The 72089-nt window shown below is 36.9% G+C and overlaps 1 protein-coding gene across 4 annotated transcripts; it reads left to right on the top strand.

Annotated features, from left to right (window-relative positions):
- The first annotated feature begins 29361 nt into the window (after positions 1–29361).
- Positions 29362–68511, top strand: PWWP3B (PWWP domain containing 3B). 4 transcript variants are annotated; one of them, XM_033123946.1, is made up of 7 exons: positions 29362–29478; positions 32012–32197; positions 43209–43379; positions 45595–45780; positions 61305–61440; positions 63679–63753; positions 64789–68511. In XM_033123946.1, exon 7 carries the CDS (start codon positions 65009–65011, stop codon positions 67082–67084), a length of 2076 nt encoding a protein of 691 aa, XP_032979837.1. In that variant the 5' UTR covers positions 29362–29478; positions 32012–32197; positions 43209–43379; positions 45595–45780; positions 61305–61440; positions 63679–63753; positions 64789–65008; the 3' UTR covers positions 67085–68511. The 4 variants fall into 4 exon arrangements, with proteins under 4 accessions (XP_032979837.1, XP_032981294.1, XP_032981990.1 ...); XM_033124612.1 differs by having other exon boundaries at positions 29374–29478; positions 32017–32197; XM_033125403.1 differs by lacking the exon at positions 43209–43379.
- Positions 68512–72089: the final 3578 nt, after the last annotated feature.

Raw genomic sequence — 72089 nt, 5'->3', positions numbered from 1 at the left:
GGAAAGATCAGTAAAACAAAAAGGGATCCTACTGAATGGGTAAAGATATTTGTCAATGATATATCTGATAAGGGGTTAATAGCCAAAATTTATTAAAAAAAAAAAAACTCATTCAACTCAACACCAAAAAAACAAACAACCCAATTAAAAAATGGGCAGTGGACATGCAGAGAAACTTTTTGTAAAGAGGACATGCAGATGGCCAACAGACATGAAAAAATGCTCAACCACACCAATCATTAGAGAAATGCAAATAAAAACCACAGTAAGATACCACCTCACCCCAGTCAAAATGGCTATCATCAATAAATCAACAAACAACAAGTTCTGGTGAGGATGTGGAGAAAAGGGATCAATTGTGCACTGCTGAGAGGATTGCAGATTGGTGCAGCCACTATGGAAATCAATATGGAGGTACCTCAAAAAACTGGAAATGAAACTACCTTGACCCAGCAATTCCACTCCTAGGTATCTATCCAGAGAAATCCAAAACATTAATTCGAAAAAATGTATACACCCCTATGTTTATTGCAGCACTATTCACAATATCCGAGACATGGAAACAACCGAAATGCCCATTGGTAGATGACTGGATTAAGAAACGGTGGTACATTTATACAACGGAGTGTTACTCAGCCAGAAAGAAGAATGAAGTCTTACCATTTGCAACAACATGGATGGACCTAAATGTGGGGAGCCATGATTTCTTGTTATTTTAAAGCCTTGCAGACTGGCTCAGTTTATGATTAACTTGTTTCAGCTTCTAAGGCATTATCTCTGCCTGCACCTGGAGGGTGCTTGCAAGCTGCTGAGGAATGAGGTGGGAGTGACCGTCCCCGGACACTGAGGACTGAAGACTAGCAGGATAATTGGTGGGCTTTGTCATGAGATAATGACTTTGGAAAAGTTTCAAGGATTTTGTAGTTTGTATGTAAAAGTCATAAATTTACTCTTAATGAGATAATGCATACTCATGATTGTTAAGCTGCATGTACACAGATGGTATAAATTGGTGAAGAATAGTAAACTCGGTGCTTCAGGATCACTGAAGACCGGCCGCATCATCATATGTGTGAGTGTCTTTTTTCATTCCCACTCCCCCATTCGGGTACTGTTCGATTTGTGGCGGCTGGCCCGTCACACTTGGCGCCCGAACAGGGACCGAATACGGGGGTAACAGTGAGGAACACCGCGTGGTTAGGGCCCGGCTCTTATTGAGGAGCTTATTTCATGGATGCGCGGTGAGTAAGGCACTGTCCCCTCGGTCGAATGAATGTGTGAGTGAATGATAGCTCCACGACTTCCTGTTACGGAGCTTGTTTGGGCCCTAATCTGAGGTTCCAGTTCTGTCATATGGCATAACAGCGATTGGGCTTCCGCCCACCAGTTCGGGGATTTATACCGAAACGCCTTTGTTAAGACAGATTTGGTCCCATAAGGGGCACGGCCAGACGGGCATCTGATTGTTTTTCTTTGTTTGAAAGAAGGGCCGAGTCAGGGAAAAGAGAAATAGGTCACGCCAGCAGCAAGGACCTGTGTGTTAGAGGACTTAAGAGAATGGGTCACGCCAGCAGCAAGGACCTGTATGTTAGAGGACTTAAGAGATTACTTGCCGCCCGTGGCAGCAGGGTGAGCAAAGAGCAATTAGATAAATTTTTAGAATTTGTAAAGAAAGTTTGCCCATGGTTTCCAGATGAAGGTACCGTCAGCTTGGAGACTTGGGAAAAGGTTGGAGAACAATTACAAGGCTATTATAGTGTCCAAGGACCTCTGCGGGTCCCTGTAGAAACATTTGGATTGTGGACTTTAATCAGAGATTGCTTAGATCTTAAAAGGGAAGGCTGTAAGTTAGAAAGAGTAAAACAGGCAGGGAATGAAGAAACCCTTCCGTTTGCCGCTTCACTGGAAGAGCTGGGAGAAAGGGAGGGGGCTGATTATGCTGAGAAAACTTTTCCATCTGCCGCCTCTCCGGAGGAGAAAGAGGAGGGGGAAGGAGTCAGATATGCAGAGGGACTTGCTAAACATAATAAAGAGCCTGTTAGTCAGAAACCTCCAGATAAACACTGGGAAGATTTAGACCCTCAAGATCAGGAAGATTTAGTGGTGGCTGCAGCTCAAGAGAGCAGACGGCTTGCAGATCCTATGTTTACACTCGCAGAACAAATAAAGATGCTTCAAGGACAATTAGTAGAACTTAAGTTTACTAGGGAAGGGGAAAATTGTCCCTGGCCTCCCCAAATTCCTTATAGAGAGGAGGATTGTCCCAGGCCTCCCCAGATTCCTTATACAGATCCATGGAATCCAAGGGGTAAAGATCCCCCTGTAATTAACCCCACTGTGCCACCTCCAGAGGGACCTCGTATGTGGGACCCTCCGCTGCCACCACCGCAGCCCCCGATCTGGGACATGTCTATTAAGCCTCCGCCAAGTTATGTTAAATTAGGGTCAGATTCTCTTGTGCGCTCCCCTCTTCAAATGGCTTCTGAGGAGGCTCATGAGCAGGGGGAGTCTACGAGACAATTTGGAGTATATCCTGTCTTTGACAGGCTTGATCAGGCGGGAAACAGGATTAGAAAATGGAGACCTTTTCAGTGGAAGCAAGTAAAGAAATTAAAAGAGGCTTACACACAGTACGGTCCTATTGCCCCTTTACCATAGCAATTTTAGATGTTTTGTCTAGAGAAGCATTGGTGGCTCAGTGGTAGAATTCTCGCCTGCCATACAGGAGGCCCGGGTTTAATTCCCAGCCTCCCCATTAACCTTATAGTACAGGAGCAGCTTGATAAAGGCCATATAATTAAATCTACTTCACCCTAAAATTCGCCCATTTTTGTAATTAAAAAAAAAATCGAAAAAATAGAGATTGTTACAAGATTTTAAAAAAGTAAATAAAACTAGCCTATAAAAAGATATCAGTGGCGAGTCTTTCCCCAAGACATGGCAAATAGCCCCAACTTGTATCAAAAGTTTGTTAGTAAAGCAATTGATAACACCAGAAAACAGTTTCCTTCTGTTTACATCATTCATTATATGGATGACATTTTGTTGGCCTGTAAGAAGGAAGGGGTGTTGTTAGCTTGCTTTGTAAAAATAAAAAAAAAAAGGGGATTGTTAAACGCACTCATGGCACATTAAAAGGCAATTTACAAAAAATAAAAAAGGGGGAGTTATATCCCCTGACGCCCCATAATTACCTGTCTCATTCTCTCTTTATTCAAAATTTTTTGACCTTGGATGCCCATGGTAAGAGTGCTGCAGAGCGCTTTTGGCATCCGTCTGCTGCCCCTCAGGCTTTGGTCAAATGGAAAGACCCACTTACAGGCTCTTGGCAAGGCCCAGATCCAGTCCTCATATGGGGCCGAGGACATGTTTGTGTTTTTCCACAGGATACAGAAGGCCCTCGGTGGCTGCCAGAACGATTGGTGCGACATGTGGACCCTCTACCTGCTAATGACATTGATGACCCTCAGCAATGCAGAAGAAGACCAGACATATTGGGCCTATGTACCTGATCCACCAATCCTCCACCCTGCTGTATGGGATGGTCCTGAGATTCCAGTCTATGTCAATGACACTCACGCCCTAGGATTGCCTTCTGATGGACACATAAAACAACATTTGAAAAGTTTTGTAAATCAGGCACTCCCTACAGTCAGGTGGCTGATTTACAAGATGGGACTAGAGATTGGACCACTGTTGTTAAGTCTGTTAATGTATCTGCTTGTGTTCCTTTCCCATATGCACTTTTGATTGGAAATATTAATGTACACTTTGTAGGAAATCAATTTAATGTTTCCTGTAATAATTGTTCTTTAACAAATTATATTTCTTGGGTGCCGTTAGAAACTAATGTTATGATACTTAAACAACCATCTTTTGTTATGCTTCCTGTTAATATCTCTGGACCTTGGTATACTAAAAGAAATTTGGCATGATGCTAATATGTCTTTAGATATGTTTCGGCTTCATGATGAAATTCAAAATATGAGAGAAGCTGAACCCTTGAAATTTGATACAGCTCAGGCTGCTTCTGAGTTTATTGATGCTCTTAGAAATGCTATGCCATCTATGCCTCATATTACCCATTCTGTTATGATTTTTCTTATATTGGGCATCTGTGTCTGTTTGGTTCTGTGCCTACTCCCCATCCTCATTAAATGTTTCATCAGCAGGATGTTAGACTTGCGAGCTGACATCCATCAGCTTGAGCTTAAGACAAGGCCTTAAGTCTCTCTCTCCCCCTTGTATGTATTGGGACGGGTTAGCCAATGACGGGTAAATCCTGGGAGGTCCTTCAACACTTAAGACAGGGCTTGTATTAAAAAATACAAGTTCCAAAGACGGGTTAATTGATGAGACGGTCCCGGGGTGCCTAAGACAGGCACCGTCACCTTATATCTCCTGTAATATGGGTTTTGCTTCTATAAAATAAAAAAGGGGGAGATGTGGGGAGCCATGATTTCTTGTTATTTTAAAGCCTTGCAGACTGGCTCAGTTTATGATTAACTTGTTTCAGCTTCTAAGGCATTATCTCTGCCTGCACCTGGAGGGTGCTTGCAAGCTGCTGAGGAATGAGGTGGGAGTGACCGTCCCCGGACACTGAGGACTGAAGACTAGCAGGATAATTGGTGGGCTTTGTCATGAGATAATGACTTTGGAAAAGTTTCAAGGATTTTGTAGTTTGTATGTAAAAGTCATAAATTTACTCTTAATGAGATAATGCATACTCATGATTGTTAAGCTGCATGTACACAGATGGTATAAATTGGTGAAGAATAGTAAACTCGGTGCTTCAGGATCACTGAAGACCGGCCGCATCATCATATGTGTGAGTGTCTTTTTTCATTCCCACTCCCCCATTCGGGTACTGTTCGATTTGTGGCGGCTGGCCCGTCACACCTAAAGAACACTATGCTAAGTGAAATAAGTCAGACAGAGAAAGAGAAATACCATATGATCCCACTTATATGTGAAAACTAAAGAATAGAATAAATGAACAAACTAATCAGAAACAGTCTGAGAAATACACAGGAAAAACTGAGGTTTGCTAAATGGGAGGAGTGGTGGAAATAAGGGAGAAGATTAGGGGATTAGAAAGCACAATCAGTAACCACAAGATTGCCACGGGGATATGAAAGTCAATTTGGGGAATATAATCAATAATGTTGTAAAGATTTTGTAGGGTATCCGATGGACACTGGTCTTATTAGGGAGACCACTTCAGGGATGGTGTAGATGCCTGATCACTGTGCTGTACACCTGAAGCTGAAGCTGAATAATAATAAATGTCAACTATAATTTAATATATGTGTATATATAGTCACAAGAAGTGGAGTACAGCATAAGTAATAGAGACAGTGGAAATGTAATGGCTATATGCAATGTCAGAGGGGTAGTAGATTGGGGGAGGAGGGTTATCACTTTGTAAGGGGTATAAATGATAAATATCTGACTATTACATTATTTTGTACACCTAAAACTAATTTAAAAATTGTTTTCTGATTGTTTTATATGTCCATTGTTCCTTGCTTCCTCACTTGCTATCTGTTCCTATAGTTTGCTGTACTGCTTTAAGATAATTAGTTTGAATTCCTTGTCAGATAATTCACAGTTCTCCTTTCCTTAGGGTCAATTATTGGAGCTTTAGTAGTGTCCATTAGTGGTGTCATTTTAATCTGCTTCTTCATGATTCTTGTATCCTTGCATTGGTATCTATACATATGAATAAGCACTCTTCTCTTCCAGACTATACAGGTTCACTTGGCAGAGAAAAAACTTCACCAGTCAGCTCGCCTCGCAGTATTATACAGGTCCACTGGTATCATTCCAGGGCAGGTGGGCTTGCCGTCAGGGTCTTCTAGCTGGGTGAGGCCACTGCCTATGCTCTGGGAGCTGCTTGGGCTCAACAGTTGGGTGTGCCTGTTGCCTGGGCTTCTTTCACAAGTAAGTCTTCAGGGTGAGCTCCCTGGTTGGGCAGAAGCACTGGATGTGTACTACAGCCAGGTGAGGCCACTAGTCAGTCTATGCAATAACCTCTAGTTGAATGGGATCTCCAACTGTACTCCCCAACCAACCAGATGGTGGCACTGGCTAAACTTCACATTCAAGCAGGAATGCAGGCCAGGCTTCACAGTTGGATGGGGTCTCAGACTGTGCTCTAAGATCAAGCAGGGGACCACAAACCATGCCTCCAAATTGAATGGGGTCACAGTCTGGGCTTTGTAATTGGGTAGACTGTTGGCTGTGCTTTGCTGCTGTTCATGGTCTTTAGCCAGGGTCTTTGGTTCAGTGGAGCTGCCAGCTGCACCCTGTGGTTGGGTGGGGCTGGAGAATATGTTCCACATTGATGTTGGGTTGCTATCCTAACTCTCTGGTCAGGTGGGGCTACAGGCTGTCTTTCCCTACTGGGCAGAGTCACTGGCTGAGCTCCCTGTCTGAGGGAGGCCATATTTTGTATTCAGTAACCAGGCAGGGCTAATATGCTTCTCGGTGCAATTGTAAACTGGGCTCTGTGGCTCAGTGGTACATAGGTTGGGCTCCAAGGCTGCTCAAGGTCCCTGTTCAGGCTCCCTGGTTATACAGGGCTAGATTTTATGCTCAACAGTTTTGCAGGAACCTTGGCTTGGCTCCTTTTCCAAGTGGGCCCTTGAATGTGACCTGCACTTTCCAGGTGTCTATGGCCACACTTCCCGGAGGTGCAGGCTCTGCAACTGGGTGAGACTGCAAACTTGATCTCCTTCCAAGCAGGCCCTAGGATGTATTCCACAGCTGCTAGACGTCTGTGACCATGCTTCCCAGAGAGAAGAGACTAGATGTTGTGCTTAGAAATTGGGCAGGTCTTTAAATTTGCTCTCCTGCCATCGCAGGACCTTATAATGAGTTCCACAGCCAGTATTGGCCTTTAGGTGGTAATCCAAATCAGAAAGAACCGTCAATCAAGTTTTCTGGTTAAAATGGCTTGACTCTGCAGATGGACAGGGCTGCTGGCTGGGATCTCTGTTCATGTACCACTGCAAGCAAGGATATGGCCCACCAATATCTGAGTGTTGGTTGCTACAAACCCTGACCCCCTTCTCCATTTCTATCTGATCTCCAGTGGTAGAAATCTGAAGATTACCCCAGTGATCCCCATGAGGTGGAATTTGGATCGGCTTCTTAGAAAATGTCATGCAAAGCTGGGAAAGCTAGATGGCCATCTGGGTTCTCTTTATTCCACTAAAGAAACCATAAGTCCAGGGGGACCCTGTCAGTGTGCCACTGTGCTGGCTTCAGGGAGGGGCAATGCAGTCAAAGTGAAACCATTCTTCTGACCCATCTAATATGGTCTCTATGGTCCAGGGGTGAGCTTTAGTCTCACCCTTGAGTTCAGAAATTTTTCACAATGGTGTCTTGTCTATGGACAGTTCCTAGTTGATCTTCTTGTGAAGGGGACTAAGTCAGGAATAACGTATGTCACCATCTTGATGAGGTCAGTCCAGCAATCCTCTTGAAGTATGTGTTAAGTTCATACAATGAAATACTATGCAGCCATAAAAAGGAATTACTAACAAATTCAACACAAAGGACTCTAACATATAAAGTTTACTTAAAAACACCATACACAAAAGGGTACATGCTGAATTATTCTATTTATATGAGGTTCAATATCAGAGAAAACTAATCTATGTTCAGAAAAGCAGTTGGCTCAGGAGGCATGGCTACTGATTAGAAAAAAGCACAAGAAAACTTCCAATAATGGAAAAAGTGTTCTATATCTTGAAATGTATGGTGCTACGGGGTATTTACATATATGTAAATGGACATTGAGCTGTAAAATTAATATTTGATTATTTTAATTTATAAAAAGAGTGCTTCAACTGAAAAAAGTAAAACACAATGAAAACAACAATTTGAAAAGATTAAACTGCTGATTTTAAAATCAATATATTTCACGTATGCATATGGATCAACCATTAGATACAAATATCTGAATTTTTTAAAACAAGTTAAATACAGAGTAGAACCAAAAATAATACATAAGTATATCTATTCTAATGATATCAAATACACTGTAATAGTGATAGCTATGAAATGTACTTTTAAACTTTGAAAGATATTTACTCCAAAACTATTGTAGCAGTATATAATACCACCAGCAGTATGCCTTTTTCTACATGCTTTAAGTCAGGGTATTAAATTTATTTTTAATCTTAGCAAAAGTGATATGCAAGCATTTATTTATATCATTTTTTGCACATGCACATTTAGAGATTGAATGAGGATGATCCTCCTCCTCTATACTTACAACTAAATATCCTTGGACATAACATAGCAAATAAGGAAAGGAAACTCTGAAAGTTGGAAATGAGAAGATGGATTGGCTAGGTAGGAAGATTGGGATTTAAAGGACAAAACAAGTGAGGTGCTTTAGTTTCCTTATTGCTTCCCATATGTCCCAGACAGTGCATTGCAGAAGGCTCCAATTTGGATACACCAACAAGCACAGACAAAAATAAACAAGTAAATAAATAAAAGCTCGAAGAAAAGCCTGTTACCCCTGGCCAGATCCTGGATTAGGACATTTTAACAACATAAACTTTATTGCAACACTCACCCCATTTCAGTGAAACACCAATGACAAACCACACTCCTGTCCCACAGTTCAAACGGGGCAAGCAGGAAGTGAATTGTCCATTCTACACACACAGCCCATAGAATCAGCTGCATTCTCTAATTTCCCCAACCGGGATGTCAGCGGGGCTGCCCCGCCAGGAAGCTAATCCATGCCCCACCTGGCAGAAGCAAGCCACATTGTGATTCCTCAGCCAGGTGGTGAAAAGGCTAGCAGCTAGCTAATCGTCCATTCTCATACTCTACAGTAGCAAACAGTGCTCCAATTCATCTGCCAGTGTACAATGACAACAAGGGCTGAGCTGAGTCTTCAACCCCCCCTAGCATCAACAATGCTGAACAGGGCAGTGTAAGTCTGGGGTAGTAAGCATTTTTTTCTCTCCCCATTCCTGATGTCAGTGATGTCCAGTGGGGAGCTGAGTCATCACACCCACTTAGCAGCAAGAAGAGTGAAAAAAAGTTGCAAAGCAGGGTTAGTTGGCAATCATGTCCTCCTCTCTGGCGTCAGTGAGGCCTAGCATTGAGCTGAGTTTCCATGTCACTCACGTGCAATAAGAAGTGTGAGTCAGTGCCCCACTTTTTCCAGGGTGGTACTGGTGAAGTTGAGATGAAAGTTAAACATACATACCTGCCTGGAGCTTGTACTACACCTCAAAAAGGGGAGAGCCTACTAAAAATTAAGATTAAACAGGACACAAAGTCCCATAATATAATATGTAAGATGTCCAGGATACAGTAAAAAAACATTCATATTATTTCAAGAAACAAACAAACAAACAAAAAACCCACAAAATGAATTGCAATAAACAATAAACAGATGGCAACATGGAGACGAACCCAATGTTGAAATTATGACAAGGATTTAAAGTCCCTATCATAAAAATGCATGAACAAGAAACAAAGAAATCTCTTGAAACAAATCAAAATAAAGAGAATGCCAGCAAAGAAATATAAGTTACGTAATAGAAAGCAATAGAGGACGTCATAGAAATGGCAGCGTGAGGTGAGCCTCTTGAAATCTCCCCTGGAATATACAACAAATCGAACAGCTGTAATTCCACAAAGGACACCCTGCACAGCAGACAGGCAAGACTAGGAGATGCGCAACTGAAATCATCTAAAGGTGGGCAAACTGGGTGAGTGGGGGAGGAGGGGAGCGGGGAGTGTGGAGACATGGGCTGTGGGGGCTCAGGATAGACACAGACTGGAGCTTGGAGTTCCGAGCTCCCTGCATTCTGGAGCTACTGCAGTCGCAGGAGAGGGAAGAATTAGGACTATTAGCACTACACTTATGAACCACAGCCCTGCCTGAGAGATCAATGTATAATATGGCTGAACTCAACACTCACAGCAGACACCTCTGAGCAAAGACTGAGGAAAGTTGGGTGAAAACAGTGGTTTAAGCCCTCACTGCCAAGCAGAGGATGGAAGGCATAGGCATGGAGCCTAGCCCTGCCCTCCCTACCCTCCCAGAGTTCGCCCCACACCCACCTGCCCAGTGCTAGAAGCAGAACAGTAGCAGTGTCAGATCAGAGGAGCAGATTATTTGCAGTTCTGAGAACTGAGGTGTGCAGCCATAGACATGCAGCCCAATTAGTTCTGGCGAAGTGGAGGGACCATTCGTGCAGAACTGGCTCTGCTGCTGGTTGCCACCATTGCTCAGAACCACCTCTGATAACCCACCCCACCCCTGCCCCACCTATCTGGGTGGATCTCAGCAGAGGTAAACATTGCCAATGAAATACACAGGCCCTGAATCTGGTGCAGGAAGACCTTAGGAACCTCAGAAGTTCTCCACATCCCCCCGTGGGGGTGGTGCACTGTAACCCAGGCAAACTGCTCAGAGAGGAGAAACCCACATTCCAGGGAATCTCCCCATTGTGTGAGAAGCCAGAACAGTGCAGAGAAAATATAACACTATAGCGTGAGAGAGAACAAAAGGCTGCAGTCAGAGAGAAAATAAAGCATTCTACCAGCACCTACTGGAAAGCAAAAGAAAGACCTATTGCTACCAACCTGTTGCAGAACTCACTCCTGTAGATGCCTTGGAAGAGAAATAATAATTCGTTAATTGCCGTAAGTAACCAAGGTAACAAGGAAGCTCAGAAAGAAAATGAAAAGTCTCCAGAAAATGAACTAAAGACATGGAAATATGTGACTTAAATGACAGAGAATTCAAGATTGCAGTTCCAAAAAAATATCAATGAGATGCGAGAAAACACAGAGAGGCAGCTTAATGAAATCAGAACACAATCAAAGAACAAAATGAACATTTTACCCCCCAAAATTCAAATTTTAAATAAGAAACAAATAGAATTTCTGGAGATTAAGAACTCAGTTAAAGAAATGAAAAATGAAATAGACAGATTGTGTAATAGAGCTGAGCAAATGGAGAAAAAAATCAGTGACATTGAAGATATAAACCTGGAAATGGCACAGATGGAAGAAGAGAGAGACTTGAGAGTTAAAAGAAATGAAGGAACTCTACAAGAACTTTCTGACTCCATCAGTAAAACCAATATAAGAACAATGGGCATACCAGAAAGGAGAAAGAAGGGAAAGGGGAACCAACTGTTAAAACAAATAATCGATGAGAACTTCCCAAATTTGTGGAAAGAACTGGATCCTCGAATCCAAGAAGCAAATAGAACACCTAATTACCTCAATCCCAACAGGCCTTCTCCTAGGCACATTGTATTGAAGCTGACAAAAATTAACCATAAAGAAAGAATCCTCACGGCAGCCAGGGAAAAGACGGTAACCTATAAAGGAAAGCCCATTAGATTGCCATCACATATTTTTCAGCAGAAACTCTATAAACCAGGAGGGAATGTACTCAATATTCAAACTATTGAAAGAGAGAAATTATGAGCCAAGAATAATGTATCCAGCAAAGATATCCTTTAGATATGGAGGAGGAATAAAGACTTCCAGACACACAGAAACTGAGGAAATTTTCTAACACACGACCTGCACTACAAAAAATACTGAAGGAGGGTATTTTACCTGAAACAAAAAAGCAAAAGAATTCACAACCATGAATAGTATTACTAACAGACAGAAGCAAGAAATGGCAATCCCTACACCAAATAGAACTCTATACACATCAACATAACATACAGGGTAAAGAACGGGGGATCTCCCATCCAAGTACTAACCAGGCCCGACCCTGCTTAGCTTCCGAGATCAGACGAGATCGGGCACGTTCAGGGTGGTATGGCCGTAGACCATCGGTAGATGACTGGATTAAGAAACTGTGGTACATTTATACAATGGAGTATTATGCAGCCATAAAGAAGAAAGAAATCTTACCATTTGCAACAACATGGATGGACCTAGAGAACATTATGTTAAGTGAAATAAGTCAGACAGAGAAAGATAAGTACCATATGATCTCAGTTATTTGCGGATTCTAAAGAAAAGAATAAGTGAATGAACTAATCAGAAACAGTTTTGGAGACAATGAGGAAAAACTGAGGGTTGCTAGATGGGCAGGAGGGGTGGGGGGTGGGGGGGAGGGTGAGGGGATTGGAGGGCAGTCGGTGACCACAGGATGGCCACGGGTTTGAAAATTAATCTGGGGAACGTAATTTGGTGGTTACCAGAAGGTAAAGGGGTTGGGGGGTGGGGGATGAGGGTGAGGGGGATCAAATGTATGGTGATGGAAGGGGAGCTGACTCTGGGTGGTGAACACACAGTGTGATTTATGGATGATGTGATACAGAATTGCACACCTGAAATCTATGTAATTTTACTAACAATTGTCACCCCAATAAATTAAAAAAAAAAAATAACGGGGGAAAAAAGAAAAAACACTTAAAAAAGGAGGAAAAAGACAACTTGCTACTGCAGTGCAGAAATCAAATCACAGCATAAATAGGGATAATTTGTGACAACAAAAACATAAAAGAGGGAGAGTAAAGATCTGAAATGTTCTAACAGAATGGAGAAAGTAAGCATGCTGAAGAAAATAGAATACTCTAAATATGAAATTTTCTTTTACATAAACTTAATGGTAACCACTAAAAAAATCCAAAACTGAAATATATAACAAAATAAAAGAAGACACAAGGGGAAAAAATCATAGAATAACACCACACTGAAATAATAGACAGCAGCAAAAAGGAAAGAAACAATGGAGACAGAAAACCAAAGATAGAATGATAGGAAATCCTCATATATCAATAACCACCCTAAATGTAAATAGAATGAACTCGGCAATAAAAAGGCACAGAGTAGCAGATTCAATCAAAACACTAAACCCAACCATATGCTTCCTCCAAAAGACACATCTCAGCCACAAAGACATATACAGATTCAAGTTGAAAGGGTGGAAATTGATACTCCAAGCAAATGGTATCCAGAGAAAAGCAGGTGTAACCACACTGATATAAGAAGAAACAGACTTCAGGATAAAAAAGGTAACAAGAGACAACGATGGACATTTCATATTGATAAAAAGACTATACAGCAAGAAGACATAACAAATCATCAATATTTATACGCCCAATCAAGCAGCACTGAAATATACCAAGCAACTACTAACAGAACTAAAGGGAGAAATTGACCAAAACACAATTAGAGAAGGTGACCTAAATACATCATTGACACCGATGGATAGATTATCCAAACAGAAAATAAATATACAAATATCAGTCCTAAATGACACATTAGATGAAAAGGACATAATTGACATTTATAGAGCACTTCAACCTAGAACATCAGACTTTTACATTCTTTTCTAGTGTACATGAAACATTCTCAAGGATAGAAAATATGGGGACATAAAACTAGCCTCAGCAAGTTTAAGAAGATTGAAATCATACCAAGCATATTCTCTGATCACAAGGCATTGAAAGTGGATATCACCTGCAAAAAGAATGCAGGAAAAACCACAAATATGTGGATATTAAACAACATACTTTTAAAAAACAACTGTGTCAAAGAAGAAATAAAACGAGAGATCAAAATATACATAGAAAGAAATCACAATGAAAATGCATCCTAACAAAATTTTTGGGATGCAGCAAAAGCAGTTTTAAGAGGGATTTTATATCATTACAGGCCTATCTCAAGAAACAAGAAAAATCACAGATAAATAACCTCAAATTACACCATAAAAACTAGAAAAAGAAGAACAAAGGAAACCCAAAGTCAGCAGAAGGAAGGAAATAATAAAAATCAGAGCATAACTACATGAAATAGAAAACAAAAAGACAATAGAAAAAACTAATGTGACAAAGAGGTGGTTCTTTGAAAAGATTAATAAAATTGGCAAACCCTTGGCTAGACTCACTTAGGTAAAAAGAGAAAAGACACAAATAAACTAAATCAGAAATGAGAGAGGGGAAGTTATCACAGATGACACAAAAATACAAAGGATCATCCAAGAATACTAAGAAGGACTATATGCCACCAAATTCAATAACCTAGAAGAAACTGACAAGTTCTTAGAAGCATTCAGCCTTCCTAGGCTGAATCACGAAGAATTGGAAAATCTAAATAGATCAATCACCAGTAAGGAAATTGAATCAGTCATCTGAAACCTTCCCAAAAGCAAAAGTTCAGGACCAGATAGCTTCACTAATGAATTCTAACAAACACTGAAGGAAGACCTAGTACCTGTCCTACTCAAATTCTTTAAAAAAATTGAAGAAGAGACAATACTCCCTAACTCATTTTATGAGGCCAACATTACCCTGATACCAAAACCTGCTTAGGATAACACAGAAAAAGAAAATTACAGAGCAATAACTCTGATGACTACAGGTACAAAAATCCTAAACAAAATTATAGCAAAACGAATGCAGCAATGCATTAAAAAGATTATGCATCACGACCCAGTGGGGTTCATCCCAGGGACACACAGATGGTTCAACATATGCAAATTGATCAATGTGATATACTACATAAACAAAATAAAGGACAAAAGTCATATGATTATATCAATAGATTCAGAAAAAGCATTTGACAAGATTCAAGATCTATTTATGATTAAAACACTTAATAAAATGGGTATAAATGGAAACTGCTTTAACATAGTAAAGGTCATCTATGACAAACCCTCAACTAATATCACAACTAATGGTGAAAAAATAAAAGCCCGTTGTTCTATGTTCAGGAACACGGCAGGGCTGTGCCCTAACACCACTGCTTTTCAACATAGTATTGGAAGTCTTAGCCTGAGCAATTAGGCAAGAGAAAAAAGAAAAGGCATCCGAATTGGCAATGAAGAAATTAAATTGTCACTTTTTGCAGATGACATGATGCTATATACAGAAAACCTGAAAGACTCCACTGAAAAGCTATTAGAAACAATAAATGAATACAGTAAAATTGCCAGCTACAAAATCAACATACAAAACTCCACTGCATTCCTATATGCTAACAATGAAATCTCAGAAAAAGAAATAAAAGAAAAATTATTTTTGCAATTGCAAAGAATAGAATTAAATACCTAGGATAAACCTAACCAAGGATATGAAAGACATATATACTGAAAACGATAAGACATTTCTAAAAGAAATTAAAGAAGACACAAAGAAATGGAAAGACATTCCATGTTCATGGATTGAAAGAATCAGCAGGGTCATATGCTATTTCTATTCATAATTTTTTGAGGAACCTCCACACTGCCTTCCATAACAGTTGCACCAGTCTGCATTCCCACCAACATTATATGAGGGTTCCTTTTTCACCACAGCCTCTCCAACACTTGTTGCTTGCTATTTGTCTTGTTGATGATAGCCATATGATTTCACTGATATGTGGTATATAAACCAAAAACAACAAAAGAACAAGACAAACAAATGAAATAATCAGCAAAGTTAAAATGGCCATATTACCCAAAGCAATATACAGACTGAATGCAATCCCCACCAAAATCCCAATGCCATTTTTGAAAGAAATAGAACAAAAAATCATCAGATTTGTTTGGAACCACAAAAGACCTCTAATAGCCAAAGCAACCTTCTTTTTTTAATTAAAGTTTATTGGGGTGACAATTGTTAGTAAAGTTACATAGACTTCAGATGTACAATTCTGTATTACATCATCTATAAATCCCATTGTGTGTTCACCACCCAGAGTCAGTTCTCTTTCCATCACTATATATTTGATCCCCTTTACCCTCATTTATCACCCCCTCCTCCCTTACCCTCTAGTAACCACGGAACTATTGTCTGTGTCTATGAGTTTTTGTTTCTTCATTTGTTTGTCTTGTTCTTTTGTTGTTTTTTGGTTTATATACCACATATCAGTGAAATCATGTGGTTCTCTGCTTTTTCTGTCTGACTTGTTTCGCTTAGTATTATAATCTCAAGATCCATTCATGTTGTCACAAATGGTCCTATTTCATCTTTTTTACTGCCAAATAGTATTCCATTGTGTATATATACTACAACTTCTTTATCAATTCATCTATCGAAGGACATTTTGGTTGTTTCCACATACCAAAGCAATCTTAAGAAAAAAGAACACTTATTCTTTTCTTTAGATTCCGCATATAAGTGAGATCATATGGTACTTATCTTTCTCTGTCTGACTTATTTCACTTAACATAATGTTCTCTAGGTCCATCCATGTTGTTGCAAATGGTAAGATTTCTTTCTTCTTTATGGCTGCGTAATACTCCATTGTATAAATGTACCACAGTTTCTTAACTAATCAGAAACAGTTTTGGAGACAAAGAGGAAAAACTGAGGGTTGCTAGATGGGCGGGGGGGGTGGGGGTAAAGGGGAAGGTGAGGGGATTAGAAAACAATCAATAACCACAAGATGGCCACGGGGTTTGAAAATTAATCTGGGGAACGTAATTTAGTGGTTACCAGAGAGTAAGGGGGTTGGCGGGTGGGAGATGAGGGTAAGGGGGATCAAATATATGGTGATGGAAGGAGAACTGACTCTGGGTGGTGAACACATAATGTAATTTATAGATGATGTGATACAGAATTGTACACCTGATATCTATGTAAGTTTACTAACAATTGTCACCCCAATAAATTAAAAAAAGAAAAGAAAAGAAAAGAAAAGAAAAAAGAACAATGCTGGAGGTATCACACTTCCCTGACTTTAGCTTGTACTACAGGACAATAATAATCAAAACAGCATGGTATTGGCAGAAAAACAGACGCATAGACCAATGGGATAGAATTGAGAACACAGAAATAAAACCACATAAATATGGACAGATAATTTTTGACAAAGAAGAAAAAATATACAATGGAGAAAAGACAGCCTCTTCAATAAATGGTGCTGGGAGAATTGGAAAGCCACATGCAAAAGAATGAAACTGGACCACTATCTGTCACCATGTACCCAAATTAATTCAAAATGGATCAAAGACTTAAGCATAAGACCTGACACAATAAACTGCATAGAAGAAAACATAGGTACTAAGCTTATGGACCTTGGGTTCAAAGAGCATTTCATGAATTTGAGTCCAAAGGCAAGAGAAGTAAAAGCTAAAATAAATGAATGGGAGTATATCAAACTTGAAAGCTTCTGCACAGCAAAAGAAACCATCGACAAAATAAAGAGGCAACCAACTGAATGGGAGAAGATTTTTGCAAACAGTGCCTCAGATAAGGCGCTAATATCCAAAATATACAAGGAACTCATGAAACTCACCAACAAAAAAAAACAAACAACCCAGTTGAAAAATTGGCAGAGGACATGAAGAGACATTTCTCCAAAGAGGACATACAAATGGCAAATAGACATGTGAAAAAATGCTCAACATCACTAATCATCAGAGAAATGCAAATAAAAACCACAATGAGATATCACCTCACCCCAGTCAGAATGGCTACCATCAACAAGACAAATAGTAACAAGTGTTGAAGAGGCTGTGGAGAAAAAGGAACCCTTATACACTGTTGGTGGGAATGCAGATTGGTGCAGCCACTATGGAAGGCAGTGTGGAGGCTCCTCCAAAAATTACGAATAGAATTACCATATGACCCAGCAAACCCTTTCCTGGGTATCTACCCAAAAAATCTGAAAACATTTTTACATAAAATCAAGCGTGCTCCAATGTTCATTGCAGCTTTTTGAGGGTAAAGGGGATCAGATATATGGTGATGGAAGGAGAACTGACTCTGGGTGGTGAACACACAATGTGATTTATAGAAGATGTAATACAGAATTGTACACCTGAAATCTATGTAACTTTACTAACAATTGTCACCCCAGTAAACTTTAATTTAAAAAAACTCATTAAAAATAAATAAATAATAAAATATTTAAAAAAAAAGAATTTAGCCAATATGAACAGAAGAGAGAAAATAAACTGAAAAAAAATTAACAGTCTTAGTGACCTGTGGGACTGTAGCAAAATATCTAACATTCATATCATTGGAGCCCCAGAAGGAGAAGAGAGTGGGACTGAAAAGGTATTCAAAGAAATAATAGCTGAAAACTTCCCAAGTCTGATAAAAGACGTAAACCTGCAGATTCACGGTGCTGAAAGAATCCCAAATATGATAAACTCTAATAACTTCATACCAAGACACATCTAATTGAAACACTAATTTAAATAAGTGTTAATTAAGGGACATCTAATTTGAAAACAAAGAAAAATGTTGAAAAAAGATAGAGAAAATATAATGATGGTAGATTTCTCATCTGAAACCACGAAGGCCAGAAAGGAGTTGCACAAGATTTTCCAAGCACTGAAATACAAGAAATGCCAGTTACAAATTTTATATCTCAGGATAGTATCTTTTATGAATGAAGGAGAAAATAGAAATTCTAAGACAAAGGAAACTAAGACAATATGTTTACAGGATGCCTACCTGTATAGAATGGCTAAAGAAATTTATCTAAGCAGAAATAAAACGATAACAGAAGAAGGTTTGAAACTTTAGACAATAAAGAAAAATATCTTAGAGGGTAACAATAGAGGTAAATATGATGTTTCTTTAATATTATTTGATGATTGATTTAGAAATTATAGCTCCATGTAATGTGGTGCTCAATATATGTAGAATAAATACATAAGACAATTATATTTAAAAAGTGACTAGTGTAAGGAGACCTAAATGGAAGTAAAGTTTTTGTAACTTTACTCGAAGTGGTGAAATGTTGATACCAGTAAACTATGGTAAGTACATGTGTACATAGTAATACCAGAGCAACCAATACCATGCACAGCAAAAGAAATGATCAACAAAATGAAAAGACAACCCATGGAATGGAAAAAAAATATTTGCAAACATCATATATTTGATAAAGAATTAGTATCCAAAATATATAAAGAACTCATAGAACTCAATAGTAAAAACAAATAATCTAATTAGAAAAAACACAAACAAATTTATAGTGACACAAAACACCTCGTTGGTTGACTAGGGGTAGGGACTGAGTGGAGAGGGGGCATAACAAAAGGGTGTGGGAAATTGGGGAGATATGTTTATTATATTCATTGTGGTAATATTTTCCATATATATGTCAGAACTTATTAATTGTAAAATTTTAAAAATGTGAATTTTATTGTTTGTCAACTGTATAACTCAATAAAGCTGTTTAAAGAAAAGCAGGTTATGAAACACTAAGTAAAATGGTCTATGCATTAGATATTACAATATGCAATTGCTAAAAAGAATGAATGGTATATATAGTGATATATAAACATGTGATGTTATGTTTTAAAAAAGCAAAATGCCGAATATCATGTATCCTATGTCCTTGTTTTAAAGTAGAATAATATGTTAAAAATCTGGAAAATATGTGCCAATAATTACTCAGTAATATCTGGGTAGGCAGGCAGGAGGTGGGGGTGGTAGAGACCACACCAACTTCTATATTATACGATTATCTACTATTCAATTTTTCTTTACAAATATGCATTATGTTTGCTACAAAATGAAATGACATTTGAAACAGCAAATATCTTGTCTAAATTATTTTTTAAATGATGAAGAAATATTTTTGATATAAAAGTGTTCAGCTATATTGTTGAACAAAATAATCCTAGTTTGAAACAGTATTCACATATATATGTGTGAAAATTTATGAAGGATAAAACTACAAATTTAACAGTGAATATCCCTGGTGTGTTGTACTGTCTTCCTTATATATCTTCTTGTATTTTTGTATTTTCATATTTTCTATAAGCATATGTAATTATTTTCCAGAAAAATACTGGCAATAAAAACATAATCCTATTGTATCTACTGCTCTCAGCTCCCTTTCCTGTCCTTCCATACCATGTTTCCCTGAAAATAAGACCAGGTCTTATATTAATTTTTGCTCCAAAAGACACATTAGGGCTTATGTTCAGGGGATGTCATCCTGAAAAATCATGCTAGGGCTTATTTTCCGGTTAGGTCTTATTTTCGGGGAAACACGATATTATAGGTGATGGAAATCCATAGACTATTTTTCCCAGATCCCCTTTCCAGATTGGCATTTATTACGCTATGTCAATGGGAGGCACTGTTAAGAAGGTGGGAAAAAGAGAGAAGCCATTGTTCCTTTTCTTTCCCCCTCTCTTCTCCTCTCCTCCCCTCCCCTCCCCTCCCTTGCCCTCCACTCCCCTCTCCTCTCCTCTCCTCTCTCCTCACCTTTCCATTCCTCCCCTCCCTTCCCTTTCCCTCACCTTCCATCTCCTCCCCTCCCCTCTCCTCTCCTCTCCTCTCCTCTCCTCTCCTCTCCTCTCCTCTCCTCTCCCCTCCCCTCCCCCTCCTGTTCTCTCTTCTCCTCTCCTCCCTTTTCCTCTCCTTGCCACACTTCCTGCAAATGCAGTAGCTCTGGTCAGGAGGTTATTTCCTCAGCAAGAGCATGGCTCCTCAGTGGAAGTGTAGCCTCCTTGGCTCGTGCTTAGGCAGAAGGTTCTGGGGCTGTGGTGGTAAGTCACAGTTGCTGTGGCAGCTTAGGCAGTAGTGTGTTCCTGGCTCTGGCTCCAGCTATGGCAGAAGCCTTGGTAACACAGGACTTGTATGCTCTGATACCTGTAGCTTCAGGGCACTCGTGGGCTTTGGTTCTGATGACAAAAGTGGTACATGATTTTTAGCATGTGGACTATTGTAACATCAGTGTTGCTCTCTCTCACACACATGAGTACAGACTACATACTTACACCTTAAAATAAATTAATGATAATGAGAATAGGTTGGTCTTACCAACACCAAGAGTGAATGTACCCCTTAAGAAGGACTCCTGGTAGTTAATCGCGCTCAAATTTATAAACAGAATCTAGAAGTCATTGCTAAACAGGGGCCTCTTATGCTCTCTGTTCTTCAGGGAAAAGCTCACTGAGCTCCCTGCCTCCTGCATTGTGTTCCTGCTGTCTGAGCAGACCCTTATAAAAGAGCTCATAGGTTCCTAAATCAAGGCATGGGCTGAAAGTCTGCCTTGGCCAATCAGAGTTGCACAGCTATATCCTCATTTGCATCTTTGCCAATCAAACAGAGCATCTCCATGCCCAGAAATCAGGGCTGTTTGGACCAATCAAACTGTGTGGATTTGGAGTCTTCATTTGCATAAAAACGGACCAGTCAAAGACTGGGGGCAGGCACTCTTCTCTATATAAGCCACCTTCACCTCCTCCTCAGTGGAGTACACCTTTGGTTTCCAATGAGGACTGTGTTTCCCAGGCTGGAGCTGTAACACTAGAGCTGTCTCACCAGTGTCAGACCTGTAACCATGAAAGATGGGATGTTATGATCATACTCTTATAGCCTTTTTTTCTTTCAGGTATATTCCATGAATGAGGCCTGCTCTGGATGATTCCCCCTTTTTTTTTCTCTTCATTCTCATATCTCTACTATATTCTCATTGATAGATCCCATCTTTGACGTGACATTCCTTTGTGGATTCTTCTTCTCTGTTCTGGCCTTAACCTAGTTCAAAAGATGTTTTTAAATCTCCTTGGAGTTTTAGGAAGAAAATACAAGGGTACAAAAGGTGAGAGCAATTAGTAATTTTAAGTTAAAAGAGTCTAATTAAAAGCACTGCTTTAGTAGAGAATGAGGAATTAAACACAGAACAATGCTCTAAAGATTTTTCAGAACATAGAGAATCCATGTTAGATTTCTTCTCTACATTCACATATATTAATGGATCATGTGTATTTTCAGATACTCTGTAGTTCATTTCAGGCTTTGTTTTCCCTTTTTCCTATTCTTGCTATGCCTTCATTAGCCTCTTGCTATACTGCTAATTAGGTTAGTACTAAACACTTTGAATCATTGTAATTTTGTTTATATTGCTTCATAAATGATAGTGTTAATCTTTCCTACTTAAACTTCTTTTTCAGAAATCTCCTGAAAATTCTCAAATATTTTCAAGTGAACTACCAGTATTGTTTTAATTACTTCTATCAACTCTAGAGATAAGTATTAAGATTACTCAAATTTTATACTTATGTACTCAGGAATGTAAGGTACATAAAAGTTAAGGAACTTGAGGTCACATGACTAGTAAGTGGCAGAGCTTGGAAATAAATTCATATCTACCAGATTGCCTGTCACATTGAGAATATCAAATATGTGGACATTCTGGCATATATCTCCCTCACCATTTATAAAGGCTAAACACCGGGTCTTGTGAATATATATGCATATGTATATATATATATATAATCACTAGAAAATGATAATTACCTCAATTCAAAGTACATGCAGGAATAATTCTGGTCCAGCCTGGTTCATTTATAGGTCCCCTAGAGAGTCAAAGAGTAATACTCCTTGCTTTAGAGTCATCAAGAAAGATCACAAAGGGTCGTGTTCTTTGCTTGTTAATCCCAAGAAGAGCTGCGTCACACTGCAACTCTAACCTGTCATCTCAGAGCTTGGCAAGAGCTGATTTTTTTTTAATAACCTGTGCACTGTGATAATATAGTTGTTAGGTCTTCAGGAACCTTATTCACATTTTAAAAAATATTACTATAATATTACCCTATGTAGTCTAACTCATAGTATCATTAACTATTGACAGTGTGTATGGACTCAAGAATGCAAAATCCCCAAATGTGCAAACTCCAACTTGTATCCCTGTGGGTTATTTGGCAGAGGGTTCTCTGTGGGAGTTCATTTCTCTACAATAAAACTACATTTTCTCTCACCACCCTGTTCCCACACATTTGAATAGAAATATCTCAGCCCTCTTTGGCCGTGGCAGTGACTCACTGACTAGTTTGCCTTTCTCTGTATCTGAGCACTCGACTCCAGTAAGTCCTTTTCTCCTGCTGTTGTACTGAAGGTGGGGTGACATTCAGCCAGTATGCAATCTTATGGTCATCCTGCTTGTTTTTAGCCAGTGTTGGATATTGGTCAAGGCCTCTGACTTAAGTATTGTTACAGGCTTTGTATGTCATCTGTAAAAATTTGCTTTAGATAAATTTATCTCTAACGTGTCAAATTTTAACTCAGTAGTAAGGGAACCAGCAAAATAACAAAAACATTTAAAAGAGAGTTTGCCAGGTCAGAAAAGGTATTGAAATGAAATGGTTACAAATTTGGGGACTAGGAATGCTTACATAAACAAGTAGGTCTTTGTAATAATTAAAGTTTCTTTTCACCAAGTCTAAAATACATAATGTCCTTGCCAGTTGTTACAAAAGGAAGCTTGTACATGCTGATTATCAGTCAGAAGATAAACAAACAAAAAAACCCCAGCACATTTAAGTAGAAAATGTTCACAATATATCTGCCTGAGACAGAGATTGAGTTTTCATACTCCAGCAATAATGCATTAATAGGGACATCTATCAGGAAAGCATGAAACAAAGTTAACAGAGATTGGAAGCAGAGCACAAAATAATAAGTTAGTGCCAGTGATTTTTTTTTCAAGCTGCAGAAACAAAGATGCAGAATATATAATTTGGTCATTTCTTAGTTTGTGCACAATTCTTTTTTTCTTTGACCTTCACTCCTTTTGGTTTACTCTTCCAAAAAGCAATACTCATTCTCATGTTAACTTACTGTTTGAATAATTGTTTTGTTTGTTTGTTTGTTTTTTTACAACTTTTGAAAATAGGAAAAATTAGACATAGGCTTACTTTATACACTGTTATTACAATCATGTTTATCAGCAAGGGTTGTACTTATATTTATGTTATTACTTTCATTCACTTTCCATCGTCGAGGAAAATTTTCCAAATAAAATTCTAAAGTAAATAAATCTAATAGCAACAAATTAATTTTGTCTATGAACCTGGACTGGCAGAGCATGGTCTTTTTCTACATACCCTCCTATATTTATATGAATGCTTTAAAAGTGTTACTCAGCACACACACATACCTCCTTATTGTATAGTTTCTCACTTTCATGGTGAGAAACTACCAAGGCCTGATAACATTTGTTGGAAGATTATGAAAGGAATCCAAAACTCTGTTTTAAATGGTCCCTATTAGTTCAGAAATGTCCTTTACCATTTTTATGAACTTAGCTTATTCAAAGCTAGAGAACAAAACCAAGAAATTCATCTCCATCTGTTTGCTGTACCTATTACTGTGCAGCAATCCCACATTTTCATAGGTCCCCCACAATTTCCAAGGTTCTTAACCTGCCAGAAAAGATATTCTTTACTACCTGTGAGGCAGGGACTTTCTGGGCAGATCAAACACCAGATAGATTCCTGGGAAGTGTCTTAGGCATTACTATCAAGTATAATCCTTGTTGTTTCATGGTAGGGCTAGTCAATTCTGATTTGGTGATTTTGCCTTCAAATGTGACATTTCTAGTGTGGTTTTAGTTACAAACTTGATTTGACTTGTGGTGAGTTACAGTATTGATTCAATTACTTTTGTCAACTGTAGAGATAGATATTAAGATTACGTATATGTTACAGATGAAGAAATTGAGGCACACAAAAGTTGAGGAACTTACTTAAGATTGCACAACTAATAAAAGGCAGTACTGAAAAATCAGTTCATATTTGTCAGACTGCTGATCATATTGAAAATATCAAACATGTAACCACCTTGCCGTATGCCTCCCTGAAAATATATAAAGGCTAAGCAGTGGGCCTTTTGAACAGCCTCCTATATATCTTGAGTCATCATCTTTAAGGTATTTTTTATTCCCCTGAAAATTCAAATCTACAGTCTGTTTTTACATTAAAGTGTCACAATATGAACATGCATTTCTGAATTCTGATGGGGTACAACTTTATACCGTAACATTCTGAAGAGTTTAATCTGTTGTATCCCAAAATCTGATGACTTCAGTTACACCATGATATTCTTTCCACGGATTTTTTGGAGGGATCACTTGACTTTCATACTGCTTAAGGAGTGAGATATTTCTGTTACCCTGTGATTTTGAGCATTATAATAGAAAAGGAGGAGGAAGAGGAAGAGAAGAAAAAGAAGAAAGAAAAACTTCATGGAGTAACTTTCTGAAAAGAAGCTACCAAGCACAATACTAAAACATCCCAATGCAAATAATCACAGTTAGATTTTTCTCATTAGTTTCACTCAGTCCTCCCTTAGTCAAATGTAACTAATTCTTATTCATTCGTCTTGGATCAGCAGTCTACACCTTGAAGTCCTGTGCTTCTGGACTGATAATAGTCCCAGAAATTTTGAATCTCCCATCCTGTATACAATCCATTTAACTGTGGCTTTAGGCTAACTTTCTTAAACCTCTCTTCCATTATACCCAATCATTACCCTGTAGCTTGTGACAGGGGTCCATAAGTTCGCATGTGTGTGGGAGGGAGAGGCAAGATTGACAGGCTTGGGGAAATTTTATTAGAGTGATTGAATATATCAGGAAAGGTGCATGGATTCCCTTATTAGGTAAAAAACATAAATATATGAACCTAACCATGACCTTTTCTTAGGGTGTTAGGCAATATTTGTCAAAATGAGTGTAAGAACATTTTATGGATTGTGACTGACAAATCTCTAGGGCTCTCCTATAAAGTGTGGGGCACAATCATCACTAATAACCAAGTAATAATAACCTAAGAATGAAATCTTAAACATTAATTTGTAAAAAGTTATTGTGTCAGCCCATGCACATGAATAAGAGCATGCTTCTATATGTACTGAAAAGATAGTTACTGAAACATATTTATATCAGTAACATTTTACCTATACAAAATTAACCTAGGAATTAGGAGTTGATTTTCTTTGTTTTGATTTGACAGTTTTTTTTCTTTTTTATAATGTGTATCTGGAGGAGAAAAAATATATTTCTTCTAACATTGTGAATACAATTAGAAAATAAAGAGCAAATCAAATACACTTAAATTAAGTTTCTTTTTCATCCCTCCTTCTATAAGGTGAGGGAATAAGCCTTTCTTATTACTTTTAGCTATCTGGAAACTGCCAAAGGTTATTTGGGTGTAAGAGATACTTTGACAATTTTATTACACTAAATTTAGGGTTAGATTTGGGGGAAGAACATAACAAAAGGGGCTATTATGGGAAAGTGGCTGTCCAATTAAAATTAGAACATAGGTACCTAAGTACAAAGAACAGTTTTATTCTTGGCTACCTCATGAACCAGAGTGACATTACAACATTTAAAATTAACATAGCAGAAAGAAGCACAATAATGAGTAAAAATTTAAGCTTTTCCTGAAATCAGGAATTTGTGAGTATGATAAGGGGCAATATAGAAGAATAAAGGTTAACTATTTTAAAATGAAAATATACATACAGGTGAGGTATATTACATTTTTTGTGATCTGGATAGCATATATGAAAAATAAACAATAAGTATATATGATCTCATTGTGAGGCTAGACTATATATTCAAAGATCATTTTTTGTTTTAGTTATTTAACCCTCTCCTTTCTGTTATTCTTAGGTTGTTCTTATTTAAACTAGTGTGTCATTATATGTATATATTTAAACATATGGACCCAGATACACATGTATAAATACATATTATAGAAAGGTTTAAACATAAGGTTTAAAACATAATTAAACGTCTAATATATTATAAGGTGATTCATATACCACCCTGATTTTACTGTTTAATTTGAATTTTATAAAAAGTAAATATTTTTTACTTGTAAGTGTCTAAATAAAAATCATAAACCCCATGTTGTTCAAGGGTCAACTATATAAATAAAGATTCTTTTATTCCAACAATGATGTGCTACACCAAAATATCTAATTGTGGGTCCCAGGAATCTGCATTTTTAATAAGCAACTCAGATGATTTTATTTTGTTCAATAAAGTTTGAGAGTAAAATTAATACAATGTGTTTTTTTTAAATAATCATTGCATTGCAACTTGATATGTTTGATGCTCTGTGTTTATGGATTCTGATTTTCTTAGGAATTTTCCTGGTACCAAAAAATATTCACTCATTATTTTCAAGTTATCAAAGTCAATTAGACAACTTAGAAATTAAATTTAGGTTGATATTTAAACAAAAAAAAAACAACACAATCATTTGGCATTAAAATTTGACTCTATAATATTATAGAGAAAACTTATATTAAAATATAGTCCAAATAGAATAACTGTAGGGCCACATATTTTGTAGCATTGTCTGAAGTTGGCAAGAACCAATTCTTTGGTAAAAATTTAGCTTAGTACAATTCAGTTTCTCACTATTATCTTAAACGTCTAATGGGAGGAATGGAGCTTTTCTGAGCAGTGAAATCAGTATATAGACAATCTAGGAAATTCAGATTAGTCTTTTTGAGATTATAATCCTAAACTATGTAAATCAAGAAGACAAGTGAAAAGGCTATGTGGGCTCTGAGTCCCATAAAGCAGAGATCTCACATATTTTTTTTATTATCATTACTGTAAAATAATTATGGACATCCCCCAACGTTCATATTTTTCAAGTACATAATGTACTGCAGTACAAGTAATTTATAATGAGTATTTAAATTTTATAAATAGAAGCTTATAAAATAGACCGAGATGAAAAAATTGAATTTTAAATATTTATTTCCTATGCCCCACTGAATAGTTTAAATGTGCTCTAAAGTATACATAGTTCTCTAAGGAGTTAATTTCTCTACTGCCAATTTAGATATGACACTCTGCTACTAAAAGCCCTACTACATGTTCTACGCTAACCTTTATAATGTTCAATTTTAGAGGATAATACCGAACATTTACCAAAGTATTAGTTCCAATTTACACTTCAGCAATGTATGAACCCTTTAGTTGCTTCTCATCCTCACCAGCATTTGGTATATTCATATTTTATATTTTGCTATGTTCATTTTCTATATTCCACTGGTTTCTTTTAAAATATTTTTAATACTAAAAAAATTAAAATAATATCAACAGCAATAAAAGAGCAACCATCAGAATAGAACCTTTTTGTTTTAAATAGCAGTTTCTCAAGGTTTTATGATTTTAAAGAGCAAAGTTTATCAGTTCTCTGTTCTCAATGTTGTTATGTTTCAGTGAACAATGCTTCCTAGTGTTATGTCCTTGACAAACAGTAGAACTAATTCCACAATTTTGCAGAGTTTCTCAAGAACAGAAACTGTTTTTATAGAGTTGCAGTGTTGAGAAGCTTTGTTTTTTTAAATTATTACAGAGATCTTAACAGAATGTTCTCTTATAAATCATATCAGACACTACAAGATAAAAATAAAAAGACTTTAATCTAGGAAAGATCAAAATGCTTTGTATGTTAAAAGAGCCTCAGGACAAGCTGACCAGCGTTTTCTCCCAATTCTGTTAGAGTGAAACAAAATGTTCTTGCTTGCCCAGTAATGTACTTCTATTCATATTTGCTTTATTAAACATTCTGAAGTGAATTAGTGGGTACATAAAAGTTTACAATTTTCATATCTCGAAAATAATGAACAAATTGCAATAAAATAGGATAGCAGATGAAATAAAAATGTCAGCTTTATTAAGAGGGGAAAGTGAATAGCAGGATATTGATCATTATGAGAGTAAAATGGGACTAATAGAACCCCAGATTTAAGCAAACTATCCATCAGCCTAAAGGTTTGTCTAGTCTAGAAGAAGCAGAGAGAGCCTTCAAGTTGCACTACTTGACTCTCTTCACAGGGAAGTAAATATCAGGAGTAGGAAAAAACATTGTGAATTGTCTGCTTGTGTCCTTCCCCCAGTTCTTTACCTTGTTGTTCATTTCTTTCTTATTGATATATAAGAACTAGTTTAGGGATATTTTTGCTTATACAATCATATGCATTGGAAAGCATTTCTAAATTTGTGGTTGATTTTTTTATAACTTGGCTTATTGAGATTTTATTACTGATACATTTATTTGTTTTCAATTTCAGTATACTCAGATTTTGTTTGACGATTTTTCTTTACAAATGACCTAAGAAAGGAAGTATTACAAGGCCTGATTGAAAGAAGAGACATATTATGTCCCAGATTCACATTCAAAATTATAAAGAATCAGTTCTACCTAAAATATGTATTAATTCACTATAGTCTCAATCAAGACACTTAGCATGCTTTTCTAGTGGAGCTTGACTAGCAGATCTTTAATTTACCAGAGATAAAGTATGACAGAAGGCCTGAAAAAATATGTAAGGGATATTTTAACTGCATTTTTATTATATGAAAAGGGGTTTGCTACTTCTTTTCTTTACTTTTTTTTTCCTCAGGAAGTCACCCACCCTAAGGGTTTAAATGGAAATGGAACAGACATATGTTGCCATTACACTTTAAAGTTATTTAAAATACACATTTTTTCCCCATTTAACTGTATTTCAGTTTAACTTGGTGAATCTCCTCCTTCTAAATGAGGGAAGGACCGCCTGCTTTCTCCATCACAGGGAGGGGGCGGAGCATCCTCTGGAAGCTTGGAAGTGAGCAGTGCCCGGCCAGTCTTGGGGGAGGTGCTGCATTTCATACAGACTTCTGAGGCTTCCGCTGAAGAGCAGAGGCTTGGAAGTAATGGCTGTTAAAATCTAGTTATTTTCAGAGATTTCTGGAGACTTTGGAGTAAAGGTGAGAAAAGAAGTGACTGCACCTTTGGAGTAGTGGGAAAGGAGTGTCGTTTTGTGAGAGTCGGTGTTTCTGTGAGGAAATTAATACCTGGATTTTGTATTCCTCCAGATATTTTAAAAATCCATGTTTTAGAAGTGGGGGAGGTTGTGATCAGATTACACCTGTGGAAAAAATCTTCATGAGATTGCAAAAGCTAACTTTTGAATAGGGCATTTTATGTTTCAATCCAAAAGCAGTGGTGACAGAGATAAATGATGAAACAAAACTTGAGAAATTAATCATCCTTATTTTGAAAAACAGGACTGTGATCCCAAATGAAAAATGAAGTTGTTAGTTGGGAGGTGTTAGCTTTTTATTTTACTTTGGTTGTGTTGATTGTGTTTCTAACAAATCTTACTGTTTTAGCGGTTTGTATAGTGGTAATCTGATGTAATGTATAACTGTACAGATTTAAGTATTGTCTACATCTCTACATATCTATCAAAAGAAGGATATATTCTTATTTGTACTGTAATATGAAAAATATCTGAAAATAATAATCTAAAGAATAATAAATATATATTAATATAATAAAACACAACAAATAATGTATTAGTAATAAAGGATGTCTAAGGAAAAAAGAGAGGAAATTTTCCACTTCTTTCTTCCATATTTCACTTAGCATGTAGTACCTATGTCCGCATAAAAATGACTGAAATGAGAATTTTAAAACGTAGAGAAAAAAACTACTTTCCCCAAAGTGTGTAAACATATAGACATGGAAAGGTGTTCAAATATGTGGGTGAATAAATGTAATTTCAAATAACACATTCTAATAATATATATATATATATATATATATATATATATATATATATATATATATATTAGATGAGGGAAAAATCAAGGGGATTAGACTCAAATGTAAGCAATGAACAACTTAAGGTTTGGAGTATTGGTGTGTATTTTCTTCTTTAGATTTTACGTACCTTTAGATTTTTGGGGTAACAAAATGATGCTGAAATAGAACAATCCCTTTTGTTACATATTTAAATAGATTCCCACACACATCACATTGTCTATAGACGAAGGTGAATTTTTCTGTGGATCCGAGAAGGCTGGTTATCTGTTGCTCGCACTTTTTTTGCAATTGAAATATTTAGACTATAGTCCAGACTTTGGTTCAAGCAGAAGACATTTATTTGCATTTTTATGTACTTTTAAGAAAGAATGCAAAACATGTTCAAAACATATTATGGAATAGTCACATAGGGTAGTATATGCATAAAGTTGAATACTATGAAGCTATAAAAAGAATAAGCTAATGCAATGAACTAAATTCAATGATAATAAAAGATTTGTAAGGTATATTCTAAAAAGAAGCAAATTAAAGAATGATCTGTATCATATTAGTGCACTATATGCAAGAAAAAGTCTGGAAATATACATATTACTTTATTAATTTAAGATATAAATGTAGTTGGAGAGAGAATATTTCACCCTTCTATATATCACATTTCTCCATTTTTAAAATCTTATTTTGAAAAGTGTAAGCTTGAATAATTTTCATGATGAGGAAATGAGACAAAATTTTAGAAATATAGAAAAATCTTGTAAAAGTAATTCAAAAAAGATAATGTAGAAAATATTGATATGGAAAGATTAAAATATATTCTTGGGAGGTGTAAAAGTCTGGTTTCAAAAATCATACACATTGATAAATATCTATGGGAAAAATCTAGAAATATATTGAGCAAACCAGTATATTTTGATCATTATTGGGGGGAATTGCTTTCTTCTTTGAAAAATCATAAAATGAAGAAAGATATACAATATGCACTAGAGATATTGTAATAACAAACATTAAAATGAGGAATTATCCCATTTTTATCTAACACACACACACACACACACACACACACATACACTCCTCTTAAATTGAGAGCGGAAAAAAATCTGGAAGCCCTTGAGAAGGCTACTGTCTGGATGGGTGTAGTAGCCTTCCCCACTAAGGACTTGGGTGTCTGCAGTTCTAGTTCTAGTCACAAGATGGCACTTGCCAGGTGTCCTAAATCTTCTCCAGTCAACCATTTTTATGAAGTGAGCAAACAAAGCAATAAAACGTATTTTGTATTAGCAGACTGCAAGACAGTATTAGAGTATGATTGCATTTCTGTTGAAAAATCGTAAATGTATAACAGAAAAAACAACCCACAGAAGGACTGATGTGAAAATTCAAACAGAAAACTTTTTTTTTTAAGTAGCTGCACAGCTTTAGCGTATAGAAGACACAAGGCAATTGTTATTCCCTTCTTTCCAGTCCCACATCATATTTTTCATGAGAGGGATGATCTTAGCATGAACCAAATAACAACTGTCACAGAGAGCATTTCAAATAATAACACAAAGGAAACTAACATGACATCTACATGACAGATGAGATTTCATCTCCTTCCTGTGTTTCAGAATGACATGCCTGCTAAAGTTTTGTCCCGGAAGTTTCTTCATGGCATTTCCATTTAATTGGTTTGATTCCCTGTCTCCTTCTGGACAGGCTAGGTTAATATCAGAGATGCACACTAACTGAGGAATCTGCATGTGAAGCCAGCTGAGCCCCAGAAAAACAGTGTTACCACTGAAGAGTAGAGCTGGGAGAAGGCTCTGCTGGACAAGCAGCTAGAGTGAGAATCAAAACAACCGGACCACAGGGCCAGACCCGCCTCGATCCACGTGACACTGGGTAAGACTCTTCCCATTTCACGAAATATTTCACGTTAAAAACATATTGAGAACTTGGGGTATAATTCATTTTGCTTCCTGCTCTGCAGCCATGTCATTTTAAATTAAAAGCCACATTTTATATTAAAATAATGTTAAGATGAGAAATTGAGGTATAGATTATTTTGCTTCTTATTCTGCCCCCATAATGTTTTGTAATTAAAAGTCATAACTTCTAGCTTGGGGAAAACAATTTCATGTGTTAAACCACTATGAAGAAATCGTTCAAGAGGCTATTCAGATGTTTAACTGAGGTTCCAGTGAGTGGCCTGACTCCAATCCTTTACAACTAGGCTAGATTGTTATCACCACATACTAGATAGCATAGTTACAAAGATTTCTTAAGACCTGCTTGAGGTCTTATGACCTTCCTTGAATAGACATCTGTATACCCTCTTGAATAATATTTGGTAATGGTTTAACCTAGTTAGTTCTTTCCCAACAACAATCACAATCTCTGACACTTAAAGTCATGCTCTTAATGAGTGTATTTACGCTGAATCCCACTCTCTGTGTCCATGAGATCTTTGGTTGCTTTGGAAAGCAATAGCAGCTTAGGAACATTAAAGCCCAGCATTCCCTCATGATAACCCAGTGGGGTCCAGAAGGCCTAAATATCCAGGAACAGAAATAATGTCCCTGACATCGCTAAATCCCCTCTCATACACATTCCTTTCTACAACAGAAATGGTAAAGAGAGGATATTTGGTTGTGTTATCATAATTATTTTCTGGTTTTGTTCCCCTCGCCAAAATATTCCATGTCTCTGATCTTCTCTATCTGATACCCACTATTTATTGTGATTTGTATCTTGTCTCCATTCTCATTGTCCACGTTCTATCTGCTTAGCAAAGTAAACTTCTTATCTGGTCCCTTTTCTTTTTTGTCATGTTTTAATCTAATCCAGTGTTATCCACTGGAAACACTTTATTCAAGTTATTTTGTGAAGTTTCTGAAGGACAAGAAGAGGCTATATAGCTGGTGAGAACTATTTACTAGCCCTAATGCGATAGTCATGGGCTTGCAAAAACTGCTTTTCTGGAAAACCATGTAGCTAAAACCAGACCAGTGACCTAAGGATTTTTCCACCATATTTTGTATCTATTGATTGATTTCTTGTACATATCTGGATATACTAGTTTAGCAATTACAAATTCATACCACTGTGGTTAAATTAGTACGTTTCCCCCTTTTTTCATCTTTTCTGTCTCATCTGCTTCTTACCCAGTACTACATACTTAGACAGGTACTAAACTCTTTTTTTTATTGTACCATTAAATATGGTTTAATATTTAGACAACCTAAGCTAATGTCAGAGATGCATGTGACTCATGCATCTTTGTAACTAGTATGAGGAGATGACAACTTAGCATAGTTGTCAAAAATTTGAAACTTTTCTCTCCACTGAGCTAATAAAGGCCTCAAACCCCGAACTGTCTGTCTGTCTGCCTATCTGAACACTGTAAAAACGTATTTCTGTCATAATGCCTCCGTGACAAACTCTTAAAGGCTAGACTATGGGTTCTGCCAACAGAAATCCCTTTCCTCATCTAAGAACCCTTGATGTCTTTTATTCAAATTGGTTACCAGAATAATCTTGACACAGCCTGACCCTTATGTCATGTGTCACTGGAAGAAGGATGGCTTCTTTCTTTAGAGTCCCCAATGCAGACAGTATTCTTTCCCTTCATTTGCTAATTACAGGAAGAGTTGTGTCATACTGCAGATCTGTTTCCCTAACTTGAATAGTCAGAGGGTGGCAGGACATAGGAGCTGTGTTTACTCTTTCACTCTGATAATGGATGGGGTTGTAAGGGCCTCCAAAACCTTTACTCATATTTCATAATTTTTTTCTTTTTAAACTTAGCATAATATTATCTTAAGAGAACTAACCCTGAGAGTGATCCATTGACATTGTGTAGGTTTTACCACTTCCTGGGAAACACTTCTAAGTTTATTATTATTTTTTTTTAATTTATTGGGTGACAATTGTTAGTAAAATTACGTAGATTTCAGGTGTAAAATTCTGTATTACATCATCTATAAATCCCATTGTGTGTTCACCACCCAGAGTCAGTTCTCCTTCCATCACCATATATTTGATCCCCCTTACCCTCATGTCACATCCCCCACCCCCCTTACTCTCTGGTAACCACTAAACTATTGTCTGTGTCTATCAGTTCTTGTTTCTCATTTGTTTGTCTTGTTCTTTTGTTGTTTTTGGTTTATATACCACATATCAGTGAAATCATATGGTTCTCTGCTTTTTCTGTCTGACTTATTTCGCTTAGCATTATACTCTCAAGATCCATCCATGTTGTCACAAAAGTTCCTATATCATCTTTCCTTACGGCAGAATAATATTCCATTGTGTATATATACCACAACTTCTTTATCCATTCATCTATCAAAGGACATTTTGGTTGTTTCCATGTGTTGGCCACCGTAAACAAAGCTGCAATGAACATTGGAGCACACGTGTCTTTATGTATAAATGTTTTCAGGTTTTTTGGATAGATACCCAGGAGAGGGATTGCTAGGTCATATGGTAATTCTATTCGTAATTTTTTGAGGAACCTCCACATTGCCTTCCATAATGGCTGCACCAGTCTGCATTCCCACCAACAGTGTATGAGGGTTCCTTTTTCTCCACAGCCTCTCCAACACTTGTTACTATTTGTCTTGTTGATGGTAGCCATTCTGACTGGGGTGAGGTGATATCTCATTGTGGTTTTTATTTGCATCTCTCTGATGATTAGTGATGTTGAGCATTTTTTCATATGTCTATTTGCCATTTGTATGTCCTCTTTGGAGAAATGTCTCTTCAGGTCCTCTGCCAATTTTTCAATTGGGTTGTTTGTTTTTTTGTTGTTGAGTTTCATGAGTTCCTTGTATATTTCAGATATTAGCGCCTTATCGGAGGCACTGTTTGCAAAAATCTTCTCCCATTCAGTTGGTTGCCTCTTTATTTTGTCAATGGTTTCTTTTGCTGTGCAGAAGCTTTTAAGTTTCATATAGTCCCATTCATTTATTTTAGCTTTTACTTCCATTGCCTTTGGACCCAAATTCATAAAATGCTCTTTGAACCCAAGGTCCGTAAGTTTAGTACCTATTTTTTCTTCTATGCAGTTTATTGTATCAGGTCTTCTGCTTAAGACTTTGATCCATTTTGAATTAATTTTGGTACATAGTGACAGACAGCAGTCCAGTTTCATTCCTTTGCACATGGCTATCCAGTTCTCCCAGCACTATTTATTGAAGAGGCTTTATTCCATTGTATGTTTTTAGCTTCTTTGTCAAAAATTATCTGTCTATATTTATGTGGTTTTATTTCTGGGTTCTCAATTCTATTCCATTGGTCTATGTGTCTGTTTTTCTGCCCATACCATGCTGTTTTGATTATTGTAGCCCTGTAGTACAAGCTAAAGTTAAGGAGTGTGATACCTCCAGTATTTTTCTTTTTTCTTAAGATTGCTTTGGCTATTCGGGGTCTTTGTGGTTCCAAACAAATCTCATGATTTTTTGTTCTATTTCTTTAGAAAATGCCATTGGGATTTTGATGGGGATTGCATTAAATCTGTATATTGCTTTGGGTAATATGGCCATTTTACCTATGTTGATTCTTCCAATCCATGAGCATGGAATGTCTTTTAATTTCTTTGTGTCTTCTTCAGTTTCTTTCAAAAATGTCTTACAGTTTTCAGCATATAGGTCCTTCACATCCTTGGTTAAGTTTATTCCTAGGTATTTTATTCTTTTTGCTGCAATTGCAAAAGGAATTGTTTTTTTTTGTATTTCTTTTTCTGAGATTTCATTGTTAATATATAGGAATGCAATTGACTTTTGTACGTTGATTTTGTAGCCAACAACTTTACTGTATTCGTTGATTGTTTCTAGGTGGAGTCTTTAGGGTTTTCTATATATAGTATCATGTCATCTACAATGAGTGATAATTTAACTTCTTCATTCCCAATGTGGATGCCTTTTATTTCTTTCTCTTGCCTGATTGCTCTGGCAAGGACTTCCAACACTATGTTGAAAAGCAGAGGTGATAGGGGACAGCCCTGTCGTGTTCCTGAATGTAGAGCAAAGGGCTTCAGTTTTTCACCATTAATTATGAGATTAGCTGAGGGCTTGTCATATATGGCCTTTATTATGTTAAGGTATTTTCCTTCTATACCTATTTTTTTTTCTTTCATGTTATGGGGTTGTACATATTTTTTTAAATTTATTTATTTTTAAATTTATTGGGGTGACAATTGTTATTAAAATTACATAGATTTCAGGTGTGCAATTCTGTATCACATCATCTATAAATTACATTATGTGTTCACCATTTTATTAAGTGTTGCAATTATAAATGGATGTTGTATCTTGTGAAATGCTTTTTCTGCATCAATTGATATAATCATATGATTTTTGTCCTTTATTTTGTTTATGTGATGTATCACATTGATGGATTTGTAGATGTTGAACCATCCTTGTGTCCTAGGGATGAACCCGACTTGGTCATGACGAATAATCTTTTTAATGCACTGCTGTATTCGACTTGCTAGAATTTTGTTTAGGATTTTTGCATCTGTAGTCATCAGAGATACTGGTCTGTAGTTTTCTATTTTTGTGTTGTCCTTACCAAGTTTTGGTATCAGGGTAATGTTGGCCTCATAAAATGAGATACGGAGTACTGTCTCTTCTTCAATTTTTTGGAAGAGTTTCAGCAGGATGGCTATTAGATCTTCTTTGAAGGTTTGGTAGAATTCACTAGTGAAGCCATCTGGTTCCGGACTTTTGCTTTCAGGACGGTTTTGGATGACTGCTTCAATTTCATTACTGGTGATTGGTCTGTGTGGATTTTCCAGTTCTTCATGGTTCAGCCTTGGAAGGCTATATGTTTCTAAGAACTTGTCCATTTCTTCTAGGTTATTGAATTTGGTGGCATATAGTCCATCATAGTATTTTTGGATGATCCTTTGTATTTCTGTGGTGTCCGCGATAACTTCCCCTTTTTCATTTCTCATTTTGTTAATTAGTATCTTCTCTCTTTTGATCTTAGTGAGTGTAGCCAAGGGTTTGTCAATTTTGTTAATCTTTTCAAAGAACCAGCTCTTTGTCACATTAATTTTTTATATTGTCTTTTTGCTCTCTATTTCATTTAGTTCTCCTCTGTTTTTTGTTATTTCCTTTCATCTGCTGACCTTGGGTTTCACTTGTTCTTCTTTTTCTAGTTCTTTAAGGTGTAACATGAGGTTATTTATTTGGGATTTTTCTTGTTTCTTGAGATAGGCCTATAATGATATAAATTTCCCTCTTAAAACTGCTTTCGCTGCATCCCAAAACTTTTCGTAGGATGTATTTTCATTGTTATTTGTTTCTACGTATCTTCTGATCTCTGCTATAATTTCTTCTTTGACCCGGTCATTCTTTAAAAGTATGTTGTTTAATCTCCATGTATTTGTGTTTTTTCCTGCTTTCTTTTTGCAGTTGATATCCAATTTCAAAGCCTTATGATCAGAGAATATGCTTGGTATGATTTCAATCTTCTTAAATTTGCTGAGGCTTATTTTATGTCCCAATATATGGTCTATCCTTGAGAATGTTCCATGTACACTAGAAAAGAATGTATAGTCTGATGTTTTAGGATGAAGTGCTCTATATATGTCAATTATGTCCATTTCATCTAATGTGTCATTTAAGGCTGCTATTTCATTATTTATTTTCTCTTTGGATGATCTATCCATAGCTGTCAATGATCTATTTAAGTCCCCTAGTATAATTGTGTTTTGGTCAATTTCTCCCTTTAGTTCTGTTAGTAGTTTTTTGGTATATTTTGATCCTCCCTGATTGGGGGCATAAATATTGTTGACTGTTATGTCTTCTTGTTGTATAGTCTCCTTTACCATTATGAAGTGTCCATCTTTGTCTCTTGTTATCTTTTTCACCCTGAAGTCTGTTTCATCTGATATCATTATGGCTACACCTGATTTTCTCTGGGTACCATTTGCTTGGAGTGTCAATTTCCACCCTTTCATTTTGAGTCTAAGCTTGTCCTTGTAGCTGAGATGTGTCTCTTGGAGACAGCAGATAGTTGTGTTTAGTTTTTTGATCCAATCTTCTACTCTGTGCCTTTTTATTGGTGAGTTCAGTCCATTTACATTTAGGGTGATTATTGATATGTGAGGATTTCCTGTCAGTCTATCTTTAGTTTTCTGGTAAGGCTGTGTCTCCATGGTTTCTTTGTCTTTTTGTTTTTGTCCATTATTTCTGTGTGGTGGTATTCTATTATGTTTCCCTCTGTTTCTTCTTTTATTGCAGTATATATTTCAGTTCTGCATTTTTTTTGAGTCATTAGCCTTAAGTTTGTGTAAAAGAAAGTTTGATACTTAGAGTATTACATTTTCTTCAGCACGCTTACTTTCTCCATTCCCATATTCCGGTTCAGGCCTTTACTCTCCCCCTTTTTATGTTTTGGTTGCCACAAATTGTCCCTGTTGATGGTGGTCGAATAACCTCCTTTAGTATTTCTTGTAGTGCAGTCGTGTATTAGAAAATTCCCTCAGCTTCTGTATGTCTGGAAAGGTCTTTATTCCTCCTTCATATCTAAAGGATATCTTTGCTGGATACATTATTCTTGGCTCATAATTTCTCTCTTTCAATAATTTGAATGTTTTGTTCCATTCCCTCCTGGCTTGTAGAGTTTCTGCTGAAAAATCTGATGATAATCTAATGGGCTTTCCATTGTAGGTTACCATCTTCTTTTCCCTGGCTGCCTTGAAGATTCTTTCTTTGTCGATGATTTTTGACGGCTTCAATATAATGTGCCTTGGAGAAGGCCTGTGGGGATTGAGGTAATTAGGTGTTCTATTTGTTTCTTTGATTTGAGGATCCAGTTCTGTCCACAAGTTTGGAAGTTCTCATCAACAATTTGTTTGAATATATTCTCTGTTCCCTTCTCTCTTTCTTCTCCTTCTGGTATCCCCATTATTCTTACATTGCTCTTTCTGATGGAGTCAGAAAGTTCTTGTAGAGTTCTTTCATTTCTTTTAAGTCTCAAGTCTCTTTCTTCTTTCATCTGTGTAATTTCCAGGTTTCTGTCTTCGATGTCACTGATTCTTTCCTCCTTCTAGTCAACTCTACTACCTAAGCTGGTTATTTCTTTCTTAATTTCTTCTATTGAGTTCTTAATCTCCAGAAATTGTATTTGGTTCTTTTTTAAAATTTCAATTTCTTTCGTAAAATGCTCATGTTGGTCTTTGATTGTGTTTCTGAGTTCATTAAACTGCCTTTCTGTGTTTTCTTGCATCTCGTTGAGTTTTTTCAGAACTGCAATTTTGAATTCCATGTCATTTAAGACACATATTTCCGTATCTTTAATTTCCTTTTCTGGAGACTTTTTACTTTCTTTCTGAGCTGTCTTGTTGCCTTGGTCATTCATGGCAATTGCTGAATTATTAAGTGAATTATTGTTTTTCTTCCTAGACATTTACAGGAGTGGCTTCTGCAACAGGATGATAAAAAGAGGTCTTTCTTTTGTTTTCCAGTACTTGTTGGTAGAATGTTTTGTCTCTGACTGCAGCCTTTTTTTCTCTCTCACACGGTAGTGCTGTGTTTTCTCTACACTATTCCAGCTTCTCACACAATGGGGGGATTCCCTGGGAGACGGGCTTCTCGTGTGTTAATCGTTCACCTGGGTCACAGGGCACAGTGTCCGTGTGGGTATGCGGAGAGCTTTTGAAGTTCCAAAGCTCTTCCTGCACCAGATTCATAGCCCGTATGTTTCAGCAGTTCTGTTTACTCCTGCAGGGATCCGCCCAGATAGGTGGGGCCAGGGACGTGGTGAGTTGTGAGACGTGGCCCAGAGCAATGGCGGCAACTACCACCACAGCTGGTCCTGCTTCCACAGCTTCCTCCCCTTTGCCAGAACTAGTTGGGCTGGGAATCTGTGTCTGTGGTCCACAGTTCTCAGAACAGCAAATATCCTGTTCTTTTGATCTGACACTGGTACTGTTCCGCTTCTAGCACCAGGTAGGTGGGGGCCGGGCAAGCTCTGGGAAGATAGGGAGGGGGCGGCTAGTGTCAGTGCCTAAGGCTTCCATTCTCTGCTAGGCAGTGAGGTGTAAACCACCGTTTTCAGTCTTCTTTCCTCAGTCTTTTCTCCGAGGTCTCTGCTGTGAGCGTTGGGTTCAGCCATGTTATTTGCTGCCCCCTCAGCCCTGTGGGCCATAAGGGGAGCCCTAGCAGTCCGAGTTCTTCCTTCTCTCACAGCTGCGGTAGTTCCTGTATTCAGTGAGCTCGGAGCCCTGAGCTTGGTCTGCGTCCTGGTCCCGCGCGTTTCCATCTCTGCCCTTCTCCCTTCCCTCCTCCCCCGCTCCGTGATTCGCCCACATTTAGGTAAATTCAGTAGTGGGCCTCTTCCTCTTACCTGCCTGCTGTGCAGGGAGTGCTTTGTGGAGTTATTGTTATTTGATTAGTTGTAAATTCCAGGGAAGCTTTACAGAGGCTCACCTCACGCCACCATTTTGATGACGTCCTCACTTCAAAGTTTAAAGCAATACAAACATAAATTTTAATTTTTAATTTCTTGAGTATTTTGTGAACAAAAATAGCTCAAAAAAAAGAGAGTAGAAATATGATTTCCCATATTGAATTAGCAACTGCAAACAACAAAAACAGAAGGACAAAGAGTTGCCAGTTATAAACGAAATGAAATAAAATGGGAATTTCTCTGCATAATAAATGTGTTGTAGCCCCTGTCCAGAAATAGCATATCTGAAAGGGAAGGTAGTCAAATGCTACAACCCAAAGAGACATGCCATAACTACTCTATAGCAAAGTGAATGCAATCATGTTGATATGGTCAGTGCAAAAGCATAGTATAGGAAAAACAACACACACACACACACACACACACACACACACATATATATATATAATTTTTTAATAAAAAAATTATTAGGGTGACAATACTTAGTAAAGTTACATAGGTTTCAAGTGTACAATTCTGTAATTACATCATCTATAAATCACATTGTATGTTCACCACCCAGAGTCAGATCTTTTTCTATCACCATATATTTGATCCCGTTTACCCTCATCTACCACCCCCACCCTCGTTACCCTCTGGTAAGCACTAAACTATTGTCTGTGTATATGAGTTTTTGTTTCTGTATTTGTTTGTCTTTTTCCTTTGTTGCTTTCAGTTTTATATCCCACATATGACTGAAATCATATGGTTCTTGACTTTTTCTGTGTGACTTATTTCGCGTAGTATAATAATCTCAAGATCCATCCATGTTGTCGCAAATGGCACTATTTCATATTTTGTTATGGCAGAATAGTATTCCACGTTGTGTATATATACCACATCTTCTTTATCCAAAAATCTATTGAAGGACACTTTGGTTGTTTCTGTGTCTTGGCCACCGTAAATAAAGCTGCAGTGAACATTGGAGCACATATATCTTTACGGATAAATGTTTTCAAATTGAAAAATATATATTTTTAAAATTTGTGTGGGAATGTGGTTATATGTAAAAGACAGAGAGCTCATAGATGATTATGATAGTTACTGAAGATTGTTGTAGTTCACCAATGTGTTCACCAGCAGGGACGTGAGATTACGCAGTACTCACTCTAGGGTACATTCACCAATTCCCTCACAAGCTGAAAGTGAATGATATCATCTTTGGTTCTACCAAAGAGATAGGGTTCCAAATCCAGAAGGCAGCGAGTACTGGAGGAAAGAGAACACATCTTTCTGTTTGGGAATCTGATAGACTTTGGCTCTGATTTTGTCTTGCCCTCTTCTCCACTTTGTGACCTTGCTCATGAGCAAGAGTGCCCACTTCATTCCTTTGCCATCTGTCCATTTTATCGTTTCATTGCTTCTTTGTAAGTCAAAATAGGTAGAAAAATGAAATCTTGTTTATGTTTGCATCTCTTTAATTATTAGCGAAGGTGAATATCTTTTATGTATTGTTCAGTTCTAATCTTTATTTTGAATGTTTGGGTTTTGAGGAGCCCCTGTGAATAGCACCTCCCTTTTCCCACTGAACAAATTGAACAAATTGATATAAAACAAGTGAAGTTGCAGATGGAAGACAAGATGTCAGCTTTTGCACAAGGGGATGGTAAGTTGAAGGACAATGATTATTGTTGAGAGTTAAGTGGGCCTTATAACACCAAATTTAAACAAATCTACCAAACAGCCTAGAGGCTTGCAACTGTACAAGGACAGAAACCCTTGTACTTGTACTACATGAGTTTAATCACAGAGAAGTAAATATTAGGAGCAGGAAAGAATTATGCCCTTGGAACACTGTGAATTGCTTATTTATGTCCTTTGCTAATTTTTTAACTTTGCTATTTATTTCTTACTAATTTGTAAAGAGTTTATTAATATCTTTAGATTAGAGATTTTTTTTTTAATTAAAAAGTTTTTGTCAAGTACTTCTGTTTTTACCTTTGGTTTATTATGTTATGTTTTGGTTTATTATGTTTTATTATAGTTTTTTTTTTCTTTTTGCTTTCAATTTCATTATATTTAAATACCTCTTTCTTTAAGGACTTTGATTGATGTTTTATGTATAGAAATGGCTTTACTTGAAAAAAAAACTATGAAATGATCTGAAGGATAAATGAGACAACCTGAATAAAAAGATATATCATGTCCTAGGGCCAGAAGAATTAAAATTGTAGAGATTTAATTCTCCACAAAATAATGTATGTATTCACTGCAATCACAAACAAGGAACTAGTGGGTCTTTTTAATGGAATTGCCCAGCTGTTTCTTAACATGTTTTGTAACATGTTACAAATATGTAAGAGATATTTTTACTGGGTCTTTACATGATAAAAGGATTTGCTACTTCTTTTCAAGAAATCACCTCTCCCTGTGGTTTGGATGGAAATTAAAGAGACACATTATGTTGATTTTTCTTTCAAGACCTTTAAAATGAACGTTTTTCCCCTTTAAGTGAATTTCAGTTAACTTGGCGATTCTCCTCCCTCTAATTGAGGGATTCTCCTCCCCATCACAAGGAGGGGGGGCGGAGCATGCTCTGAGAAGCTTGGAAGTGAGCTGTGCCTGGCCAGTCTTGGGGGAGGGGCTGCATTTCAGGAGGCTGCAGCTGACAAGAAGCTTCAAGGTAATGGCTGTCTTAAAGCTAGTTATTTTCTGGGAATTTCTTTGGGCTTTGGTGTTACGGTGAAAAAAAAAAAGAAAAAGAAAAAGAAAAAGAAATTGTTGCCTGCAAGAGGTGGGGATGAAATACGGTTTTGAGAAAATTGTTGTTATTGTGACAGAGTCAACCCCCTGAAAATTTAGTTTCTCCCGATATTTTTTGAAGTCCACAGTGTGGGAATGGGCGATCATATTACAGCTTCTAAATTAAGACTTCAGTGAGGCATGCTGTTCATGTTAATTTTTTACGTGGCATTCCATGTATCTATCTTCATTACAGAGTTTATTATATTTTTATTTAAACATTTATTATTCTACACAAAAAGTAACTGATAGAAAATGTGAGCATAAAAAGTGATTGAGACATACAAACACAAATATAATGTACAGGAACATGGAAGGGATCCAGATATGCTGGTAACATTGAGTGATAACATTGTAAAAAAAAAAATATATGCATTTTCCTTAAGGAGGGAACTAGACTCCCCTGTTAACAGTCAGCATATCTGGAGTGTTGGGATTACTGGGGGTTTCAAAATATATTTTTAACCAGTTTCAGCATTTTAAAAATTGCTTTATTCCATGATAATTTTTATAATTAGAAGAGCAACATGAAGCTGAAATAGCATACCCATTTTGTTGGAGACACATAAACATTCAGACACATACAGACATGCAAACATTCCCCCCTTGTCTTTTGCCAATAGTGGAAATTTTCCTGGACTGGATCAAGCGAATAGCCTGGTTGTTGTGTTAGCTATAGCCCTGCGTGTGTCCTCCTTGCAACTCATTCTTTCTCACCACAGGCATGGCCATCGTCAGCAAGAACTATTTTTCTATATCTTTGAAGTTTAAGAGTGAGACAGAGAGATGAGGTGGTTTATTTCTGTTAGCAGTTTTTAAAATATTATGTGGCATGGTGCATCCATACAATTGAATATTATATAGCTGACATATAGATGTATAAACATACAGTGATTTGAAAAGATGTCTGAGAGGTAGTATTAGGTGAAAAACGAAAATTGCAGAATGGCAAGCACCACATTATGTCATTTAAAGATAAAGGACCGTGTTAATACATTATCTGTAGCAAAATCAAAAATATATAGAAGGCTAATGGGATTATTTGTGTGGTTAGAGAGACAGGGTACTCTTTACTATATATTTAAAATGTTTATTAATATTCAGTCATTTTTTAAGAATATCAGAAAAAACATTTGAGATAAAATGTTACAAATTAGGGGCGAACATTACATTTGACATGATTCATTTAAAAATCACATTGAAAATACTTCTTGATACGGAAAAACTTTCAGACCATGGGCTTGAGCGCAGTAAAATGCTGGTCTGAAATTATATGTGTTCATTAATATATGTAAAGAAAAAAATATAGAAGGGTATTCAAGAAGCAATAATGATTATTTCTTCCAGAATTCTTCCTCTTTTTTATAAATCTTCATATTTTCAATTTTCAGTAAGCATGCAGCTTTCTTTTTATCAGACCATTGGAAGTAAAGATATTAGCATTCCATTTTTTGTGTAATCCATAACAAACCTCTAAATTTGAGCATGGTATATTCTAGAAGCCTGAGAAAACTGCAGGCTTGGCAAGATGTAGTTCACACCCTTCTATAAGAAGGATATGGTAGTATCAGGATGCAGTTCCGGTACTCGTCACAAGATGGCGCTGGCTAGATTTTAAAATTTTCTCTAGGCAACTATTTTTATGAGGTGAGGAGAGCCATGAAACGCTTTTTGTATTAGCAGACTATGAAACAGCATGTAGCGTGTTATTGTAGTTCCATTCACAAATTTGTGCCTAGAATAAAAAGCCCCACGTTAGGACTGAAGTGAGAACTTAAAAAGGAAGCATTAAGAAAAGTAGCAACATTGAATTTGGCCTATAGATGACACAAAGCAATTGTTATTTCCTGCTCCTCTATCACCACCTCAAACTTTTCCTGAGAGAAATGATTTCAGCATTAACCAAATAACTATGTTACAGAGAGCATTTCAAACAATAAGAACAAAAAGGAAAAGAAACATGGCATCTACATCACAGATGAGATTTCATCTCCTTCCTGTGTTTCAGAATGATATGCCTGCTAAAGTTTTGTCAGGGAAGTTTCTTCATGGCATTTCCATTTAATTGGTTTGATTCCCTGTCTCCTTTTGGACAGCCAAGGTTAATATCAGAGATGCACATGAACTGAGGAATCTGCATGTGAAGCCAGCTTAGCCCTAGAAAAGCAGTGTGACCACAGAAGTGTAGAGCTGGGATAAGGCTCTTCTGGACAAGCAGCTAGAGCGAGAATCAAAACAACCGGACCACAGGGCCAAACCTTCCTCCATCCACGTGACATTGGGTAAGGTTCTTCCTATTTCATGTTAAAAAATGGTTAAGTTGAGGATATGGAGTATAATTTCTTCTTATTCTGGCTCAGTACCATAACATTTTAAATTAAAAATCTCAGATTCTAGTGTTAGGAAAGAATTAATTAAGTTAAACTCCTATAAAGAAATTATACAAATGGGTATAATGATGTCTACTTATGGAAGACTTGTAAATGCCAGCCAACTGCCTGGCTCTCAAGAAATCTTTGAAAACTACCCTATTCAATAGGTAACCATTGTGTCCAAATATCTGACTCCTAAATTCATCCTCTTAGTAAGGTCATTGTGTTGTTGTCTAAGTCCAGGAGACACAAACACCAGTACCTGTGTCTTTGTTAGATGGGGCGGCACTGACAACTTTAAAAAGTTAAACTATTACCTTAGAATAAACCTCGAGAGGCCCCAAAGTATCAAAGTATCCAATACCAGAAATGGTGTCCCTGACACACTCACCAATACCCCTCCCCCAATCTCCTACCATACAACACATTAATTTGTTATATGTAATAGCTATAATAAGACCTACACACTGGGGCAGTATAGAACTACTTCTCTTTCTCACAACCACAATATGTTTCTTTGGTGCTCAATATTTATTCATTGCTTTGTATGTCTTCTCCATTTTCATTGCCCACTTTATTTCTCCTTTGACAGAAGTAATCCCTTTGCTTATTTATTCTCTTTTCTCTCTACCTTTTCTTTAAGTGAGTATCCTCTAGTATTGCCCATTCAAAATTATTTTCAAGCTTCCTTGCAAGTAAGAGAAAATGATTTAGTGGCCCTAAGGCAATAGAGACCTCTAAAATCACTGTTGTTTTTTTTTTTTTTTTTGAAAACATAAAAAATTTTCATTATTAAATTTCATGTGTGTATTTAGGCAGTAATTTTACAAAAAAAGTACAAAAAAAGTAAGAAAAAGTAATGGATTAATAATTTTAATTACATGAAAGTATTTTTTCTAAAGGCGCAAAAAACAAGCACTTCAAAAAGAGTAGACTCCAAAAGGTTCAGAGAAAGATTTGCGCATAGAACTGTATGTAGTAAAGCAAGCTTAGCTTCTTTATTCTTACAGTTCTTGAGTTATCATTGTTTTCAATCTACTCTTTAAACACAGGAATATTTAGTGTCACAGGGCTTAGAGATACAAACTGTGCTGGAAGCAAACTCAAATGATTCTTTAACTTACAAATGATTCTTTAGTTTAACTTCACACTCAAATGAGCTTAAACTTTGTATTGGTCAGGATTCTCCAGAGAAGCAGAACCAATAGGAAGTTATTGATGATTGATTGATTGTAATTATGGAGGTTGAGAAGTCCCATGATCTGCTGTCTGCAAGCTGGAGACCCAGGAAAGCCAGTGGTATGATTCAGACTGAGTCCAAAAGCCTGAGTACCAGGGGAGCTGATGGTATAAATCCTACTCCCAGGGCAGGAGAAGATGAGATGTGATGTCCCAGCTCAAGCAGTGAGGCAGCAAAAAGAAGTGAATTCCCCCTTCCTCTGCCTTTGTACTATTCAGACCCTGGATGGAGGATGATGCCAGCCCTCATTGGGAAGGATAATCTAATTTATTGAGTCCACGGATTCAAATACTAATCTCATCCAGAAACATCCTCACACAGACATACCCAGAAATAATGTTTAATCTGGTCACTCCATGGCCAGTCACGTTGACATATGAAATTAACCATCCCACACTTGATTGTGTATAGCTGAGTCTACCTGTGTAGGGAGTCAAAAGATATAACTGGTAGTTTTACAAGTTAACTTCTAAGTAGAATACAATATTTCTTAAAGGATAAGTCATAAATGTGCTGCTTTATTATTATTTTTTATTATTAGTTTCAGGTGTACAAAACAACATAGTAATTAGACATTTACGCACCTCACAAAGTGATAACCCCAACAAGTCTACTACCCATCTGACACCGTCCATAGCTATTATGATACCATTGACTATATTCTCTATGCTGTACTTTACATCCCATGACTATATATTTTTTAATTATAGTTGATATTCAATATGAAGTTATCCCTCAATAAGTCTAGTACTCATCTGACACTATACATAGTTTTTACAATATTATTGACTTTATTCCCCATACTATATTTCACATCTCTGTGACTATTTTGTAACTACCTATTTATACTGATATATAATCTTGGGCAAGGGAAACAAAAGAAAAAATAAACAAATGAGACTACATCAAACTAAAAAGTTTTTGCACAACAAAGGAAATCATCAACAAAATGAAAAGACATTCTCCTGAATGGAAGAAGATATTTTCCAATGATACATCTGATAAGGAGTTAATATCCAAAATTTATAAAAAGACTCGTACAACTCAACACCAAAGAAAAGAAAAAAATCCAATTTAAAAAATGGGCAGAGGACCTGAATAGACATTTCTCCGAAGAGGACATACAGATGGCCAATAGACATATAAAAAGATGTTCAACCTCACTAATCATCAGATAAATGCAAATAAAAACCATAATGAGATACCACCTCACACCTCTCAGAATGACCATCATCAATAAATCAACAAACAACAAGTGCTGGCAAGGATGTGGAGAAAAGGGAACCCTTGTGCACTGTTGGTGGGATTGCAAGTTGGTGAAGCCACTATAGAAAACAGTATGGAGGTTCCTCAAAAAATTAAAAATAGAACTACTTTATGACCCAGCAATTCGACTCCTGGGTATTTATCCAAAGAAATCCAAAATACTAATTCGAAAAGATATATGTACCCCTGTGTTTTTTGCAGTACTATTCACAGTAGCCAAGATATGGAAACAACCAAAATGCCCATCAATAGACAATTGGATAAAGAAATTGTGGTACATTTATACAATGAAGTATTACTCTGCCATAAAAAAGAATGAAATCTTACCATTTGCAACAACATGTATGAATCTAGAGGATATTATGCTATATGAAATAAGTCAGAGAAAGACAAATACCAAATTATCTCACTTATATGTGGAATCTAAAGAACAGAATAAATGAACAACCAAAACAGAATAGACCCATAGATACAGAGAACAAACATGGTTGCTAGGTGGGAGGGGGGTTGGGAGGATGGGTGAGAAAGGTGAAGGGATTAGGAAGTGAAATCACTGGTTTTGTACTTAACCAGGTTGTTAAACACAGATCAGTGCCCTAAGGATTTTTCTAGATCATTCAGAGTTCAGTGATCGATTTCTAGTCTATATTCAGATGTACAAATCAATCATGTGCATATTCCGATCTTTGATGGTTCATTTTGAACTTCTTTCCTTCCTTCTTACATTTATATCTACTTAGACTGTTGATGAAGTTTTAAAAATTATGTTAAACTTGTAATCTATTTTGATATCTGGTAGTACCAGTTGTCCCCCAGTCAGCTAGTAAAGTTAGAACTTGGTCCTAAACCGATGTCTGTATGTCTGTCTATTTGAGAAATTCTACCATATAACCTTGTTATAATAATTTTCTGAGAAACTTATTAAACATTGTATCTTTAACAGTCTCTCATATCTCCTCACTAAAGAACTGGTAAGTACCTTCATTCAGAGTGGTGACAGGAATAATTTTGGTCTAGCCTGGATCTTTTCCTATGGGAATCTCAGAGAATGGCAATGGGGGTGGGGGTGGGGGTGGGGGAGAGGAAGACAAGAGAGGATTTCTTTTTTAAAAAATCACCCAAGGCAGGTCCCATATCGGTCTATCTCTTTTCTTGTTAATCCTGGGAAGAACACTACAGTTTAGTCTCTCTAATACTCAGAGTGTAGTAAAGCTTTGTTTGCTATGTGTTGTGATGATGAAGTTGTGAGGTCCTCATCAGCCTTTCCTTTATTGTATTTCTTTTAATATCTTTCCTATTCCAACATCCTAAATCTTGACATTTTAGCAGCTTCATCCATTGGTACTGTGTAGGTGCTAGCATTACCAGGGGGATACAAAATCTCCAAACATGGCAGGTTTATCTTCTTGTAACTCTGGGTCACTGGTTAGTTTTCTTTTTGTTTGGTTCCTTTCTTCCTTTCTTCCTTCCTTTCTTTCTTTTCTTCTTACCCTCTCTGTCATGTTCACATATATTTGACCAGAGATTATGTTGTCCCTTTAACCCTGGCAGTGATTTACGGTCTGGCTTGCCTTTTACTTACCTGGGATGCTCATCCTTAGTAAGTTTCCTTCTGATGTTCTTCCTCTTCAGGTGGGCTCATATTCAGCCAGTGAACATTAATAATGTTTCAACTTTGTTTACAGTTTTAGTTATTTGTGCCTATGCCTTATGAGTCATTGACTATTTTGAATATCCATTAAGTATCTAAGATCCCTTGCTTTACCAATGCTCATGACTCCCTCATGGTCTTTGGGAGTATTCTAACTGAACCATTTCTATTCTTTCATATGGACCTTCTACACACCAAAAAATGATATTTGCTTATTTTATAGCCACTCGGTCTCTCGTATGATATTTGGCTTCTGTTTTTTCACAGAGGACATAATTCTTACTTGATATCTATCTCCAGATTATAGCACTTTGGCTTCTACACCTTCCTTTCACTCACATGGTTTAATGGCATGTGAGATCTTCAGTGTAGTTAAAATCTCTGCCAATCAGGATAAATTTCACAAACTATAGGATGTGGATGTCATCTGGATTCTTGACATTTGTCCTGTGCTAACTAACTTTCAATGAGAGATATTTAGTGAAGATGTGAATTTATAGAAATAATTATGTCACATCAAAAGTTAGGTGTCTTAGGTGTCCTAACATTTTAAAGCAAATTCAAAAATTGAAGTTAATAAAATTTAAAGAGATTAAAACAAACTGAATTTCTAATATATTCTTTGTACACTCCAGAGGATATTTTCACACATACCTTGTGGTACTCACAACCTTCTTTTGCAATCATTGATTCAAAGTACAAATCAGAATTCCTGTATGTAAACCCATTATTCTCAGAGTAAAATACAAACTTCTTATATAGGTCATATTCTGGTTTAGATGCTTTTTTAATACTCAGGCTTATTGAGGTATAATTTACATAGAGTTAAATTCACTCTTTTAGGTATATAGTTTGATGAGTTTTGACAAACGTGTACAGTCATGTAACAGCAAATACAGGCATACTTTAGATATTGCAGGTTCAGTTCCAGACCACTACAATAAAGCGATTATCACAATAAAGTGAGCCACACACATTTTTTGGTTTCCCAGTTTTTATAAAAGTGATATTTGTACAATATTGTAGTCTTTTAGGTGTGTAATAGCATTATTTCTTTAAAAATGTACATACCTTCATTTAAAATATTGCTATAAAGTGCTGACCATCATCTGAGCCTTCAGTGAGTTGTAATTTGTTTGCTGATGGAGGGTCTTGCCTTAATGTTGATGGCTGCTGACTGATCAAGGTAGTGGTTGTTGAAGGTTGGGGGTGGCTGTGCCAGGTTCTTAAAATAAGACATACCTTCCTCTCTAAAGTTAATCATTTCTAGCTTTGGATTGAAAGTGAGAGATATGCAAATCTTTCTTCCACTTGAACACTTAGAGGCCATTGTAGGATTATTAATTTGCCTAATTTCAATATTTTATGTCTCAGGGAATAGGGAGGCCTGAGAAAAGGGGGAGATATGGGGGCTGCCAGATCGGTGGAGCATTCAGAACATACATATTTATTAAGTTCACCATCTTATATTCACGTGGTTTGTGGTACCCCAGAACAATTACAATAGTAACATCAAAGATCACTGATCACAGATCACCATAACAAATACAATAATAACGAAAAAGTTTGAAATATTGTGAGAATTACCAAAATGTGACAGAGACACAAAGTGAGCAAATGCTGTTTAAAAAATGGTGCCAATACCCTTGCTCGATACAGGGTTGCCACAATCCTTCAATTTCTAAAATACACAATATATGCGAAGCACAGTAGAGCAAAGCACAATAAAATGAGATATGCCTGTACAGTCAAGTTATAGAATCCTTCCATAACTCCAAAATGTTTCCTCCTGCCCCGTTGTAGTTAATGCTTTCTCTATCCCAATTCTTGGCAACCATTGATGATCTAAATTCTGTCCCTATATTTTTTTCTATTTTCCAGAATGTCATATAAATGGAATCACACAATACATAGCCTTTTGCATCTGGCAACTTTTACTTAGCATAATGTTTCTGGTATTTACCCATGTTGTTAAATCTATCAATAGTTTATTCCTTATTATAGCTTAGAGGTATTCTATTCTACAATGTGTATGTCTACTCACCAGCAGATTTATAGTTTCGGTTTTATAACTATTTATAAAATTATTATACGCATTCCATAATAGGTCTTTGCCCATAAGTTTTCATTTCTCTTGGTTAAACACCTAGGCGTAGGATTTCAGGTTTATACGGTAAGTGTATGTCTGTCCATATTAGAAACTGCCAAACTGTTTTCTAAAGCAGCTGTGATATTTTACATTTCTACCAGCAATGCATGAGTTCCAGTAGCTCTGCATCATTGCCAGCAGTTGATACTGTCAGGTTTTTTCTCCCTCTTTTTAGTATTAGCCATTCTTATAAAGGTGCTAGTGGTGTCTCATTGTGGTTTTACTTGCATATCTTTAATTATTAATATCACTGGAACGTCTTTTAAAGTGTTCATTTGACATTCCTATACAGGTTTCCCCCACTATCCAAAAGTAGAGTATTCCTATGAAACCTTTCATAAGTCAAAATGGCATAAAGCAAAGAAGGAATTACTGTTAATTTATATGGAAAAAAACATGCAGCATTTCCAGATCCAAAAAATAACCCACCAAACCATACCAAATAATGCGTATAACCTAAAAATAACGTATGAGGTGTGATCAAAAAATACTGTGAGGGGGGGTTGTCACTTTGTGAGGGATGTAAATATCTAACTATTACATTGTTTTGCACTCCTTAAACTTATAAAAAATATTAGAGTAAAAGACACATTGCTATTAATCCCCCTCAAAATACTCTCCCTCGCTTCGAACACACTTATCCCATTGTTCTTGCCACTTTCTGAAGCAGTTCTGGAAGTCCTCTTTCATGAGTATCTTTAGTTGTGCTATTGTGGCTGCCTTGATGTCCTGAATCAACTCAAAACGTTTACCTTTCATGGTCATTTTGACTTTGGGGAAGAGCCAGAAGTCACACAGTGCCAGATTCAGTGAGTAAGGTTTTGAGGACACACCGTAATGTTTTTATTTGACAGGAATTGCCATACCAGAAGTGGTGTATGACACGGAGCATTGTCATGATGGAGGATGATTTACGGCACACTTTAAAACACATCTTCTCTCAACTCTACCTTACACCCAATTGACTGCACCAAACAAGTTGAAACTTGTCACACACTGTTACTAAGTTTCGACGTTCCACTTCCTGTATTGAAGATCCCTCTCTTTTCGTTGAATGGCATTTGGCAGGCAGCAGCATTCACCATATTTTTGTTCATATAGCATATAGTAAAATCAGGAATGATATGATAAATACACGATTTGTATAAAGTAGAAATAATATATGTACAGTGTACTTTCACCTATTGAAAAGACTGATTTCTCCGTAAGTATAAGATAACAGAACACCACAGTTTGTACACCCATCAGTTGACTCAAGCAGTAGACTTTCCACTTTATGCATTACTGGATGCTGACTAAAAGAGACCACTTTGCTGCTAGGAGAACCAATAGTAACTTGTCAGCTTTCAAGATTCTTTTTTCTCTGCTTGTAAATAGTATGAATGGTGGACACGGGCAAGTTTAAAGAACGCACAATGTCCTTATTTCAGTCACCATGATTGACACTCTTAATTAGAGCCAGTTTTACCCTAAGCATTACACTCTTACGAGCTCTTTTAGGCTTTTCTGATACCTTAGGACATATCTTGCTAATGGATGCACAAAATAAATCTAGATAAAGCCCAGATGCTCACAGAAACAGTTGAAATTTATGAAGGGTTGATGCTGAGATGCTGAGTATAGTTCCCATGGAAGGAGCTGGGTGGTACCATTGTCCTTGCTGGGGGTGCACACTGCCTCTTATAACTAACTGCTCACTGCAAAACAAACACTGAACACTATTTTCAATGTTTGCCTTTTTTCGTAAAAGTGAAAATCCTCGTAGGATTTGTTTTTGTTGTTGTTAGAGAAAACAGGTACTAATGTAGGTCTTTCATAAAAGTGAAGTGGCTTCACACAAACTTTCAAAGAGTGGGGAATACTTGTATCTTCAATTCTTATTTGGTTAATATTATTGTAAGAATTCTTTATATGTTCTGAATAAAAGTTCTTTATTAAATATGTGTTTTGCAAATATATTCTCCCACTCTGTGGATTTTCATTTTATTTTTTGAAGAGCAGAATTTTTCAAGTCCAATTTATCAAGAATTTTATGGCCCATGCATTGTGTGTCCTAATAAATCTTTGCCTAAAAGAAGGTCTCAAAGATTTTCGTTTTCTTCTAGAAGTTTTCTAAATTTTGCTTTTACATTTAGGTCAGTGATTCATTTTGAGTTAATTTTTTATATGGTCTTAGCTAAGGGGTCAAGATGAATATTTCCGCATATGATGTCCAATTTTTCCAGCACTATATGCTGAAAAAAACATCATTTCTCCATTTAATTGCCATTGTCAAAAATCTATTGAGTCTACCTAAGCGGCGCCTTCTGCTACTGCCCCCTCTTCTGCAGCCCCCTTTCCAAGGATCTAGGTGATTGAGTGGATGCTCACACTTCCCCCACTAGCCCCAGTCCCTCTGCCAGTGCCAGCCCCATCAGGTTCATAGCCTGTCTCACTGGCAGAACTTGGGCTCAAGCCAGAGATATAGTTGGTGCTGTGTTGGTGGTTGGCTTAAACCTGGGTTTCTAGAACTGCCACTGTTAGTGGCATTGAGATTATAACTAATGAGTACAGCTGCCTCTGTATGCCGTGAATTTGGGTCAGGCTGGCCGAGTTCCCCGGGGGTCTGGGGAGGTAGTCCTTGTTAAGGTCTGTGACTCTCGCTGTTGTGGGGAACACGGACTAGGGAGTCACCTCCATTAGGAGCCGAGGGCTTGATGGATAGAGGACCTCCACTGGGTGCCAAGTTACTAGTGGCCACCACACGCCTTGTGGGTCTCTGCCAGAGCCAGGGCCTTTTCCCTGGTGGGTCGCCGGCTGTATGAAGGCTGTGAGTGGGTTCTTCGACCAGTGGATGGCATGAGTAAGAGTTGAAAAGAAGGCAGGCCTGGGATGTGGGATGAACCGCCATCTCCTTTCAGAAGGCAGAGACCAGGCCTGGGGCGTACTGACATTTCTTGAGCCCAACACAGAGTTTGGAGCTGTGCACCCAGGAGACGCTTAATAAAAGTTAGTTGAATTGATCAGGTTCTGGCTTCTGCCTTCTGCAAGACAGTGGAGCTGCTAGAATTCTCACACCAGTGGGGGTGGGGTGGCGCCCGAAAGAGACGGAGCTGGAGAATGAGAGGCTCATGCCGCAGATGGACCCGGAATTTCAAGATTGGGGTGGCAGAAGCAGATAACAGAAAAGAATGTAATAAAATTGATGCCTTCTTGAAAGAAAAAAATCCCTTGAGTATATTTGCTAGTCTATCTGTATTGTAGTTATATGTCTATCTTATGCCAATAATACACTGTTTTGATTACTAGTCTTGAAATCAGGTAGCGTGAGTCTTCCAACTTAGTATTTCCTTCTCAGAATTGGTCTGGTTATTCTAGTTCTTTTGCTCTTGCACAAACATTTTAGAGATATCTTCACAATTTCTACACAGTCTGCTGGGATTTTGATTGAGATTTTAATGGTTCTATAGATATGTTTGGGGAGAGTTTACATCCTAAAAATCTTTCAGTCAATGAACATGATATATTTCTCCATTTTTTCAGGCCTTCCTTAATTTCTCTCATCAGTGTTTTGAAGTCTGCAGCATACAAATTGTGCACCTATTGGTTAAATTTTGTTCTACTTTAGTATTTCCTGTTTTTTGATGATATTATAAATGGTTCTTTTTAAAACTTCAACTTCCAAATTATATTGTATAGAAATGAACTATTTTATATTGCCCTTGTGTCTGTGATATTAACAAACTTACTTATTATGTCTAGTCGTTTTTGGTGTTTTTTTTTTTTTTGTAAACTCATTGGAATTTTTTACACAGATAAATATGTTTGCAAATAAAGACAGTTTTTTTTCCCTTCCTTTCCAATATGTATGCCTTTAATTTATTTTTCAGGCATTGTTTTATTGGTTAGGCTCTCTAATATAATGTTGAATAGAAATGGTAAGAGCAGACATCCTAGACATGTTCCTGATTTTAGGGGAAAAGCATTCTGTGTTTCACCATTAAGTATATTAACTCTAAGTTTTTTGTAGATGCCCATGATCAGGTTGAAGAAGATCCATTTAATTCCTAGTTTACAGAGTATTTTTATCATGGATGTTTGTGGAATTATGTCAGATGATTGTTCTGAGTTAATAGAGATGATCTTTTCTTCTTTCCTCTTTAGGCTATTGATATTTACATTGATTTCCAAATGTGTAAACTATCCGTGCATTCCCAGGATAAACTCCATTTGGTCATAATATATTATTCTTTTTCTCTATCATTGGATTTTACTCGATATAATTTTATTTTCTATATCAGTCTATAACATTTTCTGTATCATATATATATATATATATATATATCACATATATGATATATATAAAATGATATATATGATATATAATATATCATATATAAATGATATGTATATAAAACATTGGATGTGTCTTTGTTTATGAGAGACGTCGATCTGTAGTTTTCTTTAGTTATGTTTTTCCCCCTTGTTTTGGTATCAGTACAGTGCTGGTATCATAAAATACGTTGCAGATCATGTCCTCCTTTTCTCACTGTATTGTCATCTGGCTTGCATAGGACACTGTGCTTTACTTAGAGTGGAGCCTAGAGTGCTAGCCGATTTTTCTCAATGATCTTTCTCTACCCTAAATTTTCAGCAGTCCCTTCACACCTGTGCCTATAGAAAGGAGTCTCTCTTTGTGCCCTTGCCTATTTCACAGCAGTAGGCTCCTGTTATTATTTGATGCTAGGTTCATGATGAGCCAGGGAGGACTCTCTGTTGTTCTGTCCAGCCTTAAACTTAGGGAGGCACTAACCAGTTGGACCTTGAGGTCCAACATTTTTCTCAGCATTCTTTTTCTCTTGGCATGGCAGCTAACCTCTGATTTGTATCTGGGGGCTTTCTTTGGTGGGAGATACATTCTTTCCTCTTCCTCATCAGTAGCTGACCACTACTTTTTACTCCTGTAGGATCCTGGGCCTGAGGGGTTTCCTGCTCCTCCTAAAGGGCAGACAAGTTTGCTTCTTTCCCACCCCCAGAAACAATGTGTTGTTTTAGTTGTTTTTAAACTGAGTTTAGGAGAGGGTTTGCTGTTTCTCCCCTAATGGCTTAGGGCTTTTGCTTTCCACGGAAAGGTTTGGATAGTGTGTTGGGCTGCAAGTCTATCTGCCAGCAGCATCCGATTGCTTCCTGCGTACCTGAATCACTGAAATGAGCTCTTTTCAGCCTCCTCCTTTATACACAGTCATGTTTGTGTGCTTCTGGTTAAGGATGGAGGAAAAGAACTTGGTAGTGAGTGTATTAGTTCCTAGGATTCCAGATATTCCAAACTACTGATACACTAGCCCATTAAGAATTTAAGAATTCATTAAAATTTCAGCTGATTTCTTTGTACCGGCTTGCTGACAGCCACCTATGTCTCCATACTTTGTCAAAGGTGAAACAGTGCATATGTCCCTCTTTTAAGGGATTACTCACCCTTTGGAATTCAGTTTACTTCAGTTCTCTGATGGGCTGAAGGAATGGTATGATTTTGTTGATTATATAGATTTTTATTATTGTTAAGTTATGGGTGACATTCTTTTATATCTTTTTACATCCTAAGTGGAAGTAGAACTGGTGTTTTCCAATTATGTATGGGTATTATTTTTGTTTTCTTTGTTAGTAAATATGCTTTAGGAAGAAGCAAATAGTTTCTAAAGCATACTTGTAAAGAGTTTATTTTTATATAATGGTTATTAAATTTTTTCATTTAAGTTTTTATTTTTAAATTATCCATTAAAATCATACTTTAAAGTATCATACATATGACTTTTCTGTATATATTTCTTTGAGTTTTATTCATATATACATTCATGTCATCACTACCACAGTCAGAATACAGAAGAGTTCCATCATCCCTACAACTTTCTGTGCTATCTTTATATAGTCCCATCCTCCCCTTACCTGTAACCCCTGGCAGCCACTGATCATGTCACCATCACCATACTTTTCTCTTTTTGAGAATATCATATAAATGGAATCACACAGTATTGTGGTGGAGACACCCTAGGTGACCCACCCCTTTGTATAACTCCCTCCGCTTAAGTTTGGGCAGAACCTGTGATTTGATTCTAATCAGTAGAATTTGGCTAAAGTGATCAGATGTCACTCACTCCCATAATGACATTCTGTTATATAAGACTAATTTATGTTAAATTAGATGCAGAACCAGGTATAGAATTCTCCAAGTTCCAGTGACTCTAAATACATAACTATTTCAAATTCATTAATTAATTCATCCATTCATCCCACACATATTTATAGAACATTTCTAATTTACAGTGAGGTAGGTACAGTGTATTTTAGTGATTAAGAGCATGGGCTCTGGAGTCAAATACATGGATTCAAATCCTATGTGCCAAGTACTCTCTAGATATCCTTGTAAAAGCTCATTAACTTCTCTAATGCCTCAGCTACAAAATGGGAATATTCATAATACCTACGTAACAAGATTTTATGAGAATCAAGGAAGATGGTATATAATATGTCAAGTGCTGGGAACTGTGCTGGCATACAGAAAACTTTTATAGGTAATAGACATTATTATATCTATAATTATTATCTATCTTCGTTATAATAATAGTAGTATTAGCATTTATTATTGGTTATCATTCTTCTCCTTCTACAAAACAGTAAAATATAAGATGTTATCTAATTAATCTTTTCCTTTGCATTTTGTTTGGAAAATGGTGAGGTTGTGTAGCATTTCCTAATTTATGGGCAATATAGAAAATAAAATAAATACAAGAGTGTAGTTTTAATGAAATGACTATACTTTATGTGCATTTGTTTATTCCAAAATGTGAAATGAGAAGACAGAATGAGAAATATTACATTATAGAACACATAATTAAATATAGCTCTTCATTTAAAAAAAGCCATATTTATATTGGCCTGATAATACTCTTTATATAGTAATGATTTGAAAGCTTTGAAAAGATTAATTCTGTAATAAGAATGATATTATTTTTGTTGGTGATTGTAAGATCAACTATTTTGTTCTACTAGAAGAGAAACTGGAAAACAGTGACTTAGGTAAGATAGAAGTTTATTGTTTCACTAAATTAAAATGATTGGAATGAGGTGGTCCCCTTATTCAGGGGTTTAGGTACTTCCATCCCTAGTAAGTTATTGTCTTTTTTTAAGTCACTTCTTGGTCCAGAATGGCAATCCAAATTTTATCATGCTCAAATTCTAGAGGGGAAGCAAGAGAAAGAGGGCAAGTAAGAAGAAAACCCAAGCTAGCTGTTTACCCCCTTTGGAGGTACCTTCTCAAGAATCTTCACAACTATTTCTGCTTACATTGTTTGGCAAGAAAGTCCATCACATGACCATCCATGGCTTACAGTAAGGGAATCTGGGAAAAATAATATTTTAACAGTTTACACCTACCCTGAATACAACTAGGATTCTACTAATGAGGAAGAATGCAAAGAGTATAATAGATTTAGGGTGGGCAACCAGAAGTTCTGTCCTAGTCATTATAAATATGGTACATGGTTGTAAGAAAGCATAAATCATATAATAGAAGTCTGCAAAAGATTGAAAGGGACAACTTCCTGTGGCAGAGAGAATGCAACATATTCACAAAACCCTGTTTCGTTTTCCTCCTGGGTCACAGAGAGACTACGTTCCCCAGCCTCTGGCAGTTTTAGGTAGTTGACTGTGAGTGAAGTTTGCCAGATCTGGCCCCTAAAAACTTCCACAGGATTTTCGAACCCTTTCTTTATGAGATTGCTAGCCAGATGCAAAGAATGCAGTGGAGGACTTCAAGGCCAAAGAAGATGGTAGGGACATAGGATGGAAGAAGTTTGAGTCCCCTGATGACTGCTTGGGACAAAGAACCCTCCCTCTTTCTGACAACTTGATTGCCTACATTTAATTTTGAGATCAGCAAAATAAGCTTTTGTGGTTGAACTTCTGAGATTTAGGGGTTGTTTATAGCACAAAACATTACATGTAATTATTAGAGCCCTCACTAATACATCAGCCTAGAGATGATCTTCATTAATTTATTGGCATTTATTGTTCCAAAATTAATACTTGTATAAAGGTGGCTTTTTAAAAATATGTACATATTACATATTATATGGCACACAGGCACTTTATTCCCAAATATCTTCATTCCCAAAATTATCACTAATGATATTTAAAATTGGCTTTCTAAGTTAAATCAGAAATCTAAATTTAAATTTAACACGGGAGAATTTTAATGAACGAAATTTGCTAAATTTATTTCAGACATACATTCGGGGGTGCCAAAAAATATATACAAGTGGACACTTTGGTCAATGTTGCTCAAGCAGTAGTTCGCTATAATCAAAAGTGTCTGAATGCTGATGATAACCAATTTGAGCACCTCTTGTAATTGCAGAAGTCAAACGTGACTTGTATTCATCTTTTGTTATCCGTATATATTAAGTACTACAATTTTAATACAGTTTTCCTTTCTTAAAATGTGTATACATTTTTGGTGCCCTCTGTATCAACAAAGACATGTGAATTTTTAAAAATTAATTTTCCCCACATTGAATTGCCTGAGTGAAAAATACTGACAAAATATAAGAAGAAGGAATTGCCAATTGTTGATGAAGAGTATGTGAAATGTGTACTCTGTTGCCAAACCAGTGATTTTCAGCCTTTAGTGAGAAACACCCATGTCTGTGAAGAAATCTCTGAAACTTTCCTGAAGCGTTTAAGAGAACAATTGAATCAAAGTAGAGGCATATCATGTCCTGAAAACAGAAAAAAACATATGTATAAAAAAGTCTTCTCCATAAAATAATGTAGTTTTAATGCAATCCCATTAAAGAGCCTCAGTGAGTTATTTTAACAGAGCTTGACCAGCTGGGTTTTCAGTGTACCTGTAGAGGTAAGGTGCCAGATAAGGCACGGAAAAAATATGTAAGGAGTATTTTAATGCAGATTTTTGTTTTTTAATAACGTGATTTGCTACCACTTTTTATCAAGAATTCACACACTCTAAGGGTTTGAATGGAAATTAAGCACACACTTGTTGCCATTTCATTTTAAAATTCCTTAAAAAGGAACATTTCTACCCCTTAACGCTTCAACAGTTTAACTTGGCAATTCTCCCTTCTGTAATTCAGGGAGGGGCCTCCTGCTTTCCCCATCACAGGGAGGGGGCGGAGCATTCTCTGAGAAGCTTGGAAGTGATCCTGTGCTTGGCCAGTCTTGGGGGAGGGACTGCATTTCAGGAGCCTGCGGCTGAGAAGAAGCTTCAAGGTAATGGCTTTCTTAAATCTAGTTATTTTCCCAGTGCCCTAGAGAAAAGATGAGAAAAATAGGAATGGTGGTCTTGGAGTGGTGAAAAGGGTATGTAATTTTGAGAGAATTGCTGGCATTTTTAAGGAATTAATCATTTAGAATTTTTTGTATTTCCCAATGCTTTAAAAGTCTACAGTGGGAGAAAGGGAGATCAGATTAAAGTCTCTATATTAAGATTTCAGTGCAGCATGGCTGTTCATGCTAATTTATTGACTTCACATTCCATGTTTATATTTCTGGAATGTTGTTACTGTTTGAATTTTTAAGCATTTATTAATTTACAAAGAAAATGATGAATAAAAATATTTGACAGCATGGGGGAAATACTGTTATGAATTGATTGACACATAGAAAACTATGTGTCACCTGTATATGAGCATGGAAAGGTGAACAGATATGTAGTTGAGTGAAGATACTTGCACATATACTATATGAGTGGTTGGAAAAAAAATCTTAGAGAAAATAAACTCCCATGTTAGTCAGCATTTCTGAGTGGTCAGGTTATTAGTATTATAATATTTTTTAGCCTATTTCAGGATCTTCAGAGTAGATTTCCCCATAATTATTTTTATAATCATGAAAGAAAAATGAAGCTGAAACAACATACCCATTTTGTTTCAAACACATGAGCATTCACAGACACATACAGTCATACAAACATGCCCCCTCCTTGTTTTGTTTCATTTTTGCCAATAGTGGACATTTTCCTGGTTCTCATCAAGCGTGTAACCCTAGTTGCTGCATTGGCTACAGCCTTGCATATATCCTCCTTGCAACTCATTCTTTCAGATCTCATGTAAGGCTGTGGTTGGCAAGAACTATTTTTCTATATCTTTTAAGAATGAGACACAGAAAGTATTTGGCTTATTTCTATAAGCAGTTTTTAAAATATTATGTGGTGTAACTATACAATGGAATATTATATATCTGGAGAATGGAAACATAGAAACATGAGTTTCTACATGTAGTGATTTGAAATGTCTGATAAATAGCACAAAGTAAAAAAGTAAACTATAGCATAGCATTTGTCATATGATCGCACTTAAAAATAAATATGTATGTTACTAAAACATGTATGCTACTACAATACATGCAACAAACCTGAGAAAACATATCTGCCACACTATTAATAGGATCATTTGTGTAGTTGGAGAGACAGAGCAAGCTTTACTGCTCTCTATTTAAAATATTAGTATATACTTATTTATTTACTTGTTTTTCATCGTCAGGGAAAATACTGAGATAAAATGCTGCAAATGTGGGAAAAACCATATTTAAAATAATTCATAAAAAATCATGTGAAAAGCATTTATGTAGAATGATGTTCAAACTGTGTTCTTAATTGAGATCTGATGTTGGTTTGAAGTGATAAGCATTTATACATGTAAAAAAATTCTGGAAATATAGAAAATATTCGTAGTGATTATTGTATAGAGTTGTACTTTATTTTGTATATATCTTTCTGCATCTTTTCAATTTTTAATAAGCTCCTGGGTGTTTTTATAACCAGAAACGCTGTAGTTGAAGACATTATGATCCTGTTATAATCCTACAAAACAAAACCCTTTAGCTTAGACTAGAAAATTCTGGAAGCCTGAGAAGGCTTCTGGCTGGCTACATGTATTTCCTACCTCTTCTCTCATAAAAAGGATCTGATGGTGCGTATACCTCGTGGGGTGGCTGCAGTTCTGATCCTGGCCACACGATGGCGCTTTCCAAGTTTCCTAAAATTTCTCCAGGCAACCATTTTTATGAAAATGGCAAAGCAATGAAACATATTTTTGTATTAGTGGACTATGAGATAGCATGTAGAGTATTGCTAAAATTCCAATGATAAAATTATATATATAACTAAGGAAAAATCCACAAGGTGATTGATGCGAAGATTGAAACAAAATCTACAATCCGGCTCAGAGTAGACACAAGGCAATTGTTACTCCCCTTCTCTCTTGTCCCACCTCACACTTTCCCAATCAGAGAGATGATTTCAAAATGAACCAGATAGCATAACTGTATCACAGATAGAATTTAAAATAATAAGAACAAGAAGGAAAGTAAACATGGCATCTACATCACAGATGAGATGAAATCTCATTTCTGTATTTCAGAATGACATGCCTTCTAAGGTTTTGGTAGGGAAGTTTCTCTTAGCTTTTTCCATTTAATTAGTTTGAATTTCTGCCTCCTTTTGGACAGCCTTTCTCCTTTTGGAGTGAGAATCAAGACAAACGGATCACAGGACCAGATACTCTATGATCCATGTAACACTGGGTAAGGCTCCCATTTCATGAAACATTTCACATTAAAATTTTGTTGAGAACTTGAGGTATAATTTATTTTTATTCCTGCTCTGCAACCATAGCATTTTAAATTAAAAGCCACATTTCATACTAAAACCATGTTAGGTTGAAAATTTGAGGTATAATTCATTTTGCTCCCTGTTTTATAGCCACACCAATTTGTAATTAAAAGTCATAGTTTCTAGTTTAGGGAAAGAATCTCATATGTTAAAACATTATGAAGAAATTGTGCAAGAGACTCTTCAGATTTCTACCTAAGGTCGTAGCCAGCCATTCATTCTCAAGAAATCTTTGATAACTATCTTTTCCAATAAGTAAACATAGCAACCATTCTGAATCTCTGCCTTCTAAGCTCATGCTTTTAACAAGGTCATTGTGCTACTGTCTTGTTCCAGGAGATCCATACTCCATTATCTTTGCTTGCCTTGGGTGAACAGGAAAGTATCGCTAATATAAAGCTATGTGTTCAGTTAGAACAGTGCTTCTCAAGGAGTTCTTGGACAAATTGCATTACGATCACTTGAAAACTTAGTAATACAAAATGTTGGGTCCTATCTAGACCTTCTTAATAAAACTCTCAGGATAGAGCCTAGAAATTTAGTTTTGTTAAGACCTCTAGATGATTCTGAAACCTGCAAAATTTATAGTCCCACTGCTGTAGTATAACATTAGGGGCACAAATGTCCCAAAATAGCTAATGACATAAATACAGCCCCTGATAACAACCACTGCAACCTTTCCCACCTCTGCCAGCATGTACACAAATTTATTCCTTAATAGTCATGTGCAATAATAAAGGCAAATTCTTGAATTTGAGGTATTATAAACCACTTCTCCAATTCTTATCCCACACTTTATATTATGCTGTATTTTCTCTTCCATCTCATGCCTCGCTGAGTGTTATTCTTTCTTTTGTCTATTCTCTATTTGCAATTGTTCACCTTCTGCTCTAGCAAAATAACTTTATTTGCTGATACGTTTCTTCTTTTATTTTTCCCTATTTTAGTATCTTCCACATTGTCACATTCAAACAACAGACTCAAGCGTCCTTGGGGAATTCTGCTGGAGGAGAACAGGCTACACAAGCTGTAAACACTTTGTAGTTCTAAGACAAAGGAGACTTTGGTAAGACTATTGTTTTTGATAGGAACTTCCTTAGCAGTGACGAGAGTAGCCAGACAACTCAGTCTCGATAATAACCTTGTAGCACACAAATCCAAGTCAAAATGGATGCCGAGTATGTCTTATGCAATTGGGAAGACCAGTTATGGCCAGCAAAAGTTTTGTCCATATCTGAGACTTCATCAAACAGTAAGAGAAAAAAGACATTTTTCCTAGAAGTTCAAATACTCTCACTAGATGAAAAAATTAAAGTGGAAAGCACGGAAACAAAGATCCTAAATAAATCTCAGATTGAAGCCATCACCTCCTCACTAGCAGCACAGTCAGAGGGCAGTGCTCCACCTAGAGAGGAAACAGGCTATGCAAGGTCACTAAAAGTGGCACTGGATATTCTGAATGAGAAAACAAATTCAAATCAAGCAAGCAGTTCAGATGAAGAGGCCACTATACTGTCTCAAAATGTACCACCAGAGCTTTCTGATTCACCACCTCGTAAAAAGTGTCGAGAGCATGAAGGAGACTTATCAAAGTGTCTTGAGGAAAGTGAAAATCCAACATTCCTGTCAGTATCTTCAGAGAGTGATGATTCCCTGTATAATGATAAATCACAGGTGCATGCAACCACTGATATCATTTCAAGTGAAATGGAAACAAAGTTTTCACAAAACTGCAGCTGGTACCAAACTTCCCCTTCACTTTCAGAAGAAGATGAAAAGGAGAGCAAGGAAAAGATTGACATATCAACAATTACGCCTTTGCATTCCACAGTTAAAGAGGAGAATGTATGTGTTAAAGATGAGAAGTTCACTCCAACTTGGCCATCAGGTTTCTTCACTGTGCCCAAAGCTGTGAAAGAGGAGCCAGAGAACATCGGCCCAGAGACCCTGGATATTTCCTCTGAACGCTCTACCTTCTCAGAGAATACTGATGATCCCGGAGAGGGTCCCTCGAACCTACACTCAGACACCAACCAGAATCAACCTACCGTGGAATCAGAGATTGGTGCTGCAGCATCCCCCAGGTATTGTTCATGGGAATCTCAGGTTTTATTTAGTACCTCTAACCACGTCCTGGATTATTCACACCTTGTGAATAATGAAAGAAGTCTTCAGAGACTGGATTTTGAGGAACTTGGGGAAGAACTTCAAGCTTCTGACAAATCAGGGTATCTAAATCTTATTGATGCTTCTGTATTAGATGACAGTGAGGAAGATGAAGAAATTCCACGCTTAGTTTTGAATTATGGGCCACGTTCATTTGAAACAGGAATGATAGTCTGGTTTAAATATCAAAAATATCCATTCTGGCCTGCAGTGGTAAAAAACATCAGGAGAAAAGAGAGAAAAGCAAGTGTGCTTTTTGTTGAGTCAAGCATGAATCCTGAAAAGAGAGGCATTAGAGTGTCTTTTAGAAGATTAAAGAAATTTGATTGTAAAGAGAAACAAGAACTAGTGGATAAAGCCAGGGAGGATTACAGAGAAAGTATTGACTGGTGCATCTCACTGATTTGTGACTATAGAGTTAGATTAGGTTGCGGTTCTTTTGCAGGCTCTTTCTTTGAGTATTATGCTGCTGACATTAGTTATCCAGTTAGGAAAACAATCAGACAGGATACCTTCAGGGACTTATTTCCAAAGCTGCATAATGAAGATTGTAGGGAACATATGGCTGTGACTTCCAAAACCAAAAAAATGTCCTTCCAAAACATTCTCCCTGACCGAATGAAGACTGCTCGGGACCGAGCCAACAAGAACCTAGTGGACTTCATTGTGAATGAAAAAGGAACAGAGAACCATCTTCTGGCCATTTTAAACGGCACAAAAAGGTCCAGGTGGCTGAAATCGTTTTTGAATGCAAAGAGTTTTTCTCCCTGTATTGAAACATACTTAGAGGATGAAAATCAGTTGGATGAGGTGGTGAAATATTTACAAGAAATCTACAAACATATAAACGAAAAAATGCTGGCTCTGATAAGAGAAGATAAAGTTAAATTTATCCTGGAAGTTCTTCTGCCAGAAGCAATCGTTTGTTCAATTTCTGGTGTTGATGGATTAGATTACAAAACAGCTGAAGCAAAGTACTTAAAAGGACCATGTCTAGGATACAGAGAAAAGGAATTATTTGATGCAAAAATCATATATGAAAAGAGACGGAAACCACTAACAAATGAAGCTCATTAAATCTTTTGAGAGTCCAAACCATAACAGGGAGCTTACATAGATAGGAGTTTTAAAAAGTCTCTAACACATAAATACTTTGCAGAAATGGGAGACTGGCTGATGTGTGCACTTTTTTTCTTTTTCTTTTTGGCGATCACTATGGTCTATGAATATTACTACAGCAACATTTTCTTTTCTTATGCTTCTTCAGAGTGAATTTTATTAACATATTTCAGCAGTTGTACTTTCTTGGATATTTCTAGAATGCATAATTCCTAAATGATTTTTAAGGGAATGTACTATTTTGGGTTTTTTTTTTTTTTTACATTTTTGTGTCTATGCTGTATAGTTAAGTACAGTGTGCACAATCATTTACATATTAAGATTTCACTCGTATTAGATATTAAGCAAGATAATTAGAAAAAAATCTAAGAAACATCAATTATATATTTTTGCTTAGTTTAAAAAAAAATACTGGGTTTCTCTTAAGATAGTTGAATTATTTTTCCTGCCATGCCTATTTATTTTTGGAAAAACTATCTCTGAGACATAGAACCAAAGATAGAGATGCTTTACTATATATTATAACTAACTATAATTGCTTTTGCAAGAAAACAATCTGGAATTCAAAAATAAAGTAAATGGATTACCTGCATGCAGTCTATATGTGTGTGAATAACATCTCAGCATGCAGAAAATAATTTTGGCAGCCTTGAACAGGATTGTTCATTCTACCCTTGCCTGACATTCAATTTATGGAATTATCTATTCAATAGATGAATGGTTTCTTAAAACAGACAGGCTTTTGGCTGTTTTCATAACTGACAGTAACTGTATCTTAACATAGCCATCTGACCACATGTGGAAGGCAGCTACAGTGACTGTATTCACAGTCTGGCTACTGCAGAGTATGAGTCCAGGTTGACTGCTTAAAAGCCCATCTAGTTTGGTATAAACTGTAGAAAATTCAAGCACTTTGTTCTGAGTCTTGTATCTCTAAATAAATAGTCATTGGTTTCAAATCAAGCAATCCGTATCACCTGGCTTATTTGTAGAATAGTTCCAATTGGTTCCAATAATATAAATGTCAAACGGTAAGTCATTCCAGGCTACCACAAAGAATAGATGGACCAGAATCTGTGAATTTGGAAATGGTTCATAGAAAAAGCCTCCATTTGGCTAAATATGACAATTATCCAAATATATTTGAAAATGCACAGTTAAGAGTTAAAATCTAACTTGAAATAAGACTTGCGTGAAAATAAATATTAGAAGGGCTACTTTATTTTAGACACTTGACATAAAAATAAATGCTAAAGGCTTAATATGAACTTGTCTGCATTTTAACTCTTAAAGTGAGACAACTGTTACTCTTGAGCTTTTGTACTGTGTTTACATGGCCACTTGTTTATGTAAACTTTGCAAAACTTTAATGGTTTGATATGTAATAAAACCATCTTATCTTTCACCTTGGATGTTCACTTCATTATACTTCCAATTGTGTAGTTACATAGCTGGTCTCTCTCTCTCTCATATATATATATATATATATATATATATATATATATATATATATATATATACACACACACATACACACACACATATATATGGACACACACATACATATATATGTATAATTGATATATTGATATATACATATATATTTATACACACACACACATATATATATATAATTTGTATGGAATTTTTGCTTATTGTAGTTATCATCATTTTAATGCTTGTTATACATTATTTCATCATTCTAAATAAATAGTCACTTTCATGATTGACTTTGTATTATTTTAAAAGAAAGCCTTCCAACTTGCATAAGCTTCAGATTCCACAGAACCTTCTCCGGACCCTGCCTGACAAAAACCAGGATACCTTGGACATATAGCCTGTGTCAATCCACATAGTTTCCTCATGCTCCTGACGAGGATTTGACAACAGACCATCACAATATATCCTCGGAAAAATAAGCTGTATTTACGCCATAACACTGTGTCCCTTTGATTACAATATATTACCCACCTTCTGTTTTCTCAGTGGAGCCATTTCTGTCTCTTGGTTCTAGCATTTTCTTAACTACCTCATTCATGTATTCATTCATTCACACATTTGTTAGTCAGGAAAGCAAGCAATGTGTAGTTTAAAGTTTTGCTTTGAGGATTTAAGGTGCCAGATTTAAGGTGACCCAAATGACAGGGTCAGTTTTAAAGTGAGCCAGATGACATTCTCACTTCTAAAATGACTAGGTTATACTACTTCATACTAGAGAGAAATATTTATTAACCTCATAGACTAACTGCCTGTATTTGAAAACCAGAGCCCCAGGCTTCCCCACATTTGTCAACTCTTGGGTATCTAGTTTGGGGTAAAGGGAAGGCACCTGATTCCTCCCAGGATGTCATTTATATTGTGGCTTATATTAAAGTGAGGGAGACGTTTCTCAGGTATCTATTTTCTTCTTTGAATGAGTTTCAACCTGAGTAGTTGAAGCTAGCTCTAATAATGCCCTAATCTAGATCTCGAACCTAGGTTTGTGTGTCTGATGGGAGTACCCTGTCTAACCCATTGGATTAAGGAGACCCTCATCTCTTCCAGTCATAAGGCAGACTGCCGAATATCAGACCCAGATTTTAATTTTAAGGTTGGCAGAGCTACATGGAAACTGTATTCACGATATTTACAGGTCTCTATATCAATACATGTACCCTAAAAAGGAAAGAGTAAAACTCTGAGACTTGTAAGAGTACTGAGTATGAGTATCTTGAATAATTACAATCCCCTGACCCCTCAGCCTCGCAAAAGCAGTTTCCTAACCGTTGCTATTAAAGAACAGCTTCCTTGTTCCCAGAGATAAGACAAGCTACCTCACCTATAGTTGCTACCTCAAAGGACATTGCTTGTCTTACTCAACATCCATCAATGATATTTTTTATTGCTCCTAACTCATGACAAGGGTAAGTTATCATCACAGCACAAGAAGAAAAAATACAGTCTCTGTTTACGTGGAAAAACCAGAAGGAAGTATAGGAACTAGCTAATATGTACTAGCATGAACTGGGATAATATATGTTGGAATGGATTTTGAGGATGTTGAATTAGCAAGGGAAAGGAGCAGGGTATAAGTAAACATAGGGAAGAACTTATTGATGTGTGACTCAGGGTTCAATGACCTGAAGCTATCTTACTATGCTGCTCAGGGGGCATCTTTAAGTGTGGACAACAGCCTATAGTAAATGAGATGGAGACACTGGCACTTTCTTGCCAGAGTATTAAAGAATTGGTGAGAAGATCAAATGGTTTACTGCATGAGACAAGAGGATCTATCTCTAAACTATCTCCCCTGGGAAGGCAGAGAAAACAGTATTATACTAAGAACAGTGTTGGTGAAGAGGAACAGTGACATTTTTGAGAAGCTCAATGTTGGCTCTCCTCTGCAAACCATGATCGGAAGTAAACTATGTTGCAATGGAAATGGTAGGTTTCCCAAGTAGTAGGGCCCAGATGGCAGCACAAAAACTCAGGGGCAAATTGGGCATCATTACCGTAATGGGAAGCAAGGTTAGAGTAGAGTTGGGCTATGTTGACTGACAGAAATCTGTGGAAATGACTTACAGATAGTATTCCAAGGATAGACATATGCACAGCTGACTAGAGTATTACTTCTTTTGTACAAAAAGAAAACCAAACTTGGAGATTTAAAGTCTGTTGTTAGTAGCTGTGGTGGAAAATCACAATCCCAACCAACTTTTCAGATCTGCAGTGCAAGTAGCCCTGCTACTAGGGCCAGGAGTCAGCATATCTGGCGGTGCTTACCATATCTATGGTAGATGCACGATCTACTCATTCTAAGCCATAACATGGGAGTACAGCACAGAATCATGGAGCTCTGAACAAAAGCCTTACCTCCAGGTCCTATAAACTACTTGCCATTTTAAAAACAGCTCCTTGTATATTATTTAGCATTAGTACATATGGAGTATCTACCCAAGAGATACCAAATGACTATGACAGGTGCTGCCTACCATGTGCTGTACATTATAAGATTCACCCAAGTGATAAGGTCTGGCAGTCTCGAGAGCAGTCCACTCTATGATGGAAATGCTACATTCAGGATCTAACTGGAGTAGACACAAATAAATCAGCAGATTGCACAAACCCCCATGCCATTGAGCATTGTTCCAATAATGACTCTCATGGGGTAGGAAAGGATCTATGACAACAAATGGAAGAGGATATTATGAAAATGGGTGCAAAGATCTGTCAGCATTAAATATTGATGATAGCTGTAAATGGACTGCCACCACATTTCCGCTTCAGTTCGAATAGCCTTAAAAAATAATATTGAGTACTGGTGATCAAAATGGTGGCATGAGGTGAGCCTCTGCAAATCTCCCCTGGAATTTACAACTAACCGAACAATTGTAACTCCACAAAGGACTCCCTGCACAGGAGACAGGCAAGACCAAGATGCCCACTACTGAATTCACCTAAAGGTGGGCGAATCGCGTGAGCAGGGCAGGAGGGAAGGGAGAAGGGTGTAGACAGAGCTTCGTGGGCTCAGAACGCAGACCTAGCTCAGTGTTCCAAGCTCGCTGCATCCCGGAACTACCGCAACTGCGGGAGAAGGAAGAACTCGGACTGCTAGGGCTCGGTTTCTGGCCCACAGAGCTGAGGGGACAGCATATAACACAGCAGAACCCAACACTCACGGCAGAGACCTCAGGGAAAAGACTGAGGGAAGAAGGCTGAAAGTGGTGGTTTAAGCCCTCACTGCCAAGTAGAAAACGGAAGCCTTAGGCACTGAGACAAGCCGCCCCCTCCCTACCCTCCCAGAACTCGCCCCGCCCCCACCTGCTGAGTGCTAGAAGCAGAAGAATAGCAGTGTCAGATGAAAAGAACAGAATATTTGCTGTTCTGAGAACTGGACAGCAGACACAGATTCACAACTCAACTAGTTCCGGCAAACGGGAGGTAGCTGTGGAAGCAGGACCAGCTGTGGTGGTGGTCAATGCCA

The sequence above is a fragment of the Rhinolophus ferrumequinum genome, chromosome X, assembly GCF_004115265.2.
Source record: "Rhinolophus ferrumequinum isolate MPI-CBG mRhiFer1 chromosome X, mRhiFer1_v1.p, whole genome shotgun sequence".
Lineage (NCBI taxonomy): Eukaryota > Metazoa > Chordata > Mammalia > Chiroptera > Rhinolophidae > Rhinolophus > Rhinolophus ferrumequinum.
Note: the sequence above shows the minus strand (reverse complement) of the source record. Positions and strands in the feature narration are given on the sequence as shown.

Bases quoted from the DNA above. Each gene is read 5' to 3' on its own strand.
- PWWP3B (XM_033126099.1), top strand. From the start codon at position 65,009: ATGGATGCCGAGTATGTCTTATGCAATTGGGAAGACCAGTTATGGCCA.